Source organism: Neopsephotus bourkii, unplaced genomic scaffold (assembly GCF_033783945.1).
Source record: "Neopsephotus bourkii isolate Nb327-2 ecotype Australia unplaced genomic scaffold, CSIRO-AGI_Nbou_v1 NB_1445, whole genome shotgun sequence".
Taxonomy (NCBI): Eukaryota; Metazoa; Chordata; class Aves; order Psittaciformes; family Psittacidae; genus Neopsephotus; species Neopsephotus bourkii.
In genome coordinates, this window is record NW_026901922.1 from 503,371 (window position 1) to 555,000 (window position 51,630).

Below are 51,630 nucleotides of genomic sequence, written 5' to 3' on the forward strand. Positions count from 1 at the left end.
TGCCGAAAATCCCCCTCGACGGGGTGATGGAGAACTCGCCTTCGCACCCCACGGGGCATAGGGACAGGCGGGGGTCGTCGTGAAGGGACCTCCACTCCCCATGGCACCCCCCCAAGGGAAAATGTGGGGGGAGCTCACCTCCCCTTACAAAGACTGAGACTCCAGTCCTAAAATGTACCATTTCCCCCTCATTTTCTACCTTTTGGGGAGTGCTGAAGACCTCTGAGCTTCCTCCTTCCCTAAGAATTCCTCGCGGGGGGTCCCCCAAAGGCTTCATCCCCTCCGAGTCCCAACACCACCACCACCACCACCCCCAACCAGCAACCTGTCATTTTACTACCATTTTCCTTAATTTTCCCCAATTTTCCCCAATTCCACTTCAGCCAGACCCTGCTTTAGGAACTAATTCACATCATATCCTCTCCCCCCCAGATCAGACTGGACCAAGATACAACCCTCGGGGCCTCATCCATACCCCTACCCCTCCCGGCCTCATCTCTACCCCCACATCGCCACTGAACTATTTATCACTGATCTATTAACTAAATCAATAATTATCACACACTCGCGCTCTGAATGGAGGGAAATCAAATTATTTCGGAGTCTGGCGGGAAAATTTTGAGGAGGGCAGGGGCTTTGGGGCAGATATTTTGCTTTTTATAGGTATTTTAGCCGGGGGGTGGGGGGAGAAGTACTTTGGGAAGGAAAAAGTAGTGAACAGGTTCCACAGCGAAATAATAAAGGAGGGGGGGGGAATCTTTTTGTCGCCCCCCCCCCCGAAGCATCGTGGGGTGGTTATCCGTCGTTTCCTGTCGGAATGTTGAGGGTGGATGGTTTTCCTTGCACCCCCCTCCAATATATGGATTTGAGCATCCTTCACCCACGCTGAAACATGGCGGGGGGGGGGAGCTTCGAGGGAAAGCATCGCCTTGTATTACTTTCGGTAAGTACATGGGGACACGGCGGATGCGGGGGGGACACGACCCAGCCCCCCACGCGTGGCTCTTTGTGCCCCCCCCCCCGGTTCGTTCACCCCACGACGGGGCGGGAGCGCAGGGACGGAGGAGGAGGGGGGGGGACACCCAACCAATGATCGTGGCGGTGGGGTCACGTGTGTGTGGACACGTCGGGGCGGGGGGGGCGGGGGGGGGGGCGTGGCCGCGGCGGATTTCTTAATGGAGCGGCGGCGGCGGGGGTGCGGCGCATGCGCGCGCGGCGCCGATATGTTGGGGGGGTCGCGGGGCGGCGGGGCGCGGCGCGGAGCTTCCCCCGACGGCGGCGGCGGCGGCCGAGGAGGAGGAAGAGGAGGAGGAAGAGGAGGCGGCGGAGAAGGAGGAGGAAGGAGAAGAAGAGGAGGAGGCGGCGGCGGGAGCAGCGCGGCATGACATGACGGCACCGCTCGGCCTCCCCCCGCGTTGGCCCGACGGCCTCGCCTGCCGCTGCGAGGACGCCCCGCGGGAGAAGAACCGCATGGAAGGGCTGGGACACTGCCGGGAGATGATGCCCCACGCCGGACTCGCCGTCCCCACCGCCCCACCGCCACCACCACCGCCTCAGGGAGCGGCGTACGCTGAGCTGGCGGCAGCCGAGCCCCCACGCCAGTGCCCGTCGGGGGCGGCTTCCAGCGCGGCGCTGGGCTACGGTTACCCCTTCGGCGGGGGCTATTACGGCTGCAGGTTGTCCCACTCCCATGGAGTCAACTTGCAGCAGAAACCCTGCGCTTATCACCCCGGGGAGAAGTACCCCGAGGCCGGCGGGCCCCTGCCTGGCGAGGAGCTGCCGTCGAGGGCCAAAGAATTCGCCTTTTATCCCGGTTTTCCCAGCTCCTACCAGGCGGTCCCGGGCTATTTGGACGTATCGGTGGTACCGGGGCTCGGTGGTCATCCGGAACCGAGACACGACGCTTTGCTTCCCATGGAAGGTTACCAACACTGGGCTCTTTCTAATGGCTGGGATGGGCAAGTGTACTGCTCCAAAGAGCAATCACAGTCCGCACACCTCTGGAAATCACCTTTCCCAGGTAGGCTGCTCCGGGAAACGGCGTGCTCACCTGCTTCCCAACCGCCAGCTCCCACCGGAGGTGGGGATGTGCGTGTATGCGGATGAGTGTGCATATATATATGTATATATACATACATATATATAAACAGATAGATCCGTGTATGCCTGTATATGTAATTAAAGGGGAAGAAACGGCTCTGGAATGCCTCCTGTGCAAGGCAATGTGTATGAACATGTATGGGAAAGAAGGTGAAGCAATCATTTCTGAATCAAAATACACGCCGTGAGCTTGCTTGGAAAGTAACTTTGCCGTTTAATTCTTCCCTTTCTTCTCTCCTCCTTATGCTTGCCTCACCTAAAGAGAGGTGCCTTTCTCTTCTTTTTTTATCCATCCTTTTGCTGCTTCTCGAAATGCAGAAAGCTTAAATAGGGAACAAAAAAATTAAAAACAGACAAAAAAGGTCCAAACACCCAAACAACCTTCTCTTGTGGCTCAGTCGAACAAGAAGTGTCGGAGGCTGGGACATTAATCATATCACAATTGCACACAATTATAGGAATAGGTGTCAAGTGACAAATGAGGCTGTTTGGAGGGGAAGGAGACAGGCAGAGGGGTGAGGGTTGGCGAGGTTTCTGCCCAGGTCAGGTATGCACCCTGCCCGGCTGAAAGCTCGCAGGACCCGGCGAGGCAAATGCCCTCTCTGGAGCATCTCTCAGCCCGACGAATACCCCACTCTATTCCCCTCCCGGTCCCACCGTGCCCTGCGTGCTCCGGGCCCCTACGACAGCGGGGAGGAGGAAGGTGATGGTAGGTGCTGCCTCCCTGTCCTTCCCCCAGCCCCCTTCCAGCCCCCCAGCGCTGGGTGGGGAAGGACGCTGCAGGGGATAACCACAATAAAAGGGGGGGGGGGGGGGAACTGACCCTTGGAAGGCAAGAAGGGATGGATCGCGTTAGTCCTTTGGGGGAGCAATGAGGGACCACATCCGTTCATGTATTTTCCTCCTTAGTGACAAAGAGGGATGGAGGAATTGTCTTTCGAGGGAGCTTTTGGGGAGAAGGTGGAGGGAATTTGGTGATGCGTTGTTGGCTGCATGATGGGTATATGAGGGGGTTCGGGGCTGGGGGTCCTTGCATTTAAGCTGTATTTGAAGGAGGCTGCCGCCCCAAATACTTTCTCTCCCCATTGCCTGCGGCTCCGGTGAACCCTCCCCTGAAGGAGATTCCTGCCCCCCACCTTTGCGGCACCCTCAGCACCCCCATTTCCCCCCTCTCAAAGAGCCGATCGCCCCCACGCCTCCCCAGGGGCTCACCAATTAATTCCTGTCAGCCATAATTGGGGCTGCGCTGCCTGCGAGGAGAGCTCGCCTCCATCTTCCCGCTCCAGCCAGCTGGGTCACACCTTGGCGGCGAGGAGCTTAGTCGCCCAGGTTGCTCCCCTCAACCCTTGGAAGGGGCTGGGGCTGCCCGAAAGCTTGGGTGGAGCTTTGCCCCAAACCCCCGGTACCAGCAGAGTAGGGGTGAAGGTGCCCCCGCATCCCTGCTGAGCCCTTACTATTCCCCATAGTCCCTTTGCACCGAACAGGGCATCTCCCCTGTCCCCCTCTGCCCCAAGCGAAAAGCCACTGGAAAGGGGGGGGCTTGGGTTATTCTTGCTGGGTTTGCCAGTGCCCCCCACCCGGAGGGGCTTCCTGGGCTGCACGAAGCTGCAGGAAGGGCTGAGGTGCAGGAGATGCACTTGTCCCTACACCAGGCTGGGTGTTCAGGGATCCCCGAGGAGATTTGCTGCTGAGGAGGGGAGGAATGAAGAGGGCGGGAAAAGGAGGAGAAAACTGGGGAGAAACTCCAGATATTGTCAAAAATCCATCCGTTTGGAAGGTCCCTTGGATTATCTGCACACCTTTAGTCAGCGGGTTGACTTGATGCTCCTTTTTTAGCAGTGTAGGCAGTGTCGCCAAGAAAAATACGATTCCACCACTTAAATTACGAATATTATGTTATTATTCCTATTATTATAATATTATTCCCCTCGCTGGATGCATTTTCTGCCTGCCTTGTGTCTTTTTTCCCCTTTTCTTTTCTCCTTTCTCTTTGCTTGCATTCCTCCACGCTTTATCCTCCTTTATCACCCCTTTCTTTCTCGCCCTGATGTGCAGAAATCCCTACGCCCTGGGATGCAGAACCCCCTTCTTTCCCTCTTCCTTATATATTTTCTTTGCTTTTGTTTTCATTTTTAATCCAGACGTGGTCCCCTTACAACCCGAAGTCAGCAGCTACCGGAGGGGCCGAAAAAAAAGGGTCCCTTACACCAAAATCCAGCTGAAAGAGTTGGAAAAGGAGTACGCGGCCAGCAAATTCATCACCAAAGAGAAGAGAAGGAGGATTTCGGCCACTACCAACCTGTCTGAGCGCCAAGTGACTATCTGGTTCCAGAACCGGAGGGTCAAGGAGAAGAAGGTGGTGAGCAAGTCCAAGACAGCGCATCTCCATGCCACCTGACAGAGGATGACTTTGGAGGAGAAGGGGCAAGGAAAAGGAACAAGAAGCATAAATATTTATCTGGTAGCTTGTATGATGAGATCATCAGGACTCTGCTGATTCCAACTAATTATTTAAAAAAAAAAAAAAAGAAAAAAAATCGGCATTCATGAATGCAGATGAGCATCCCCCAAAAAATCCCACCGAGCGCATCTTTGATTTATCCCTCCACCCCTCTCTGACTGTGAACCCCCCAGGTCTGCTCTGAGAAATCCACTTGATAAGGTTCAACTGTGTACATTTTTGAAAGAATATACTCATAAGCTAAGAGTGTAGTTATGTTAAAAGAGAGATGAACTCTGAATGTCGCCCTGTAACGTTGTATAGTCCGACCCCCTCGCCAGTCTTCCCTATCTCGGGCCATTCCACCCACCGATATGTCAATGTATGGAGAACCTATGGCAAAGTTGCATCAGCTTCGTATTTTCTCGGCAGTAGGGACCGAAAATAAGAAATAAAGCTGCTATTGTGGGAAGAAAACCATTGCTCGGTATCGCTTAAATATCCCGACCACTGATTTTAGGTCCTAGATGGAAGGGAGTTGCTGTACGAGACTATTTGGGTATGTTCTCCTGAGGGTTTCTGTATCTCTGCCGTAAAACTGGAATGTCTGTGCTCCGCTGACAAGATGGAAAATGCACAATATTGTCTTTGGGGTTTGTTTCTTTCCTTCTTTAACCCGGCTAATTATCGACAGTGTTCTTTGGATATGTAAAAGCATCCTTTTTTATTTTAAATGTCTTGTATATGTATATAATATTGTGGTGTCCAGACGATATGTACCGACTGCAGATGACATTTCTTAAAAATAAATACCTTTTTTTTGTTGTTGTTTTTGCCTTGAGGAGAGGCTCTTTGTGCACCTCTTTGTAGCCCTGCTCCTCTCCCACCCTTCCCTCCAGCTGCCTCCTATCCCCACACCGCGAACACGACCCGGGCGGGAACCTCCGCGGAGAAAGGATGGGGGAGAAAAGGGGGGAATTTGGCAAATTTGAGTAGAAAACTCTTAATCAGGGGCTGCCTGAAAGCAGGCGGAGGATGCGAAGGGTAGATGCCTGTCCCCAAGGAGGGTTGTTCCCAGGGGAAGTAAAAAGCGGGGGAATTAAATCCGCAGAGGTTGACCCAGCTGATTGCTTTTTATTGAAGTTTTCCCCCTATTTTTCCTCTCTTTTTTTGTCCTTATTTTCCTGCCCCTCCAATTACCCCCAGTGAAAAGGCGATGACTTTTCAGAGACTCTTCTAATCTCTCTAAATCTCCCTCTCAAAGGTTTCGCTAAACCTGTTTGACTTCAGCTCCGTCCCTAGATAAAAATCTCCTACCCGCGGATTTTACGCGGCCCCGAGCCGGCCGGGCAGTTCGGAAAGAAATACGAGAAAGGAAATTGTTTCCATAGGCACATTACAATCTACCTTAATATCTGCTAGATTTAATCACCTCGTTAAATGATCAGAAGGGGAGGGGAAGGGGGGAGAAAAAGCTTTTAAAGGCATGTAACCTAAAACAATGTTATTGCGGGTTAAATTTGCATCGAGCGTGTGCATATATTTATACGAGGGGTAGATAGAGCCGACACAAGCTCTATCAAGCTCTAGGAAAATAAGATTAGAATTGGTGTTGGCAGAAATGCGAACGTAAACACCCTAGGTGCTCAAGGTATTATGCATAAATGCATGTATATAGAATTTATATACACATTAATACAAGGGTATATAATTGCATGTACGCAGGACCGTATATGTCCGTTTCTTTTTATGATCTGGGCGTCGGTGTGTAGGTATTTTATATATATATGTCTTATATGTATGTGTGTGGGGCTTGATGGTGTGCGTGTGATTTATGTAAGTCTGGGTATTAAGGCGATCTCTGTATCTCTGTATATGATTCTATCACATATAATATGCTGCATATACCAACGCATCCGCACACAAGATATAAATTTATATATATATATGCAAGTGCAACCCTCTATGCTATTCTATGGAATGGTGGGTAGATAAGAATGTATGTTAAATATATAAATTTATAGGTACATAGCCAAGTGCAGTCCTCTATGTTATTCTATGGAATGGTGGATAGATAACATATATGCGGTTTATATCTATAAATTTATATATGCAGAACCAAATGCAAACATCTACATTATCCTATGGAATGGTGGGTAAATAATGTATGTTAGATATATAAATATATATATATATATGAATTTCTATTCAAGGGCACCCTCTGTGTTATCACACGAAAGGGTGAGTCAATCCCAGTCTGCACCAGTGTGTATGTACGGGTCTACCTATAGCTTTATAAATGGGTACAGAAGATAGATGCATGATAGGGTATGGATAATCTCTCTCCACCGACCCATCTCATCCCCAGAAATACTGGGAGAGCTCCATATGGATTTGGAATCCTTGTGTGATCCCATATCTCAGGTAAGGGGGGACTCCACTTTGTCTGATTCTAGTACAGGGCGAACCGGGAGCTGGATCTTCTCCTCTCACCTCCCCATCCCTTCGCCGGGGGATGAAAAAAGGGGGTCTCTAATTTCTAACCACCGTCCCTGATTTCTCCAATGAGTGGAGAAACCTGGGCATTGACCTCAGGGTGTTTCCTGCGTTTATTATGAAGAACTTCTGTTTGGAAAAACAGGCAGAGCTTAAATTCTTATGATTTTAATGCTTTTGTCCAAAACGCTCAGCTCTGGAATACCGCAATACCTCCAGCAACCCATCGCAGCATCTGTAGCGGGATAAAGTCGTTGGTGAAAACCTACAAGAACCACCAGAATACGTAGTTTGGGTGTAAAACAGAATTCTCTTCCTCCTAAAATAAATAAATAAATAAATAAAGGAAGCTCGCTGTGTGTGCAAACACAGCAAAGCCTGAGAGCAACTCCAGACAAGCCCAAATCCGACATCCCGACAGCGAACGCGCTGGTGGCAGTGGCTCTGTTTTACCTCATTACACCTGAATTTAATCTTTGTTTTTTTCTTTCTTTTTTGAAAAAAAAAAAAATAAAAAAGAGTTGTTAAATTGACGATATTGGGCTGGTGTTGTCGGAGGGAGAGGATAAGGACAAATGAAGGGGTTTTGTTCTTTAGGGGTGTATATAACTGAGCCCAAGTGACTCACGGAGTTTCCAGTTTTAGAAGTGTTTGTCAGTTGCGGTTTAGTTCTGTCGGAGGGGGACAGGGCTGTCTGTGTGTCGGTTTGTGTGTCGGTCGCTCTTTCAAGTCCCGTGGGAAGTATTAAAAATAAAGGGGGGGGGGGGAAGACAAAAAAAGAAAACAAACCCAAAACCAGAGAAGAAACAAGAAATTCATTCATGACGCTTCAGGGCAGCAAGGGGTTTGGATGGAACTGGTGGGCAGATACTGGCGAGAGAAGGAAACCAGGCGGTCTCCTGCCATTGCCCATGTTTCCCACGATATTTTGAAATACATTTATATTTTCGGTGTCGCCTGACGCCTCCTCCCTCCCCTCGGGGGCTGGCCCACCGCCCGGGACCCGGCAAAGAAGACGGATGCAGGCAGGCGATACTGAGGTGGGAAGTTTTACGGGGCAGTGTAGACCCTAGGGAAGGGGGACCCCAACCCCGACATGCTCGAGACCTCGGGGTTCAGTCCTCCCAAAGCGGGACTGAGTCTTAGCCCCGGAATCTGGTAGGGATGACAGCGGAGGGAGGTCGGGATCGGACTCTCGGGGCAGAGAGGGAATCCGGGACAGATTTTCCCTCTTGGGAAGATTAGACCTTCTCTCCCTCGGCGCACATCCGCGGATACTCCGTCTTCTCTTTCATACATGAGCTTTGGGTGGAAAAAAGGTGTTTTCGGGGGTGGTCGGACAAAAGTAACACTTAGTTTCTTCTAGATAAATCCTCCTGGCGATCCCAGACGTGGTTGATTTGAGTTGTTCGGTTTGGGTTTGGGGCTGTGTTTTGGTTGATTAATTTGGGGGGGTGGGAAGGGGGGGGTTGGGGGATTTTTTTTTTTCCCATGCGAAAGGCAAAATTCAACCTTCAACTCAAGTTACTTGGTCATCCTCTTCCAAGCGCACTGAACGAGGCACTTGGCCGGAGGAGAAGAAATCCAAATAAGAATTGAGTGCACACAGGCAAAACCCGTAGAAGAGCTTGTTATTTCCCCGCTGAAGTTCCGCGGGCAGGGAAGCCGAGCTCCATCGGTCGTGACCCACCCCCCCGGGAACACAAATCCATTTAATTTCTACCTTTTCCCCACTTATTTCTTCACACTCCCGATAGGAAATAGCATTGGGAATCGCGAGCTTCTCTTTTCCTTGCTTATTTATCCATCAGCGCCCTGCCCGTAGCTCGATGGGTGTTAGGTCAGCAGGCCATGACGTCACTCCTGTATTACCCTTGACCGTGACTAGGCGTTGTTTGACCTTGACATCACGAGCTGCGGGGATAATAAGCGCGGGGACCCTCACCCTTGATCTTCTCCTCACCAGGCAGCTCCTGCTCCTGTTTACAGATAAACAAGGTGTTATTTGAAGTCTAGACAGGCGGGCTAATGGCCAACAATAAAGCCCTGAAAAGGAAGTTTCCCAAGTTTAGCCTTTTCTTTCCTTTGTATCGAGGACTTTGAATAACTTCCCAACCGCAGCCTTTATGGTAAAATCCCGGACAAGGGATTTCCCTCGCCCTTTTTTTTTTCCTGGTATCTTTTTTATTTTTTCTCCTATTTTTTTTATTTTTATTTTTCTTCCATGTTTAATTTTTTCTTTCCTTCTTTCTTTCTTTCCTTCTTTCTTTCTCTCTTTCTCTTGCTTTCTCTTTCTTTCTCTCTTTATCTCTCTATCTCTCTCTCTCTTTCTCTTTCTCTTTTTCTCTTTTTTTCTCTTTTTCTTCTATTTTCCCCTTCTTTCCTGTATTTTTTTCTTTCATGTTTTCTCTTAATAGCTCACCCCCGTTTGCATGTGTATTTTTTATTATTATTTTATCTAACGCATCTTTTAAAAGAGTAACTTCCTCATCTGGAGGGGGAATTCTGGTCTCGCAGCCCTGCGCTCAGTGCAGAGGTGAGTATAACTCTTCCTGGTTCACTTTCTGTCTGTTATGGAAGCGCTTGGTCTTAAAAAGAAAGGCGATTTTGTTTTGGGTTTTTTTCTTGTTCATATTAACAAAAGAGGCTTCTAAAGCCTTTGCCAAATATTATTTCTTAAGCCACTGACAGCCAACACAGTGTGTGTATGCACACACATCCTACAGACTCCTCCAGCACTGCTGAGTCCTAGATTACAAACTGCCTCGCCTACGTGGAGCAGCACGTTGGGGAAACCCTCGTGTTTATGGGTGTTTAAGACTTATAACCAGCAAAATGTAGTGTCTCCCGTCGCGTCCGCTTTGGGGGAAGGCTTCTGCCTGGCAGGGAGCTGGTTCAGCCCACAGTGGGACCCGCCGTGGGTTTAATAAACTCCCTTTCCTCCTCACCACTTTCCCTTCCTTTACAGGGAACATTAAGTAAGTGAGATCACGCTTTGCAGGCTCTCCAATTGTGATTTGCTCAAGAGTCGTGATTTCTAGACCATTAACCGGTTTGTTGTTACACTTGCTGGGGGTTTTCAGTCCTCCAAGGGAATTACAGTGCAAAACGCCAACTTCTCCCTCAAAACAGAGCTGGAGGACGAAGCTAACTTCCTGAAAGTTGGGGACTAAACCTTTGCCTTACAAAGGATGCAGGCATCAGTTTACATTAGTCTAATAGGAGGAGAAGATCCTCTGCTGGCAAAGCTGGGGAAAAATATCATGATATTCCAGGCATTTAACTATTCCTTGCACCGAAGCCGGGACCTGCCGTCTTTAAAAGTGAAACCTGCCCTGGATGATTTGTATATTGGATGAGCTGAAGTGTCGTAGACGTTTTTATCCCCATCCATTTACTTCTTTCCCATGTTAATATTTCTCTTTTTTTGCCCAGCTCCTACGGATTCCTTTTCACTACCCTTTTATATAGATATCTAGAAGGTGCCTTGAACACTTCTGTGTCTACGAGGTGTCTTCTACACCAGTGTATCTATGAGCTGTCTTGTACATTTATATATCCACGAGGAGTATTGTACACTTCTTTATCTATAAGATGTCTATAGACACGCATCTTCCACATCAGAAAAAGTAGCTGGGGCATGTTTCAGTGATATATAGCCCGAAATAATCATTCTGTGGGCTTTCCAAAGCCTGTCTCTATTTTATTCCCCGTGTCATGTATCTATATATTTATCCTAAATACTTCCTTTTCGGCCCTGGCAGCTAACTTCTTGTTCTAGTCACTGCAACTTCTTACAGCTCCCAACCAACTTGAGGTGAAATTCGGTTGAGCAGAAAAACTGAGCCATGACGGGGTGTGTTTTTCCAACCTGCAGAAGCACAAGGAGACCTTTTAATTCGCTTTTGCCCTTCGTTTTTCTAGGCAGAAAGATACAATATTTATGTTGTGGGCTATTTTTGCTCTATGAGGGTTAAATTTCACGGTCTTTTCTGAGAGAAAACTGAAAGTGGTATTTGAAAGGTAAATGTGTTGCTGTGACCATTAGGCTGAGGACATTTAAATTGGTATTTTCCCTTAAATTTTAGTTTTGATTTCTTGAAGAGACAAGGCCGGAGGGGTGGAGGAGACAGAGCCTGTGCCAGGGAGGCCGGCGGGGAAAAAAGGATGAAATGTGGGATGAAGGGAAGTGGAATTTTTATTTCTCACGCTTTGGTAGAGAGGGGAGGCGATGGAGCAAAACGGGAAGAGAAGGAAGATTGGAGCGCAGGGATAAATCCCCCAAAACACAGAGAAAAAGTCAGCCTGGAACTTGGGCTTCTTGTTTTCCCCGTGGAGTGATGCTCATCCGAGACAGTCATTAGCATAAGATGTCGATCCTATTTACTACACTAGACAGTGACCTTGAACTGAGACGTTGCAATCTCTCTTTTCCAGCGTCTTTTTCTCTTTCTTCTTTGTTGTTTGTTTTTTTTTTTTTTCCTGGGGGTTGTATTTTGTCCCAGGGAAGCTCCCAACTGGGATGAAGCTTCGCCCGGCTTCTTCTCACCAGAATCTCCTGAAAGCTCCGTGTACAATTTGGGGAGGTGGGAAAAAATAAACCCTCCCCGAGGATTATTAAATAGCAATATCGGCGTCAAAAGGGTCTCTCTACCTGAAAACCGGGATTTCTGAGGAAAAGCGCTGAGAATTATTTTGTTGGGCTGCGCAACTTTATTGGGGGGGAGGAATACTGCAGGGGAAAAGGAAGGGACGGGTGCTCAAAGTGATATGAGGTGGAAATGGGGATATATTTTGGGGTGGGTTCTGCACTGCCTAAACCCCCCTGGTGCCGGTGCCCCAAGCATCAGGACTCGGCTCAGGCTTTCGTTTCTAAGCTCCGCTCAGTTTGTGCTGAGCATTAGAAAAGCCCCAGCGCTCAACCTGAACTGGGAAATGCGTTTTTAATGGGGAAGAAACTCCAGGGAAACGCGGCAGCTTTGCTTAAGTGTCTTTCGGGTGAATTTTATTTCCCCCTTTTCCTTAGACCTGCTGTCCGCTTGCAGCGGGAGCAGCGCGGAGCTGGGGAGCCCCAGCCAAGGCCACCAAGAGCAGGGAGCTCCTCTCCACGCTCTGCATCCCTTAATATATTTCTGAGCACGGCTGCGGCATTTCCCAGCTCTAAAGAAAAGGAGGAAAAAATGAACAAATAGGGGAGCCGGGGGTGTTTTTCGCCCTCTCCCTTGCTGAGATGCCCACGCTGACATTATTCCTCCACCAGTCTGTGGTTCACTTGCTCCGCAGCTGAATCCTCCAGTAACTTCCTCACGTTTCCTTGGAAGTAAATGTGAAAATTTATTATTTTTTTAATATTTTAACCCTGGAAAAAAAAATCAATAGAGAGGAAAAGCCTCAAATACCCCGAGACTCCTCTAGAGCAAAAAACGCACTTTCCCAAGGTCCGGTGGAGAACAAAGCCGTGCAGCACCCGGGCACGTTCTCTATGGGGAATTTTGCAAAGCCAAGAGCAAGGTAGAGGAAGGGTTTTCTTTAATAAAAAAACCCAAACCCAGCAAACAAAGCCAATTCAGATGGCAACCTCCGGGGATCACGTGCTCATTTTTATATAAACTATTCCTCCCCACGCTTGCCCAGCGTTTGCGAGCGTTTCTTCTGCAGCGAGAAGACACTCTGGGAGAAATTGCAAGCAGCTTTTTCACTTATACCTGCAGGGAGAAAAATTCCTTGGCAAGGTTTAAAGAGGGGGATAAAAAAGTGCTAAATTTTCATTCTAGCAACATATTTCTAGTAGTCGTATTTCTTCCTTCACAGGCAAAGCGTGTAGGAAGGTATGCACATATCTCTGCAAGGTATGTATGCAGCATATCCATGTGCCAGGGAGAAAAAGGGATATAGGAAAGAGGGAAAAGAGGGTTTCCACCTTCAGGAGCTGTCCATGGAAGACAAAACAAAGCACCTCAAGGAGTTAATTTTATTGGCACCTGATTTTTCTTCAGGGCTGGGAGGGGGGGAACTGAAGCCCCAGAATGATTTTATGCTTGAGAAATGTATCAAATATTGGGGAGGGAGGTTACTGGAAAGGCAGCAGCTGTGGAGACGAGGCTACACTCGCCCTACTCAGCCTTCGCGGAGCGCTTCCGCCCCTGCGCAGCGGTTTTACCTCTACAGGAATATTTACGGTACTTTGCAGAGTCAACCTGGCAAGGGGAGCGCTTGGGAGTTGCTCAAGGCAGGGAGGAATGCAAAGCCATGCAAAAATCCAGCAACGGGAACGGGGGGGAGGGGGGGGGGGATTGTTTTTTTAAAATATAAAGAAAAAAGGGGGAGGGGGGAGGAGGAGCAAGGAAAAAAAAAAAAAGAGGAAAAAAAACCCACTCCAGAAAAAAATCGAAGACAAACCACCCTCAAACGCCTTTGCGTGTTCCCGGTTTCCATGCGATGCACCTTTTCCAGTGGTATTATTTTTTTCCTTCCCCCAACGTCTTTATTTCGCACGGAAAGAAGCCAATATTGATTTTTGTTCATTATTTCCCCCCCCCCCCCGCCTTGTATTCCTTTACAGCAGCTCTTTTCAGTATGACCAGGAGAAGACGATGGGTGGGAGGGAAGAAGAGCTCCGTAGTGTTACGAGGGCAGAATATATTGCTATAAGGTGGAGAAGAACCAGCTCCGCGTGTGTATGTGTGTGTGTGTGTACCTCTGTTTCCAGAGGTGAGGACCAAATAAATGGGGGGTAGGACTATAATTCTTTCTCAGAAACAAAGCAAAAAGAAGAATTCAAAATATAGATGGAAACACTTAACTCTATACGTGTATGCGCCCTGGTGCATATGGGATATATACCGGGTAAATTAAGGCTATATACAGTCGTGTTCTTCAGGCTGCTTTATTCGACACAGGTCATTAATAAAAGCAATTGAGGATTGTTAAAAAATCTTCCATCTCTTCTTGAGAGAGTGTGGCAAAAGCTTGGGAAGATTCTGCATTTCCCCAGCCCACGACAAAGCCGCCTAGTCCGAGAGGAGCTGGGGAAAATGATAATAATAATAATAATAATAAAAAGGAGTAGGAAAGGTCGCAAATAGCCTCCAACTCTGCCATCCCACCACGCGTAAATATGAGCCTGTTGCGGGCACCATCATTCGTCTCCTTAAAAAGCCCGTAAACTTTATATGACACAATATCTAATAGTAATTTATTGGGGAGATATTGTAAATTCGAACTGTTTTAGTTAATAAAGGAGCTAATTAATGAGAATCAGCCTCGCTTTTGCAGATGGTGGAGGGGCCCGAAGTGTTGCCGGGGGAGGGACGCGCAGCGGTTTTGGGGTAAAACCCTCTCCTAGCGATTATTTTATGCTAAATATGACATTCTAGGGAGCTCCGCGCTTCTTAAGCCAGCGCTGGGAGCAGTTGGGGCTTTTTTTCTTTTTTTTAATAAAATGCTTTATGGGATTTTTTTATGATTTTTTATGGGGGTGGGGGGGAAGGAGGACGGGATTCGGGGGGGAAGAAAAGGCGTAAAAAGGCGGAACTTGCTGTTGTGTTTTGTCTCGGCTGCCAGGGGAGGGGAGGCCCCCCCCACCTCCCAGCGCAATTTGGGGCTCACGTGACCCCCCCGGACCAATGAGGCCGAGCCGTCGGTTTAACTATGTTTAATGTCAGATAGCAATAAAGTAGAAGCTTTCGGTCAGGCCCGCGGAAATGGGCGAGCACAACCTCCTTAATCCCGGCTTTGTGGGACCTCTGGTGAACATCCACACAGGAGACACCTTCTACTTCCCTAATTTCCGGGCCTCCGGAGGGCAGCTGCCCGGTTTGCCTTCCCTCTCGTACCCCCGACGGGATAACGTCTGCTCCTTGCCCTGGGCATCCTCGGAACCCTGCAACGGGTACCCTCAACCCTACCTGGGCAGCCCCGTCTCCATTAACCCTTCCTTCGGTAGAGCCTGCGACCTCGCCCGGGTGGAGGAAAGCAAATGTTATTACCGGGAAACCTGCTCCGAACCCAGCGGGCTCAAGAGGGAGGAGAGGGGCAGGGACAGTGCCTTGCTGCCCCTCGAATCCAGCCTCCCCACAGGCATGGGGGGCAATTTCAGCAAATATGACTATCCGAGCAGCGAGGCGGTGCCTCACGACCCTCCTTCCTGCCAGTCCTTGGAGTCAGACTCCAGCTCTTCTTTGCTCAATGAAGGGAATAAAGGCACGACCGGAGAAGCGGGGGGTTTGGTGTCCCCCCTGAACCAAGGCAGCACTTTAGGCAACGGTGGTAAGACCCGGGAAGGAGGACCTCGGGGCTGGAGCTGGTTGTGTTGGGGTTGGTTTTTTTTTGCTTGGAAACTTGCCGGCTTGGGGCTCCTCCGGGGTGTAATTCATGGGCTCAGCGGTGGGAAGCGGCGTGTCTATGTGTGCTGAGACCACTAGGGGTAGCACCGAAATCCCTAATGTTTTATTAGGTGGTGCTTCTTTTAAAAGAAAAGGCTATAAACATGTAAATATCCCATTAAAAAAAAAAAAAAAAAGAGAGAGAGAGACGCAGAGCAGGGTAGTAGTTGCGCATCCCTGCGCAGCGCGGAGGGCTGGCGGAACGTCCGGGCGCTTTTTGGGGACACCGCAGAGGTGTGTCTTTCCAAGGGAAGGGGGGAAAAGGGGAGGGGGTGCTTAAAAACCATACGAAAACACAGCCTTCCAAGTTAGCATTCGGGTGGAGGTTTCCCCTTGTTGCCTTTAAGCCCTTCCTGGGGGACCCCAGACTTATCTCCTGCTCCCTGGCCATCCTTTGCTGCATGTCCCGGTTATAAGGATCCCCTTTTTCCTTTCCTCTGCCTCCTGTACATCACCCGTGGGCCTGGGAGGCGTCTGGCAGCATCCCCAGGCACAGCGAGGGACCTTGGGAAGAGCGGGGCTACCAGAGAGGTGCAGAAAAAGGGGTGCTGCGGGTGCCCCTCCTTTTTTCTTTAAGAGAAGGCTTGGGATGGGGTTTCCTTGCCAAGTGCTAAACTCTCGCTCCCCGTTTGCCAGGTGCTCCTTGGTACCCGATGCACACACGGTCCCGGAAAAAGCGAAAACCCTATTCCAAGCTGCAGCTGGCAGAGCTGGAAGGGGAGTTTATGGTCAATGAATTCATTACTCGCCAAAGAAGGAGGGAGCTCTCAGACCGATTAAACCTGAGCGACCAGCAGGTGAAGATCTGGTTCCAGAACCGGCGTATGAAAAAGAAAAGACTCCTCCTGAGAGAGCAAGCTCTTTCTTTCTTTTAAAGTTTAAAAAACGTCCGTGTCGGGTATTAAAATTAAAAAAGAAAAAATATATAAAAATAGAAAACTAAAAAAAAAAAAAGGGAAAAAAAAACCAACTAAACCCAAAACAACCCCCACATAGACTCTCTAGCATTCACCCGAGCTCCCGGGACTTTATCTGATCACTTTTAATCCCCCTCCTTACCCAGAAATCAATGAATAAAGAAATAATATTAATAATTTACCAGTATCCCTTAAAATACGAAACCCGACAGAGAGGAAAATAATAATATTAATAATAATGCATCTTCTCCGCCGGGACCGCGGGGGGACGGACGGCTTCCAGAGATGCTCGGCGGGCTGAAGGGGAGGTTTTGAGCCTGACTTTACCCGCTTTGCCTTTGCCAACAGCACAGGTAGGGTTTCCGTGCAGCGCCGGGCACCGTCGGGGCCGTCGGGGGCCGCCGGTCCCTTTCCCTCACTACTTTCCATCCCCCCCCCCCCCCGGCTTCGGTTGACGGCGAGACCGGGTTTGAGGGGGATAAGGGAAGATCCTGGAGCTCCTCCTGGGCTGGCACGTAGGGTTTAGGGCCGGTTTAGTGGGAAAGCAGGAGGGGAAAATGGCAAAAATAAAGAAATAGGAAGGGAGTGACACAAAAAAAAAGGGATGGAGGGTGTTGTCCTAAGGGGCAGACCCCGCATCTTGGTGGAAGGTCCTTTTTTCAGTGGACGGTGTGACCCAAGATGTGGTTTTCTCAGTCTAAATTGAAGGCTCGCGGCTGATGAGTATCTCTAGGCTTAATCGGTATCTCCAGGCTTAATGGGGACCTATACGCTTAATCAGCATCTCCAGGTTTAATGGGGATTTCTAGGAAGAGGCTAGAGACAAAGACTGTGTATATATCCGGTGTATATGGTATATATCTATATAATATATGAGGTCTGTGTATCACACTATGTTCCTCGTATGCAGATACGAGGCTTTGATGCAGGCGATGGTGTTGTCCTCAATGCCAGAATGTCACAAGGAGAAGGAAAGTGCATCCCCTACCCTAGAAAACCCGCCCAGGGGAAAAAAATCTGATTTTCCTTTCACTTAAACTGAACCTTCTGGAGAATTTTCTTTCCCCCTCTCTCTGGATTCACAGCTTTCTCTGCACTATCTTAAAATTACATTCCCCCTCTTAAAAAAAAAGAGAGATGTTCCTTCGCGACAGTTCTACTGATGGAGTAGGTACATTGTTTTGCTGCGTTTATTGATGAAAACGTAGGAAAATAGGTGGAAAAAATGCCCTGTTTTGTACCCCCCGGTGATAACAGCCTGTTGGAGTCTGAGCGAGTTGCATCTCCCCTTCCCTGGGATAACTGGAAAGATGTGCTTTGTCGCTTGGGTGCTATCTTCTCAATAGGGTGTTTTTAAAGGGAATATATGGGGTGTTTTTTAAGGAAATATATCTCATTTAGCTACGTTTGCCTTGCCCAGCAGCCCATCAGGTTAAAAACCTGCACATTTATAGCAAGGACGATGCTTTCTTTGCTTCCTTAAAAAAGTCCTTCTAGCTGCAAATAGAGACAGACCCAACTTTAAGAAGAGGTTTTGGTCTTTGGAGGACATGAAGGAGTGTTTCCCTAAAACCCCCTCTTTTTTTTTCCCTTTCAAAGCAATAGACAGGGGCCTGGTAAGATGCGAGGTGTTTTCTTTGTGTGTGTACTCTGATTTTTGGGGGTGGAAACACCAATTTTCGTGATTCCCTGTTTTAAAGGCACTTTTAGTCTGGGAGGAGCAAGGCAAGGTGGGGGTAGGACGGGGGGAGCAGCAGGTTTAGGGCCTTGGGAACCTTTGCCTGCATGAGAAATTGTAATTTAGGATAAAAAAGAGGAGAAAAACCCAGGAATTTTTAATCCAGGCTGAAGGGAAAGGGGGGCGCGGTGCTGCAACCCGGTGTTTTGCCACGCCGTGCTTTGCTCCATTCGTTTTATATCGGAGGGGGGATTAATTTTATGGCAAAGCAGCGTTTTCTGGGAAGTCTGGATGCTCACCACGTGCTCCTGCTTCCACGCGTTCATGGTCATGACCAGCAGCGCCGAGGAATGCTTTTATTTACGAGCTGCAAAGGATGGAGCCGACTCCTTAAAGGGAAAAAAAAAAAATCTCTCCCCGGGCTGAAAAGAACCTTTTCCTTCAGCTTTACTTCTGCAGGAACACCCAGCAGAACCCACTCCCTTCATTCCCTGCCCTTCTCCAGCTCCTTCCCCTCTTTTCCCCATTCCCACCTCGGGAAATGTCACAGCTTTATTTCTTTCCACTTATTTTTACAAAGAAAGACCCCCTATCTCCTCCCTCAATGCTGGCTCCTGGGTGAGGGTCCCCTTTTGCCCCTTAGTCCCACACAAAAGAGCCGCCGCGGAGGGTATCGCCTGTCGCGATGCTGTGCAATAGAGCCTAGGATGTGTTAAACCACACGTACCTATGGATCTATCTCTAGATGCTCCAGCTCAATCACGTGCAATTAAAGGAAGAAGGTGATGTGGAGTAATGTAATGTCTTGGGGCGATTTTGGGGGCGGGTAGGTCGTGGGGGGAGATTTTGGGGAGTGGTTGTGGCTTTGGGTGCTCTCAGAGCACCCTGTCTCCATGTCGCGGGGCAAAGCCTACTCTGCAGAGGGTGACTTTGGGCTGTGCAGTGTCGTGGGGACTTGAGGGGGTGGAATTCCATGGGGAAAAAAAGGACTAAATCCACCCAGGCTTTGCTGAACAGCCCCCCCACGCCTCCCCGCAATGAGGCGGCGTGAGGAGGGAGGCTGGAGCCTGAGGAAGGTGAGGGTGAGTTACGGTGAGATGTCAGAGATGCTGTGTTGGATTTCAGTCCCACCATCCCAAAAAACAAATCAATCCGTTTCGTTATTCTTCACCCACCGAGGGGCACTTGTAGCCCCCGAAAAGCTCCCCCCCCCCCCCGACACAAAGGCCAAGTCACCAGCAGCAACCCCAGGAGAAAATGCCGAAGAAAATGAAAATATATGCAATATTCTCTTCCAGATTGCTTTAAAAAGGCTCCTCGGTGGGATTTCTGTTCGGTCTGTGTCTGTTCTCCGTGTACGTGGCATTGTTTTTTCTGCTTGTACCCCTAGTCTAGGTCATTGCGGTTGTTAATATGCGTCCTTCGCAGTATAGTTCATATGTAATGTTCTTTACCTCAAGTTATTCTATGTAGGGTCTATGCAAATGTCTGTTATAGCACGTTCCGGCTTTATATAGTCATGTAAAAAGTTGCTTCACAATAATAATAATAAAAAATATAATGTATTATTATGTGATTTCTTGATAATAAATAAAATTGCCCAAACATCTACTTGGTGATTTACTGTTTACCATTTAAAATGAGTATTAAGTTGCAAGGTTAATAAAAGAGTAACAGAAAAATATATTGGCCAGCCTTGCCTTCTGTGGCTTGTAGATCATCTTTGGGTTAAAAAAAAAAAGGAAAGTAATTAAATGAATGTGTAAAATGCGTTGTAAAAGGAAAGAAATATCGCTTGCTGCGTCGCTCTAAATATAATTAGAAAAATCCTGGGGAAACAAGAAGCATAAGTTAATCTTCAAATTGCTGGTTTAATGAGAGTTATACTCATGCACGTAGTATTAATTGGAAGCAAAACCCAACCGAGATGCTATTTTGGTGGGTAAAAAAGCTTGCATATGGGTTAATTGGGATTCTTTTGTCTCTGGTGGAAGGTTCAGGGGAGCTCTACCTCTTCTGAAAGAGGACCTCCTGCCCAAGGGGCTCCCACAGTCTCTATATATACATATGGGAAATGCTATATGGATGGGTTTCCTTATGGGTACAGGAGCCAGTTATAGATGTAGGAACCAGTTATAGACATAGTTGTAGATACAGGAACCAGAGGAATGTCAGAGTTATCCTGGATGTGACTTTAAGATGGGAATGAGACGTGAAAGCACAGCTCTTAAATTGGAAATATATTAGACTGGGTTTAGATTTGGGCATCTTGATGCTTATTGTTATGGTTATGGTTATTAGGACCAGCATTATTGCATTTCTTCGGTGTAAATTTGCAGCAAATTCATTTAACAAGAGGAAAAAATAACCCCGTCAGGCCAATTTAAACAAATTAGATTATGATTTCCTCGATCTCTCTCTAAGCAGATATTTATATATAATGGATTCTCTGCTTTTTCCTTTCGGGGGAGATGCCATACACTTCCCAGAGGGGAGGGGGGGTTGGGGATGGGGGGTGCGGAAGCTTTTAGAAGATCGCTAAGGGATTTTAATGAAAGAAATCCTAAAGACAACCACAATGGGGTTATGGCAAAGTAACTGATGCTTCCTCCAGTCCTAGCTGTACCCAGACCCAAGTCCAGTAACCCCCAGCTCAGCCAGTCTGGGCACACTGGGAGCCCCTGGCCTGAGCCTCAGCCTGATAGATGGACTTAAGAACAGATTTTTCTACGAAGAACACACGCTTAAGATAAAGTATTATATTTTTCTTCACTTCCTCACCCAGAATTTCCCAACACAGGGTAGGTGCCCTTGGGGTCTTCCAAAATTACAAGAGGATTCATTCAGTCCTGAGCAGTTTCCTCTTTCTTTTTTTCCAGGAGCTTCTCGATTTGGACACAGGAGTAGGAGGAGGAAGAAGGAAAGCAAATATTTCCATAGGAATGGGCCCCACTTCCAGCAGCAAACCCCAGCCACCCCTCCCGAAAGATTTAGGGTTTGGTATATGAAGAAGCAGGATTTGGGGCAATCTGTAGGGATGAGGTTTTCTAGAGTGAAAAATGACCTTTTTTTCCTGTAATAGTTACTTTTTTACTTTACTTTTTAATGTTTTAACATTGATGCACATGCTTTCCCTCTCTTTCTCTTGCTCCAGGAGGATATTTGTACAAATATATTGTAGAAGCAAACTTAAATTAGACTTTTCTCCACTTTTATTCCCTTCTTTCTATGTCTCAGCACCAACCTGGCAGGAAAATGGGCAAGAGGAGGAATTATGCCTAACATCTGACTGCTATAGGGTGACATAAATTGTATATATTGTAAGTCGGTTCACCTTGAACAGGAATAGTTGGGTTTCAAAGACATTCAAACACTCACGAAAATAGATAAAACTTATTTATTACCAGCAAGCGGATAGAACAAATTGTTGCTTCGCCATAAAATCCGTATTATTCCTGGGCTAGTTTCTTTTATTCAACAGCGTATTTCATTGCTTTGGCTTTAAAATGAATTCGTTAGTGAGGGGAGAAGGACCTCATCTCTTTAATTGTGAGGAATATTTCTACCGCTAATGAGAACGACCGAGGTGCTGTTTCACATTTAGTGCAAAAATCGCAGAAAATGTTAAACTGTGGGGGTCAAATTTAGGGATTTGTTCCCATTTTGGTACTCTCAGTGTATAGTCAATGTGGAGAATAGAATGTGCAAAGCAGAAATAGGAAAAAGGGTGGGTTTTTTTCTGAGCCAGGAGATGTGGTCTTGACACCTTTGTGCCGAAGAAATGTCCGAGTTCTTTGAACTCTCTCTGCAAAACCCGACCCGACCTAGGGCTGGACTCATTTCAAAGCCGCTTGAAGCAAAGTTTAATCCGGCAACAACGAGAAAAACACGTCCAAAAGTCCAAATTTTCTTCTCTTGCTCCTCATTTTCTTAACACCCCCTTTTTTGTCAGGACCAAAGCGGGATTTTAAACACCCAAATCCTGGCGGCCCCGCGGTGGTTTAGCAGAAGGGAAAATAGGAAGAATTCAAAGTTCAGGAGAAAATCAACCCGGCCGCGCTGCAGACACCCGGATCGGTGTTTTTGCCTGGAGGGGAGTGACCTGTAAATTCCTCTTTTTTTTCTCCTATACGCCCCCAAAAATGAAGAGTAAAGGCGTAGCCTCTACAGTGCGGGGTGCTATAGGCTCTGTATAGGTTTCCACGGGTGTGCGTGGTCTTCGTGTGGGCTCAATCCCTCGGATCAGGCCAAAAAGGAGCTCGAAAAAGAGCGGAGAGTCAGGGTCATGGGTGCGAGGGAGCGTTAGAAGGTGGGGGGCACCTTGACCTGCTGAACATTGCCGCGGGGGTGCTGGAGGTGCCGTACACGAGAAGAACACGCAGGGGAAAATGATTTGGGTTTCCGTACAGCATCTGAGATGCCCGTATCCTTGAGTGGAAATAGTTTGTATTCCAGCCTCAACCGAATCTCCGAAGCCCCCCCAAAAAAACGACAAAAGCAAAGAACCCCCTTGCATCTTCCAGTGCCACAGCAATTAACAATAAATATCATAATTCCCATTAGAGTGAGAAGAATGGCTGGATTTCCTTCTCCCGGTCTGTGTGTGGCTCGGGGTCCGTCCTCTGGCTAATTCCACGATATATTAACTATTTGCTTTCCCTCGCTGTGCATTATCAGGGCTGTTTTCAAGCACCTCTCCCCCCCCCCCCCCCCCATCATTAATATGCCAATTATTTCCTAAGAATGCCTTTTTTTGATTCCGAGTGGGGGTTCATAAATATAAAATAAACACAGAGTGGGAATAATTAGCAGCATTTATCAGCATAAGGCCACCCACCCCACTTTGAAACCTTCCAGACCCTGCGAGCGGAAAATGAAGTACATTGCAGGTAATTAGTTTTGAGCAAATCATTTCAAATAGAAACTTATAGGTAAAGCCTAATGAAGTGCAGAGCTGGGGTGGGGGGAGGGTTGAGGGAAGCCTCTTTTTTATTGCTTGGTAGGTAGCAAGTAGACACAGCAATATTTTACTGTTGAGAGAATAAATTAATTAATATATCTGTAGCTAGCAACTACAATGGCTCCATGGATGACTGCATTTAAAGGAGATATATGTATCCAGTCTCATTGGTGTTGTTAACAAGAGTGATAATAAAGATGAAAAGGATAAGAAAGATAAAAAGATCACTCGCCTTGTACTCCTTACTGCGGGTAAATTGCGCGGATTTTCTAATGGCTGCGTCTTGTTGACTCTCAACAAATTTCCTTTTTTTTTTTAGTCAGACTTCATTAAGTGACTTTATTTTCATGTTGCTCAAATAGGAAATAAAGATACGCGCCTCTCGCTCCCCAATAAATCTCATATTAACTATCCTTCTCCGCCGCTTAAGGGGGGGGGGGTTCTCCTTTCTCTCCATTTCAGATCCAAAAAACCTTTATTTTTGAAAATAAAGCGGTTTTCCTGCTTTTGTCAGTGCGGAAATTCAATTTCCCCACCTCTATGCTTTTCTGGTACTAGAAAAATGCAGAAATCTTATATCTCCCTCAGTCAGAATAAATCACATTTAACCCGTGTTTTGGTCTAGCTGGAATACGAGCGCATGTGTCTCAAATCCGAGCTAAAAATCTACCTTTTTTTTTTTAAAGAGACTTTGTGCTGTAATTTTAGGCTTGCGTTAGCCAAACACTGCCACAGAGAACACACAAACCGTCGGGATATCTCATTATAAAAACGTTTGCCAAAATTAATTCATTTCAAAGGGAAAGCGTATTAATATTCATTTTTGCAGCCACTACACTCCTGTGCCTCCCAAACCTACACGTCGGCTGGAGAAGTGTCGATAATTACAGAGAGAGTGGAAATTCATTTTATTTTTATGATTAACCAGTAAACTCTTATGAGGTGAGACGAGACGCTGCTAAAGGAGAAAGCATTTAAAAAATTAGGTATGGAAAAGTACAGTGTGAGACCCAAGGTAGCAATGAGGAATGTCGGGCAGGCTTCAGGTCCAGTAAAATGAAGGGGGGAAAAGGAAAGGGAAAAAAAATAATCAAGGCCATACGTACCTCAAATTAAAATATCTGGAGGTAGAAATAATATAAGAAATTATATTTTAATAGATGGTGTGGGCCAGGGCTTTTTTTTCTTCGCTGAAACATAAATCCCAAAGGGGTTTTGCAGCGATCTGTTAGAGTAAGCGTGTGCGGGGTGTGTATGTGAGCACCCCGCGGAGTGGAAATATCCATGCACAGCTCCGGTGTGTAACTATGGAGCAAGGTAGGAGTACGGCACAGCAAGCCCTACTCACTCCCGCCTAGCCTAAGGCCGACCAACTCATCGCACCCATGGGCAACCCACTGCCGGGGTGGGGAAGGACACGACAGCTTAAGCAATACTGAGCGTATTATACCCAGTTGTGCTCATTTTTGGGGGGCTACCGGAATTTTTCCTTTGGCTTTTCCTCTTTTCCCTCTCTGTAGCTCTTTACGCATCACCCCCCTTCCAAATCCCTCATTTCCAACTTCCATCCCAAGCCCAAACACTGACTTTATGGGTATTTAAACCAACCATCTTCATCTGTAATTGTGGATGAAGAGTATTTATTGCTCCGGTGGATAACTAGATATATAATTATCTCTTTACAGAGAGACTGTGAAATAAAGCATCTGTCTTCCCCCTACTCAGACACACACAAAGGCGGGTGAACACCGAGAAAGTTACACATCTGCACAAACACTTCCTTCTTTACTCTTTTTCCACCCAAAACGTGTTCATCAAAGTCCTCCTCAAACTTTACAAAAATTCTTCTAACCCAATAAAATGGCCGTTCCATGAGTTTTGGATATTTTTCTTCTTTTTTTTTTTATTTCCTAAATGGGGCTAAAGAAAATATTTATTTGCAAAGAGGAGCCGTGCTGGCTGCCGCGGTTCTGTGTTGTCCCCTTTATTTTTTATAAGGAAAAAGGGGGTTGGGGGTGGATTTCCAGGATAAATAAATAAGTAAATGATTGGTTGGGGGAAAAAAAATGTGCTGTGGGTTTTTCGATGCCTCTTTAGAAGACTGGGGGAGGGGGGGGGGTGCGTTGTGGTGCGAGGGGAATTCACGGGGAGAATGGAGGGAGACCAAAGAAAGGTTCTGCTCGACTAGAATCGAGATAGTATTTCCTTGTTTTAGGCAGCAGGAAAACTTGCTTTCAACCCCCCTCCTCTTCCGAGACTGAAAATATCTGGGGATGGGGGTCCCGGGGAAGAGCTGCCCTGCACTCAGCCTCACACCCCACCCCCCCCAATACCATTTATTTTATTTTATTTTTATTTTTGCTTTTTATTTTATTTTTAATGTCTTTTTAATTTTTACTTTATTTTCTTTTACTTTCTTTCTTCTTTCCCTCCATTTCCGCGCCTGCCGAGGGCTACCCGCGCTGCCCTGCCCGCGCTGCCTTGCTCTGCCCGCGGGAGGAGCCGTCTGGGCTGCCCGTCTGGGTGGGCGGGGGCCGCCCTTGCAAAGTGAAGGTCAAGTTAAGCCTCCAGCCTCCCTTTCCGCGGCCTGTCCGCGCTGCTCCGCCGCGGCCCCGCGGGCAATGCCATTGCCGGCGACCCTCCCGCTCAATGCCGCAACCTTCATTTTTATTAAACCTCTATTTTTTTCCAGTTCCCCCCCCTCCTGCAGGCGGTGAGGGGCAGGGAGAGGAGCCAAGTGCTGAAATAGCAAAGGCGGAGGATGATTTTATGGAGCCCTTTTCTTCAAATCCTGATTTTTTTCATCCTTTCTTCCCCCCCCAAGCTGGACTGCAGACTTCAAACAAGGGCTTTCCCCGTCTCCTTTTTCTTCTTCTGCTGTTTGGGCTTTTTTTTTTTGCTTTTTTCCCCTCCTTCTCTTTTCCCAGCAAGATGCAAACCTGTCTGCCATGGAGGAAATTAAACATCATAAAGAAAAGCCCAATTAAGGTTTAATGTCTGAACATTACCATTTCCTCCAGAAAACAATGAAGTTCGCTCGGTAAGGAGAGAGGCAGAAATAAAGAAAGAAGGGGGTGAAGGGATAGAGGAAGGGAGGGAGGGAGAGGGGCAGCTTGGGTGTTTTTTTGCCTCGAAAAGGGAAAAAAACGGGCATGGAAGGGTAATTATTAAATAAAAAGGGGGCGATGAAGTGGGGGTAGGGAATTTGGGGGGTGAGCCAAGCTCTTGTGCTGTCCGTGCTTGGAGATGGGGATAAATGGAATAAAATATTGTGGATTTTAATGCTTGGGCAAAGCGGTTTCTGCTCATGTTTGGCTCCTGGGAAAGTCCTGAGTAGGGGCAGAGTCCGGGGGGGGGGGGGATAGCTGGGGGAGGGGGGGAAAGGGGTTAATAATAACGCAGGGAAGGGGTGAAAAAGGGGGTCGGGTGTAAGAGGTGGGGGTGGGGGTGAAATTCCCGAGTCTCTTTACCTCTTCCCTCGCCGTAAGTCCTGCTGCCTCGCCATAAGTCCTGCTGCCCTTCCCCTGTCTCCCTTTCTCCAGGAGCTGATTTCGTCCTGAAGGCCAGAAAATAGTAATACAAAAAGAAATCCAAAGGGGGGGAGGGGGGGGGAAGCTAAAAAATAATATATATCTATAAACAAAGAGGATAGAAGCCAACCCAACGCACCCGAAACAGCAAAACCCACCACGCTCGGGCCGTAGGAAAACAGCAGAAAGAGGAAAAAGCTTGGCCGGGAGGGGACATTCACCAGGTCTGGGTCTGTGTCTTTGCACCCTAATTCCCCCTCCCCCGAACCCCAAATTTTCCCCCCCCCCTCCCTGTGAGTGGCGGGGCTGCCTTTACCGAGCCTGGAGTGGTGACGGCACCCATTAAAACGTGGATGTTCTCTGTTCGGGGAGGTTTTGCTCTTCCTCTTCTAACAGGCAGATTTCGGGGGGTGTGGGAGTATGGTGGTGATGTGACCCCCCTGGTGACAGAGAGGGCCCCACAGATGTGACAATGGCCATCCGAAAAGCCCCAAGACCTTGCGAGTGGACCGAACATTGCCTGATGCTGCAACCCAGGCCCCCAGACACTGAGAGGAGGAAAAAAGGCTCCACTTCTCTGTATTTTGCACTTCCACTAGAAAACAGTGTTAAATATTCCCCCTGATTTGGGGGAAAAGAAATGGAAAAGCCAATTTTGCATATGCTTACTTTCATTTAATGTGAAGAGATATATGGTTATTTGGGAAAAGCTATGTTCTATGGGATAGAAATCCATAGAATAAGAATGCGTACACAGGTGTAATATAGCGATGAATAAAGATCTGGGAGCATTTATGGTGTAAGAGCAAGTAACTTAATACTTCTGCACAGAGTAGCCCTTGTTATAGACTCACAAATTCCTGATGAGTATGGAAAGGAGAAAGAAGAGAGAAAGAGATAAATTAAGACCAAGGAATGAAAGGAAGAAAGGAGGAAAGAAGACAAGAAGGAGAGAAAGAGAGAAAGAAGGTAAGAAAGAAGGAAAGAAAGACTTGAGGGACTAGGAGGAGGGATTATATAAGAGTCCAATCACTGGATCACTGTTTAATTCGTAATTTATCTGCTCTCGTACATGAGGTATTTTAAAGCCAGTACCTTATTAAAGGAGAACTCTGGATACATTAATTTAGATATATACATTAATTTCAACTGAATGCGGCACCACTAAAACACTCAATCCTCACCCCCGATGAAGAAAAAGATGCAAATATAGAGGGTTATTCTGCGAGGGAATAAAGGAGCTGCTTGCAGAGGGCACAGAAATAAAGTGAACAGATTTTCGTGCCCAGATCCCTCTGCTTCTCCAACTGAAAACAGAGACGGATGAGCTTTTGCGTGCGAGAGAATATTTTAGAGGCGGAGAGCCGTGAGTGCATAGGGGAAGGCAGGTTATACACATTATATATAACGTATATCTGCATTAGCTCCATAGGTAGACGGAGTGGGGCAGCCACAGACATTTTCCACTGCTCTACCTTCCCCGACAGCATTTATCTTCTAAAAACAGGATATACATTTGGAAAATGTCACCCCGTGATGCAGCTGAAGGATTTTGTTTCACTTCATTCTGATTAATGCGGGATGGAAGAGAGAACCCAGCTCTGTCGTGCCCCCGATTGCGAATTATTGAAGTTTATCCCCATAAATTCTTGAGATTCGCCTTTGATCAATGCTTATCAGAGGAAAATACACCGAGGTGCTGGCTGTTGTGGAAAGAAAAATATTAAGAAATAATAAAAAGGGGGAATGCAGGAGCAAGAGGCTTAAAGTGCAATACTTTGAAACGATTTCCTGAGTATTTAAGGATTAAATACCACGCATGCAAACGAGTGTGCGGTTTTAATAAGGCTGGGGTGGATTAACCGCCCACATTCTATTCTGAACTTTGCATTTCGGGGTTCTTTTGCTAATAAAGGGATTACCCAACAGAAAATACATTTTTTCCCTGCCACAATTTCCTACTTTTTACATTGTTTCTGCACATTTTAGTGGCGCTGCTAAAGTTATCAAGAGGGCATGTCTGGCGAATGAAAGCTTTGCTTTATTTATTTATTTTTTAGGTTTAGGTGTGTTTTATATGTCTTCTTTTGTGTTGAAATAAGTGTTTGTAGAGGTTTGGAGAGGGGGGAAAGAGAGGGAGTCTGTTGAATAGAAATAGGTGTCGCTTAACGAGCTCCTCTGGGTTTCCTGTCTCCTCTAAGTGGAGTTTCTCAGGGACTTTGGGAGCGAGTTTAGGACGCTGTGAAATTTTACTTGCATTCCCCAAACCTCGCCGTTTCACAGGCTTCAGCAGCTTTCTGCAGCTGAGCTGTGCAGGGGAAATAAGGTAAATAAATAGATGGAAGCATCGATATTCCACTGGGCTCAGCTCTCCCTGTGTAGAAGAGGGGGAAGGAGCCGTAGCTGAGGAGAAGATGAAAATGAGGGGGAAGGCCGATTGGCAAAAGCTTAGTGATGCTGGTGATTATCAAGCCTAACTCTTCTTAACGCCTCTTCAGCATCACTTCTATTTGAACCTGACACTCGCAGCACATTTTTATCCCAGACGGTCGCAGCCTTGCCTGCGGTTGGGAAGCAGAGTTCAATCTGCTTTTATCTTGATTAAGTCCACATGATTTTGAACTTGCAGCTCAGGTCTAGAGAGATCTAAGTCGACTTTTTTCCTCTCTCTCCTTTTTTCCCCCCTTTGAATTGTTCACAGCTTATATAGTTTTCTTTCGCAGCCTGGCGTCCATCCAATTAAATTTATCTTTGCCATTTGGGGGCTATAATATTTTCCAAGCGCTTCCCACTTGTAGCTATTGTCTCTCCCTTCAGATTTCCTCTACACATACGCGGTGTCTAGTGATCTGTTTACTGGCCCGAATTTCCTTTCTTTCTCTTTTTTTGAGGTCCATCTGAGGAAGTAATTGTAATACCGTCGTGGAAGGGAGGGAAAAATCACTCTGAGAACATCTGATAGGCCAAAGTCATTAGACATCACAAGTTGGAGCCTATTTAGCAAAAGCGAAGCACATCTCTGCAGCTGCGGGGAGATGCAGCTGCTACAGAAGTTCTCTGTGCTCCCCAACACCACGTTTCTACCCCGAGTGAGCACAGGTTAGCACTGCAGGTTGGGGAAAGTCCACTCTTTTTATCCCTTCAATGCAAACTCTGATCAGCTGGCTGAAATAGGGAAAGATTCAGGCTCTTGCATCAGATACCTTGAGAGCAGAGTGAGTAACAATGAGTAACGTGGTAAGCCAGGTTGGTATAAAATCTAGTATTTTCAATTATTTTCTAGCATCCTCCTGCCCCCTCCCTTTTTCCTCTCCATTCAGTAGTTTTCCTACTGTACAGGCTCAGACAAAGGCTTCTTTATGGCAATACTTACAAACAAGTTTTTGAGCGAGGTTGGGAGGTTGCTAACAGTTTTACATTGCTTTCAAATAACCCCAGCTTTAGGGGAAGGAAACAAAAATAATATCTACTCTACCCAGTGGAAGGGAAAAAAGAGCAAAAAAATAGATGAATGATTTATTGAGAAGAGTTCAAGTACAGGATTAACCTAAACCAAAATATAACTTCAGATGTTTACACAGATCAGCTAAAGCCAGCTTTCACAACTCCAACTTTTTGATTTGGGTACAACTGCTACAATGTTTTTTTGGTCACGAAATGCCTCTGACATCCCTTTAAAATTCCTGTTAGTAACACAAAACACATCTCAGCAGCCTTGAGCCTATTTGCCTGCTGAAAACGCTGTTAAATGTGTTAAGTGTTTGCATTATATCAGGCAAATGAGTGTGGACTCCGAAGCAAGGGGGGGATAGCTTGGGAGGGGTTGATTTTTTTTTTCTTCCCTTGCACTTTGCTTTTTCTGATGGGGAAATTTGGGTAGAAAAAGGTCTCCGGTTCAGGTGCCAACATAAAGCTGGGTATTTAGAATTGCAGAACAGGCACAAGGAGAGACGAGTTCGGCACTGCACCTCTTTTTCCTTCCCTCTGCCTAAGACACAAGTAAATAAAGGGGGGGAAGTCCTCTTTTTTCATCTAATACACACATTCACTTCCAAATCAAGAAAATCAGACCCCCTTCTCAAGTTCCCCTGGATTTTTTTCCCCCCCTTTCAAGGGCGCAAATACAGCTTTTCTTTAATTTCCCCCCTCTACGCTCTAACCTTTCTTATTCGCTAGGAAATGAAGGAGGTTTAAAAACCGAAGGGATTGAAAGGCTCTGGATGCTTTAAGGCTATGCCTTAAAGTTATTTGCCTTTTTTTTTTTTTTTTTTTTTTTTTGAAGGGCAACCAAAAGGAATGCGAGCCGCCAGCCCTCATTCCGTTTTATGGTGGTCACTTTGGTGGTCAAATTCAAGTGCTGTGACTCCACAGCTGCCTCATCTCTGCTTCCTTGCAGGAAGCAGGCAAATCCTACCCTTTAAACCGGGTTTAAAATCCCAAAACGACACCAGGACTTGGTTTAGATGTATTTACCTACGAAGAGCAATAAATTATTCACGCACCTAGAGGAGAGACGGCGAGTTTTATGCCACACGGATTTTTGTTCTTTTGCTCTTGTGTTGGGGTATTTTGGGGGGTAGATGTGCTTTGGTTTGGGTTTAAAGAGCTGCTGGGATATTGTTTTTTCCAACAACCCGCTCTAATTCCTCCTCTGGATGCAAAGCTCCATGCCTAGAGCCTTCCTATGGAATCTAGATGGGAATAAATATGACAAAAATCGTCTATTTTAGAGCCTTTACCCTTTTAATCTGAGGGAGAAAATCCTCCATGCAGGTTGCAAACAGGAAGGAATAGGGGAAAAAATAATTACACCCATAAACAATAGCTTAACATTATTAGTTTGTAGTTAGTATTAATATAGGTCCATAAAAAGCCAAGTTAAAAGATCGCTGACACTTTAATTAAAAGTTTTGCCAAAAACGACATCTAAGTCATAAAATAGGGTGGATTACAAAGCTGAAGAAATCCTTATCTGCAGCCAGAGTTCTTGCCCATATATATATATGAATATATATACGAGTATATATATATTCATCAGCCAAACGGCGCATGAGAGAGGAAAACACAGCTCATTTTGTGATTCCAGAGGTATTTATCTGTGTGTACATCTCTGTCTCCACACACACGCGTTCAGAGACTTTCGCATGCCCTGATCCCTTATAAAAAGGGATTTATGAGAACGGCTCTTTAAACAAAAAATACAAAGCTAGAGGGGAGGGAGAGAATCCAGAAATTAATGGGAATAAATGATCAGGAGCGCATTGTGGCATTAGAGGGTGAGGAAGGCTCAAAGTGAGCAAGAGCTCACAACCTTAACATGTGAAGCCGCCATGTTTTCCTTCAAGATTTTCTAATAAATACATAAAAATCCAGGCACACCGCCTGATAAACACTATAGTTTGGAAAGCCTTACTGAAATACCCGTCTTATTTTTCGCTCAGGCATCTTGAAATCCTTTGCTCTCTGCTCGGCTGCAAGGTACGGACTTGAGAGGCTGTTTTCTCTTGTGAAAATAATCTTTTTTCCTTATTTCCCCCTTGTATTGCTGCAGAACTGCAGGTTATTTGTATTTTTAGCAGAGAAGATGCTTTTTCCTCTCCAGTTCTCTTCCTCTCCCCTACGAATTAAGCAACCACCCTGGTTAAAGTGCTAACAGCAGGTTGGGTGCTGGCAAATTAAATCAAATTAAATAGAGAAGAGCGAAGTGGTAAAAGATGCTTCTCAGGAATGCCCAGTTTCAGGAGAGACACCCCCTAGCAGGACTGGGACCCTCTGTTGCTCCTTTTTGGTGAATTGGTTATTTTCAGATTAATTTATGCATGAGTTCTTAGGGGAGCAAAGTAAAAATGCTGCAGCCGCCGGGGCTTTTCCTGCTGTACGGCTGAGATTTGCCTTTTCTCCCTTGTTACTCTTTGAATTTGCTGCAACTCGATTTAGCAAAATCCTCTCCATAAACGCCTCTCGCTCTCTCCTGGTGCATCAGATCTGCTCGGAGTATCCAACGCACCACGGTAGAGTTTAGGTCGCATTTACGCTCGGATAATTCAATATTTTTATTTATTCTTCCTCTTACTGGGCGTTTTAAAATGTGTAATTCAAGGGGAAAAAAATGCCTCGGTGGCATCCTGTAAAGAAAAGGATAAAAAAGGAGGGATGCGCTGCAATACTTTCATTCATGGATGTAAGCAGCAGCCGCTTCTGTTCAGCAAAGAAAGCTTTTCCACCTCAAGCAGATGATTTCCCATCCAGGTGAAAACCCGATAAGTGCCCAATTGTTGCAGACAGACTTGTTCCTTTAAGATTATTTAAATGGGATAACCCCTCGGAGCCTGGTGCCGCGGAAGTTACAGTCCTTGAGGTGCACATTTCCAATGGGTTTGCAGAAGAGATTTTTTAATGATTATAATTTTCCCATGTAATTCTTTCTTTCCGCCTAACAATTCTTTGCAAAACTCGCAAAAGATTTGGCAGCGCTTTGATATCTGTATTTTTTAGTCTGAAAATGCACAAGGGCAGAGCAAGAGGAGGCTCCGGGGCACAGGATAGAAGACAAATGACTTTAATAAGAATATCTTTTTTAATTCAGCTGGAAGAATAAATGATGGGAGTATTGCTGCAAGTACATTCATTGATTGACAATAAACAATTACATTAAATATTCAATATGCCACTCTTACGTAATAAATATTTAACCAAACATTAAGGGAGGTTTTCGAATATTTATTAGACATTGACTTAATTCATTTGTTCTATGCCTTGATATATCACTAATTCGATATCAAAAGTCATTAAGCCAGGCCTGCTTTAACTCGGAAGTTGGAAACTTCACACGTTCCCCCGCATGCTGTCACTGCTCAAATGGTATATTCTCCATAAAGCACGCCAACTTGGTTGATGTATAGTTGATGCGCATACAGAGATCAACATAATTAGCGTATGTTAGAAGCTTGTTAATTAGCACCAACCCCCTCACTCCCAGATAGTAGAGATTTAGTTAGAATTTAGCAGCCCAGCTGCAGGGAGAGCTGGGCATTCCCGCCTGCAGCAAGGGTTTGGGAAATGTTGGAAAACTTACTTCTGCGTCTCCAGCGATTTTATTGAGCTACCTACAGCCTACTCAGGAACACTTCTAGGGATAGAAATAGCCATAATAATAAATTAGAATAATCAACGTAATTAAGATATATTCCTAAAAGGGTGAAAAAGCACCGGTCGAGCATCCTAAGACCCTCCCTCCCTCCTCCTCCCCAGCCCAAATCCCCCACACCCCATCTCCAAACCCTGCTGAAAAGCAGCAAGCGGAATCCACGTAGGAAGGAGAGGAGGTAAAGAAAGAAAGGAACAAAAAAAAAAAAAAAAAAAAGCCAGGAAAATAAAACAAAAGGCAAGAAAAAGAAAAAAAAAAGCACTGGGGGGAAAAAGGCAAGAAAAAATAAGAAAGGCAAGGAAGGAAGAAAAGAAAAGGGGAAAAGACAAGGGGGAAAAAGGCAAGGGAAATAAAGGCAAGGGGAAAAGAAACAAGGGGAAAAGAAAAGGCAAGGGGTAAAAAAAAAAAGGCGAAGAAAAAAAAAAGCAGGAAAAAAAAGCAGGAAAAAAAAAAAAAAAGGCAGCAACTTCACAAGCCGCCCCTTGTACTTGTTCTGCTGCGAGTGCTTACAAGGGGTGTGCCTTCAGGAAAATGAATACAAATCTGCCCTTGATTTTCATAATGTTTCTGCGGTGTTTGCAAACCAATCGTTTGAACCTCTGAGATCTTACCTAAGTGAACCACTCCTACGCATCTAAGTGCTCCAAACTGATATATGACAATATCTACTTTGGATCACGTGTCCGCCGGAGCGACTAAGACGGATAGCGCGTCATCTCGCCTTCCCAAATTTTTTCCCCTCCGCACATCGGATCCCAAACATCTAGCTATAGGAGGAAGAAAAGGAGAAAGATGTTTAACTCGGTGAACCTGGGCAACTTCTGCTCCCAGTCGCGTAAGGAGAGGAGCGCTGAGTTTGGAGAAAGGGCAGGTTGCGCTTCCAATCTCTACCTCCCCAGCTGTACCTATTACGTCCCTGAATTTTCAACTGTGTCATCTTTCTTGCCACAGGCCCCCTCTCGCCAAATCTCCTACCCTTACTCCACCAACCTCTCGCAAGTGCAGCCCGTGCGAGAGGTCTCCTATGGTCTAGACCCCTCGAGTAAATGGCACCACCGCAGCAATTACGCCTCGTGTTATTCCGCAGAAGATCTGATGCATAGAGAGTGCATCCCGCCTTCCACCATGACCGAAATGCTAATGAAAAACGAGAGCGTGTACAGCCACCACCACCCCAGCTCCAACCACCCGGCACCGACGGGATTCTACACCAGCATGAACAAAAACACTGTCTTGCCCCAAGGTTTCGACCGCTTCTTCGAAAATGCCTATTGTGGGGCGGAAAATCCGGCTGAGAGCTGCCTGCAGAAGGGTGAGGGCAAAGTGGAGGCAGAGTCCCAACCCCACGCACTGTCATCCCGCGGAGAGCAAGGTATAGACCCGGAAGATGAGGAGGAAAACACAAACCCAGGGTCTTCAGCCTCGTCCTCTTCTGTCACCAAGGAAGGAAGCAAAAGCAGCAATTCGAGTAGGTAGAGCAGTAAATGGAAAGGTTAAGGGACTAGCCCGTGTGTTTTGTCGGTCAAATTTTATGTGGAGTTTTATAAGCATTCAAAGGATTTTATTATAACCTACAAAGCTCTTTCTTCCAACGAGAAGAATTTTTACGATGGGAAAAGCTCTTTGAAAAAAATGGAGATGTTAGGTGCAGACACAGTATCTTAGAGTCTGTGAAATTTTAAAAGCACACCATCGTGACAAATATTAACTTTGATCATGAACTTACATGAGCATTTTAAAAGGATTTGGTCCCGGGTTGCTGAGGGTAAAAGGCAATTGGGCAGAACACTACTTTAGCTGCCTGTGCTTTCTTTTAGGCACTAAGATGCATGCAAAATCTTCGGGGCGGCTTTTTTCCCCCTTTCTTTCTTTCTTTTTTAATTAAAACTGTATGTCGAGTCTTTTCTCTTGCTGGGGGTGCAGTGCTAAGGGGGAAATCTGCCGAATTCGCAGGCAAAGCTGAGCGTTTTCTTCGTTTTTTCAGTTTAAAGTGGCATTTATTCTCCTTCGAGGCAAGTGGAGCGTCCAGCTTTTGTCAGGAAGGGCTTTTACTTACGCCTCTGCTTGTTTGGGTCTTCTGGGGGGTGTTTTTTGCATGCACTCACGTTTTCTAGGCAGTCTTGGAGCTGTTTTAGAGGCTGGATCCAGGCAACCTTACAAGTTGGCGTTCAGCGTGGGGCTTTTTTTGGGACGAAGGGAGGGTTGTCGTGTTTTTCTATTTGCTTTCGTGGTGCAAGTCCCCTTTTGCAGCTCAGATGCAAAGTTCTTTTTTGACTTTGATTCCTTTTTGCGTGTGTGGCGAGGACTGGAGTTAATAAAAAACTTATGCGGAACGTAATATCTAGTTCCTCTGATTCCAACCTTGCTCATGCTGTTTCTATACAGATAACAGATTTGCAGCTGAGCGTGGGGCTTTTTTACTTTTTGATTTCCCAGCCTCTCTAACTCTGCTCCAGCAGCCTGCTGCCTCCAGTCCAAGGCTGTTCCTTATTTAAGCAATAAAGAAGCACCGAAAATCTCTGCATGTGCCTGCATAAAGCCCCGTGCAGTGGGAAAATGATTCCACCACGGTCCTTAAGACCCTGTGTAACCTCACCTCTGCTACCCTTAACAATAGGCGAACTGCTGGAAGATATCCCCCCTCCTTGCATTAATAACTGGAGTTATTAAGCTTCTCCTATTTATCTGATCAGCTGTGAAGATGAGTCTGTGTCTTGCATTTCCTTAGGATGTTTACCCTGCCTTCTGGTTCTTTTAAGGTGCTCCCAGAACAAGGAAGAAGAGATGCCCCTATTCGAAATTCCAGATCAGAGAGCTAGAGAGAGAATTTTTCTTCAATGTCTATATAAACAAAGAGAAAAGGCTCCAGTTGTCTAGGATGTTAAATCTCACTGACCGACAGGTTAAAATTTGGTTTCAGAACAGAAGAATGAAAGAAAAAAAACTAAGCAGAGACCGCCTGCAGTATTTCTCTGGAAATCCCTTGTTGTGAACATCTTTTGAAATCCCCTCTGCTGGTGAAGGGTCGGTGTGTCGAGGAAGGAACAGTTGCGAGCAGGGCTTTGCCCTTTGAGTCGACAAAGCAACCTCAAAGTTTAAGCCTTTTCGTTACTTATACGTTACTATGCCTGGGACAGCACTGAGTAACAAAAGGAGTGAGATTTTCTTTCAGTTCCCACTTCAAGGACTTGAATTCCATGAACATTTTATTTAACTTTTTCCTTTTTTTTCTTTCTTTTATTTTTTTTATTTTTATTATTTTTTCTTTCCCTGAACAGGTTGGGATTTACACCCCCCCCCCCTTTTTTAAATTCTTATTCTTATTTTTATTGTTATTATTATTTAGGCACCCTGTCCGTTTGAATAAATCGCAGTGCTGGGTGTTACTACCACGGTGGTTTCAATATGCAGCTGTGTTATCACAAGAGCGGCCAAAGTCTCCCTGTAGGATCAAATCACTTCATCTGGGTGAGTGAGTGTGTGTGTGTGAATCCACACAGAGACATGTGTGTCCTTCTATGTGTGTGTGTGTGTGTGTGTGTGTGTGCACATTCACACCCTCCCCGCTCATCTCTGTTCTAAAGGAAGATCATTATTTCCACCTCCTCCGCCCACCCTTTTTATCTAAAAAGATATATATGCATATATATATGGGAGTGTGTGCGTATATATCCATATATATATTCCCTGCAGTATCATTTCTACATTTGGAGTCGGTAGAGGGGGGGGGAAATCCAGGCGAAAATTCGCAATAACTGTCTCTGATATGGTTTGTAAATACATTTTGTAGTGTTTTATTTGAATTCCCCCCCCTTTCCCCCTCCGTAAATGGGAGACGAAGAACAAGAGAGGAAAAAACCTAAAAATCCTGAGAAAGAATAATAATTAAAAAACAAATATCTTTGTGTATGTAAAGTGAGTCCCCGGGATACTCTGTGAAATTCTGTGGCAAATAAAGACACTGCAAGCTGTTCTACATTATGATTTTATTTGACCATTTTATTAGAATCTCCCCTCTTAAAAGCCTCTTTGCGGTCATTGTGGTGTGGGTTTCTTCCATAGGAGTTTAAATACCTGAATGCATATCAGAAATATCATCATCCATATTCATGGGACTCGCTGCAATCTGCTCTAATAGGACTGGTATTAATATGAAACCTCCACCTTGGTGCACACGTTTGGTGTGGAGTTCATTGTATTCATCAGCGAATTGAAATTTATAGGATTTTTCTTGGCCCAGTAATCCTGCTCTGGATTTGGCTCCAGATGTCTTTCGCTGTTTTCCGGTTGTAGTTAATCTTTTTTTGCGTTTTCATGAGAACAATATATTAGTCTTCTTTAAAAACCCACACAAAATCCCAACAATGAATGCAACTCTAATTACACCGAGAAACGAGCTGCGTTTCCATGAGTCAAGGATACCTTATACCTACAAAGCACAAATGCAAAGTCAAGTCCTTAAATTCCCGCTTAAGGAAAACAAGTTCAACTCCCAGGCACGGGGCATAAAAGTGATTTTTTTTTTGTCCTTCTCCTCCCCACCCCTGTTTGCACAATGACTTTTTTCTCGCAGTGTCTGAAAGCAGCACACCGATGTCGAGGACAAAGGAATCCCGAAGATGCCGTTGGTGACGTGGTGCATGTATTTGGTGTAAATACAACATTTCAGAAGGGTTTTTTTAACTATTATAAAGGGGGGGGGTATGTTTGAGGTTTTCAAGCTGGATGCTGCTCTGCTTTCTGATATGGAGCGATGGGATTGTGCATATGGAAGTGGGGGGGGGGGTGGGACAAAGAGCTGGTGGTGGGGGAAAGAACCCCCCAGCAGCCAAAACCCAGCACATTATATTCCCATCCATCTAGCGTGTTCTTGTAAAATTCTCATCCTTGCTTTTAAATACAACCCTGTTGAATGAAAACCCCTTTGATGGTGTCTTCTGATTTTATTTGACAACGGAAAGGGGGGGGGGAATTATAAACCCACAAAAACGCTCTTCGTTTGCACCCATCCAACCCGCCTCCCCCCCCACCCCGTGCTCCCCCCGCGCAATTAAACCCAAACCAACTCCAAGCTTTCGTGATAGACTCGTGATTGCACCACGATATGATCTTGAAAGGATGTTCAGAGGCATGTTTCTCATTAAAAGAGTGGGAAAGGGGGAGAAAAGAGGGTTTGGAGGATGGCAGACGGCTTCTTTAGCTCCTTATATTTATTTATGCAAAGCCCGAGAACTGAAAGGACTCTTGTCCCCGGCCTAAAATCTCACCTAAGCTTTATATTCAATAAACTAGGCGTAAAAAGGGGGATTTTTTTGGTGGGTTGCAAAGTGAAATAGGCGAGATTAAGGTAGGAGCCATCTTCCTGGCAGATGTAGCTGCACGCCGGGAGCGCGGAGGGGGCTTATCCTCCACCACCCCCCAAAAAAAGGGGGGAAAAAGCCACCTTTATTTAATGAGTGTTTGCCAAACCTTCCCAAGGTTAGGAAAACTAAAGAGAGGTGCAATAAGGTGAATATCGGGAGGTCAGAAGCGGCAGTTAATGCTCCGTAACAGCAGCGGCTGTCCGGACAAAAGCGGCTAGTCTAGACATTGTAATAAAGACTGCAGCACTAAACAGCTTAATTTTTCTTAATTACCCCGTCTGGCTAAAGGAAAAGACTTCCGCAGTAAATAGTAAACAAATAAGGGAGTCTTGCCCAGGGAATTTATTTTTTCTACCTCTTCTCTCTCCCCCTCCTTCCCTTTCTCCCCCCCCCTCTCCTTCCCAAGGCTCCAGTTCAACTGCAGCACAATGAAACTGTAGGCCTAGTTCAAAGTTTTCGCGAGCTAAAATGGAATGCCAGTTGTAAAATCCAAGTTTATAGACCATGTGGGAGTTTACAGCAGCATTAAGCATCAGTGCCATGTAGGAAAAGGGCTGTTAATGTTCTGGGGAGGGCGGGAGAAAAGGGGCTGGCGGAGCGGGGGGGTCACTGAAGATGCTCTGGGTACCACAGTAGGAGAGAGTACAAGCAGAACAGGGTTAGGACATATGTATTTCCCTTTCCAGTGTGCTTGCACCTATCTAGAGGGTGACAATATGCGGCAAGGCGATGGGAGGGTCCAGCGTCGGGTTTTTGAGGGCAAAAAGCCGAAAATTGCCACGACGAGGGGTTTTCCAGGGCGGGCCTGGGGGTGCAGGGGTGGGAACCAGACCCACAGGGAGAAAAATGTGAATATATGATGTCTTTGAACTTCAATAAAGTCAAGTCCATCACCTTTAACCCTTTTGTAATAAAGCGGAATAGGAGAGGGTCTCTGCTCTTCGGCCGCCCCGCCTCCAGGGAGCCGGAGAAGGGGGGGTGTAGAATTGGGGTGGGGGGACCCCACATTTTTGCCCCGGAGGAAAAAAACCCCAAACACCTAGAACTCTAATTTTGAACCCCGCGTGGCGTTTATGATGCTTAATATTTAACTCAGCCGCGCAGCATTTAATGCGTTTCAAAGCAGATTTAACACACACGGCACACACTCTTTATTATTGTTATAAACCTTTTGATATCTTAACGCATGAAAAGTTTTTATAACTTTGTTTGGCGTAAAACTTTTACAAGTTTTTCCTCCTTTTTTTTTTTTTTTTTTTTTTTTTTTAAATTCCCAGCACGCATTTAGGCTTTTCCATCAACTTTTATTCCTACCTCGGATGTCCATCACAATAAGGCCTCCCTCATAGGCTGGGAGCTCGCTCTGTGCTCTACGTTAATGACACCCAGACTAATTACAAAAGCCCTTTCCATGTGACGTACAAACACACCAACCCAACCTGTTTCCTATTGCTCCCTGGATTTCATATACAACATATTGGAAGCAGCTCTTGGTGACTTTGTTGTGAAATATTGCAGAGAGGGAAGAAGGCAAGGGGGCTGGGTTCTAATTGGCTTCTTCCAGGATAATAATGTTCACTTGAATTGGCTTCTATACAAAATAAATTAATTTAATTTTAAAAAAGAAAATAAGAAAGAAAAAGGGAAAGAAAAAATGAAAAGGGGAAAGAAAATAAAGGGAAAAGGAAATGTGGGAAATGGGAAAAAAAAGGAAAAAAAAACTAAAAGGGAAAGGGAGGGAAGTAAAGAAAGACAAGAAATGAAAAAAAGAAGAACAAGGAAAATAATTAAAAAGAAAGGAAAGAAAAGGAGGAAAGAAAAAAGGGGATAAATTGGGGAAAAAAGAAAGAAGAAAAGCCTGGTTGGGAAGGGGGGGTCTCTTAGCGCTGCAAATGCTGGATGAAAGTGTCCGCAGATGCTCGTTGTGTCGGACGAGACTGCGCAAAGCAGCGCACACTCACCCACTTGCACCCCCAGCACCCCACGACCCCACGCTGCCTCTTCCGAAGGTGCCAGGGCGGGAGCACGTCAACTTGACTGTGTGCTAAGGCGAAACCTCCTCGGTGGCGTGTAAATAAACAACTTCAGCTGAACAACTCAGCAAGAGCGACCAAAAAAAGAGGGGAAAAAAATAGCCAGGAGGGGAAATCCATCCTTTTGGCCAGTTCCACTTTTCCTCGCGTGTTTGACGTTGGTTTGCAGCTTGGCCAGCGCTGGGATTTCGCAAAAGCGAAGAAGAAAGTGTTTTTGGCAAGTGGACTCGAATCGACCATCAATTGAGCTAATCCTCGCTTGTGGATCCCAGGGTGAATTCATTTATTTGTGTACGAGGAACTTTTCTAGGAGCAAAGAGAGAGGCAAGGCCGGGGACAGGCAAGCAGGCAGCGACCCCAAGGTCCTGGAGCTCTCTCCCGGGGACCCTGGTGGCCTATAACTTTGGCGAAAGGCGATTAAATTGGTTAGGAAGCACCGCTCTGCCGAGGGGGGAACGGAGGCGAATTTGCTGCTGAAATATTGCAAAGCCACCGGTCGAAGGAGGGAGGGGAAGAGAGCGGGGGGAGAGGGAGGAAACTTTGGGAAAAGAATTGCGGATTTGCGGCAATTGCAAATTGCCGTTTGGAACACCCCACCCCCTTAAGAAAAAGTTAAATACCAACTAAAAATAGACTCCCCCAATAAGAAGAGCAATAGGTAGACCTAAAAAATAGATCGCTAAAAATTTTAATAGGCCTCAAAATATAAATATACCTTAAAAAAGGGAGCTTCCCATAAATGAATAAACCCCCCCTTCCCCAACAAATAACCCCAAAAAATATGTAGCCCTCGGAAAAGGGAGACGGGGGATGGGGGGAGAACTCGAAGCTTTGGTGCCACTCTACTCTTCGGGAATATAGGAAAACATGACTTATATAATTTTGCCCCAAAATGGCGGCTTATTAAGGCCTGGCTTAGCTGCCTTTCCTAAAGTTGGGGAACCCGGGGATGCACAGCACATGGGAGATGGAAGCACATTTCTCTGCTTTTGATAACTTCTAAATTACAACATGAAACCACGAGAATGTGGTTTGCAACCTCATAAGGCTCTGCTTTTAGGTTTGGGGTTTTTTTTTTAATCTGGAGTTGAGGAATTAGGCTGGAACATATTGCTGATGGGGCCCATAAAAAACTTTATTCATTTGGGGGGGGGGGGAAGAAAGGGGTGGGGGGAAAGCCTTAATGTAAACATCACAATTGTTTATGTGCTACAAGTAGCAAAGTAAATTCGTTCGTTTTAATTGTTCAAAAGAGGCCTAATGCCTTCCTTTGAATTAAGTGATACACGCTCGAGAAAAGCTGCAGTCCTCTGCTGTAAAGATGTGCTTGATATGAACCGTATGTGACTGGAGAAATGACGGTTAAAACCAAGCCAAAACTCCTCGGGGCTTGTGAAGAGTGTGTGGTTAAGAAAGAGGGAGATACTCGAGGTTTTATCTCGGGGTGAGGGCTGCAGGTATGGGAAAAATAGGTGAAAAAATGTAAAAAGGGGGAACTATAGTGTTTTTCTGAAGTAAAATCCCCTCTCTGCACATGTATTTCTCAATACTCTCCACCTCTGCGGCGGTCTGGGTTTAGAAGGTAGAAACCCTCAAATTTAAGCAAATATAGCAAACTGAGAAGGTCAGGCTTTAGCTCTGTGCTCTCAAGCTTATTTCTGTGTTGTAGGTGCGAAATTTGTAGGTTTTTTTCCCCCAAAATCGCCTCTTTTTCTTTCAGAAGGAGAAACGTGAGCGCTGACCGCCTGCCCTCTCCGTGCTCTCCATATTCTATTAAATTATAATGAAAACAATAATGTTTAATTTTGAGGCGTTCAACAGAGCAGGGTTTCTGCTTCAAAGATGCCTGTTAAATTATCAGCGTTTGGACAAAGTTTGAAAGGAATCATTTTTCTATCGTCAGATGTGAAAAATAGGGATTCTTTGAGGTTTGCTCTTCACTTCCAGGGCAGAGCCACATTTTAGCACGTCCTTTATTGTCTCCAATTTTTACCTTTCATCGTTTCTCTTCGCCTCCTTCAACTTCACTCTATTTTTAATTTAAACGTTATAAAAGGATCTCTCCAAAACCCACGTTACCATCACCAGCTCACTTCTGCAGCTTAAAAACCACATCAGCACTTCCCAGGCCAAGAAAAAAGGGAAACACGGGAAAAAAACCCTCACCTTTAATTTTCCAGACGTGCAATAATCCACATTTTCAGAGCTCCCACACGGATTTTCCCACCTCTGTGAGAAATAATTACGTCCTTTCCCGCCCGTCCCCCCCTTTTGTTCTTTTTATTTCTTTTTTTTTTTTTTTTTTGAGGAGGGGCAATATTTAAGTTTGTTAACGCGGTTGGAAAATTAAAGGAAACATTTCAGCACTGAATAAACTCCTCCAAAATCCCCGTGTCACGTCGTTGGGCTCTGTCACCCTGCCTGCGCTCGCTTTTATATAAATTACACTTTCAAAATTTCGCCTTCATGATCAAAGGGGAAGGAGAATGGTCCGAACTCCATCCAGAACATGGGTGCTATGTTGGGGGTAGAAAAACTTGAACACAGTTTTCAATACCACCTCAAGGAACATAATATCATTCCATAATTCTTTGACTTAAGTTACTCAGAAAGAAGGAAGCAGGGTAAGAGGGATTGTAAAGTTTGATAGATTTCTTGTGGTGATAGTTTACAGTTTCTAAGCCAACATATAAAGGCGTGGGTTTTATTTTTGCATCGCTGTTATTGTACTCCAGTGTACTTTGTCATAAATCAGAATTATTTCCGCTACAACATGGGGCATAATACCGGGCAGAAATACAAATTTAAGGTAATCATTAAAGTGTTGCTACCAAATACTTCCTCGAAGCGAAAATGAATGTTTGTCATAAAACGTAAGAAAACTTGGTAAAAAATACAATGGGCATAAGAAACACTTTCTACACATAACTCACGGTTAAATAATTAGATTGAAAAGGGGACAGGTAAAATATTCCGGGGAAGCCTGAGAGATGCTTTGTCTTGGAAATCGTAGACATTTATATACTCCTCGGGGTGATGGGCAGAAGAGGGGATTTTCTGTCATCTTTTCTGCCTTCCCGTCCCCTCGTCCATGCCTAGAGAGGCTTCCCTGGCACCACAGCGCCTGTTTGGGGGTGTTTGTGGGCAATTGCTACTTTTGTGGTGCTGGGGTCGGTGGAGGGACACAGGGACACCCCTAGAACCGGGAAAGGAAAGGCAAAACTTCATTCGTGAGTGCGAGTCTCGTAGGTCAGTAAAACACCCTAAACCGGCTCAAAAAGGCCGTGTTGAATCCACACGGGCAGCCCCACGTATGAGACTGGGACGACGTGTGCGTGGTTCCCCGAAAAGTGTGTAGAATTCCAAGTAGGTTATTAAAGTCCTTACCACGGGCAGACTCTTTCCTTTAAAGTTTTAATAGCATTTGTTCGTATTTATTTTCTGTAATTAGAGTAAAGCATTTTTCCCAACGGGGGTTCCACTTAGGCTGATGAATTTTATTTCCCTTTCCATTAATGACCCATGTTTATCATACTTCTAATTATTTTTAACTTTAAACAATATTCGCTCTCCTGGAGACGTCTCTGTGCTGCTTCCTAACGTCAACTTTCTTTCTCCATGGCCAAAAAAACCCCATCACGGTGAAGTTTCCGGATATATCCAAGTCATATTTTGAGGAATAATCCCCTATTATATTTGCTCAACCCCCTTTGCTCCCGAAGATACTGGTTATCAACTCGGAAATAGGCTTGAAACCCTTCAAACCTTCACATCGGTACCTTGTGCTGACCAAAACCGGTAAACAAAATGCCTGTGATTGGTGTAAATCTTTATTTTATACTCACAGCGTTTACACATTCATAAAAGATGAGGTTTCCAGCACCTTTTTTTTCCTCCTTGCTCCAGCAACCTGGATGAGGAGCTTTGCTCGAGATGCTCTCGAGAGTGCCTGGTTCTGCAAAGAAGCGAATTCCAATTATTTAATGTCACGTTTGATGTGCTCCGTGCAACTCCTTCATATCTCCTTCGACAAAAGCACCCACCAGAACAGAGGGCGAAAAAAACCCCACCACCAAAAAATCAGGAAAACATATTTAATCTTTGGCAGACAATACAGGAAACTATGAGGTCAAATTTTGGTGTCCCCAAAAATGCACGTGTAGCTATTTGACTGAACAGCAGAAATCATTGGCCAGCCACATCAGCTGCAAAAATAAAGTAAAAGATGGGGGGAAAAGATGTAGAAGAGGGGGGGGAAATCAAACCGGGGGGGGGGGTAAAAGCAATATAATACAAAATTGCATTGGTCTTTAATTTCATCACCTATAAATGAGAAAATATTGGCTCCCATACTAAAGTTTTATTCTTTGCTTATAAATATTATGTGGAATTTTCGTTTGATATCATAAAACTGAACGATTTCTATCAAACTGTTTTAAAAAGACCTATGCAGATAACACAAATAGAGGCAATAAAGTGGCAAATAGCTTTCCAGGGAAACCAAATGGCGTCTGAAGCCTCGAACGCTTTTACTGTGCTGGGGAAGTGGGCACCCGAAATAGGATTATCCACTTTTAGGCTTTTTCGGCCTAAGATATTGAAACCTGTCCCACTTGATGTGGAGAGAAGACCAGCAAGGCTCTGGAAAGTTAAGTCGAGGGGAATTTTACAGCCGTGCTTTTAAAAATCTTTGGGAAAACAGGCTTGCAGACGTGAGAATATTTAAGCAGGACTTTGCTCTAAACCGTTACAAATCACCCCAAACGGTCAAGTTCCACTTTCTCTCCTTCAATGTGCTTTTTTTTTTCCCCCACGATTTTTTGCTCATTCTTTTTACTTTTTTTTCTATTCTTATTTTTCCCGCTTATTTTTCTCCCCTCCTTCTTTTTAATTCCCCTTTCTTTTTCCTTCGTTTCCCTTACTCCCCCTTTTATTTTTCCCCTTTCCTCTCTTCTCTCCCCCCCCCCTTTTTTTTTTAATGAAAGGTGGCGTTTTCTTTTTGTTTCCCTTGAAAGTGACTCTGAACCCGTCTCTTTCTAATCGTAATGATCTTGAAATTCCGGGCAATCTGCCTTTTCATTTATTTATTCGCCATTGCCCTAATTCGCTGCTACATCTAACATCAGAGTTCATCCACCAGCACTACAACGTGCTAGGAAAAATGATGAAACCCCCCCCCCAACCCTATACAGCTTAATTTATACAGGATTTAGATAATAATGAAGAATATAAGGTTGGGAGGGAGGGCACGATAACCGCGAAGGTTTGAATTCCGTCGTACTTCAAGCATCAGATCGTGCTCGCAGATTTCAGATTTCCAAGAAAACAACAACTTGAGCTGCCATCGCAGGGAACTGAGCCACGAAAGAGGAGAGAGAGAAAATATTGGAGAGAAAAGTAACTTTTCCCCTGAAATCACCCCACGAAAAAAAAAAAAGAAAGAAAAGAAAAAAAGAGAGAAATCAGATAAAACCCGACCAAATTGTGAAAGTTTCAGTCTATAAAGCCTTCTGCATGGTATGTACTGAGTCCCATGTTAGATTTATTAATCCCCCCCCCCCAGTAGTTATTTCCCGGAGAGAAAGAAGGAGCAGACAGGGAGACAGACAGACAGACAGGAGGGGACAAAACCCACCACACCACAGCTCTTGCAGTTTCCCAGCTGAAAGTCGCTCCCTGTTCACAAATTCGACCCCCTTTTTCCTCTCCAAGGGGAATTGTCTTTTTCACCCCCGCCCTGCACACCATCACATATGCCATTTTAGCCCAGAAACTTAAGACAGCTCGGGAATGAAAGTGGATAATTAAAAAAAGCTGTCCTTGCGGAGTCAGGGAAGGCGAAGCTGCTTTGCTGAGAGGGGAAAAAAGACAAGGAAATAAAACGGAAAATAAAGGGAAATTAAGGTTTTTCTTCATTAGAAAACCTGTTTGGGAAATATTCAACCTGCTCTAAGGAGCTTCGGGGTTTCAGGGAAATGTCTGGCTGAAGGGTCCCTGAATTATTCCAATGTTTGCCCCCCTTCTCTTCCCAGGTGTCTCTCAAAACAGCAAAAGCAAAACGGCGCCGGGGCGCATCACCCCACCGCACCCCCTAAACCCCATCCAACCCCCCCCCATGCACAAATACCCCCCCGAATAATTGTAATAAGCATCAAAATAACGGCAAGACGAAGCAGCGGAGCAGCCGGCTCAGTCCAGAGGAGCTCACCCAGCCTCGCCGCGGAGGGGGAGGAAGGCGCAGCCGAGTGGAAAGAGGGGGGGGGGGAGACAAGAATTGCAAATTTTAATCGGGTTTGGGGCTCAAAAAAAAAATTCTGAAGGGGAAAAGGGGGGAAAAGGGTGGGGGGTGTTAGGATTATTGATTTTTTTTCCATTTAAAATTGAAAATTTACCAAATCCCCGCTTTAATCAAAAGAAAACAAAAAATCATTAAAAAATATGTAATTGTGGTATTCCCCCCCTTCCTTTGCCCCTTTCCCCGCGTGGCTCCGTTGGTAAACAAACGGGCGGGAGGGGAGCGGGGCGCCGGGGCTCTGCCTTTGTTCAACGTGAAGGTCCCGGCCCGGTGCTGGCAGATGTCGCTGTTGCTCCACGGTGCCGCTCCCGGTCCCGCCAACTTGACCCCCGTGACGTCGTCCCCGTCTGAATCATCAAGGCCATTTTCAATCCTCATTGGCCTGGGCATCACGTGGGGGGGTGGAGGGGGGGAGAGCGATGCGTGGATAATTATGGTGCTTGATATTTTTTCCCCCTAAAAAAAAGATGTCAGCCCCTGGCTGGAGTATTCCTCCTTAAAAACCCTCTCTGAAAATGTCATGTCCCAACAATGTGACTTCCAACTCGTTTTTGATGGACTCGTTGGCCGGTACCTGTAGAGGGGAGAATTATTCCTCCAGCCAAGGGATGTACATGCAGCCTGGGAGCGATTTCAGCTGCGGAGTCATGAGGAACTGTGGAATTATCCCGTCTCTTTCCAAAAGGGACGAGGTGAATAGCGCTACCTTGTCTCTCAGCACCTATCCATCTTACCTTTCTCAGCTAGACACTTGGTGTGACCCCAAAAATACGTACAGGATCGAGCAACCTGTTGCAAGACAGCTCCCATCCTGCTCCTTCCCAACCAATGTCAAGGAAGAGAATGTTTGCTGTATGTATAACGCTGATAAAAGAGCAAAAAATGCCACAGAGGCAGCCCTCTACCCCAACCAAATGCCTGAGTCTTGCCTAAATGACCATGAAGTCCCCGTTCCTAGCTACTACCGAGCGAGCCAAGGTTACCCCTCCATGGAGAAGACGTCAAACTGCAGCAATCCAAATGAGTTTGAGGCAAGTTTTGAATCCAGGGCGAGCCTGAACCCAAGGAATGAGCATCTGGAACCAGCACCACCACCACCTCCTCCTCCTCCTCCTCCGCCTCCCCCGGTGGCTAAAGTGAGTTTCCCAGAAAACACAAAAACAGATAATACTCAGAACACATCCACGAACGAAATTAAAACAGAAAAAAGCGCCCCAGCACCCAAAATAAGTCCTTCGGAAGCAGAGAAAGAGCTGAATAAAAACACTGACACCAGCACTGACAATTCTGACAATGAAGCTAAAGGTAAGGGAATCATTCATTACCAGTTGCTAATTTCAGCAATTAGTAACTATCCTTAGCTAATAAGAGAAAGAGTAATGCGAATGTGCAGTAACGTGCTCTCTGCCCTGCCAACTTCTCCTCCAGAAATTGGCACAATAATGTTCTGTATTGTTGATGTCGTTTGGGGAAAAAAAATGCACTTCATAGAAATGTTGCTTTTGTGGGTTTTTCTCGAAAATCTGTATGTAATAGAGCTGGGAAAAGGGAGCAGAGAGCTATTTAAGAACTCGTCCTCTCGCTGTTTACATGGAAAAGAATTTACTGTGCATGTGTTTGTTCTAAAAACTGATGTGGTCCTTGCAATTCTCGCTGCAGAATGCGGTGAGGTGGCTTTGCTTTGAAATAGCAGAGATTGGGGTTTGGTTGTTGGGGTGGGGGGGTTCTTTGAGGGGTGGTGGTGTGCTTTTGAAAGCAGCTAAAGCCTGTTTTTCACCCCCCTTCATCTCGCTTTCTATGCAAATTCTTTATTTCTGTGTGCTGAGCGGATTTGTCTTCTGTGGGGTTTGCTCGGTGTCAAAATGGGGTGAAAAAAACGAAAACGCATAGAGTCTCATTTGCAGTTGCAACCATCTCAGGCTGGAGTTGTGCACAACCTCATTTCATGGCTTGGAAGACTCAAAGAGGAAAAAGCTGCCTTTTATTTTTTTTTTCCTGGCGGACTGAGGTTTTGTTTGCGAAGGCAAAAGAAAAAATGTTTCTGTGTGTTGAGCAGATGTTTTAAGTTTGGGAATTTCTGAAAAGAGGCTTTCATTCAGCACATTTTATTTTCTCTGTGGAGCTGGCGTATGGCTTGAAATCTATTGCTATGTGAATATTCGGGTTGGGTTCTGTCCTGATTCGAAGCGAGGTGGATTCTGAGGCTTCTATCGGGTCAATAAGCGGGGATCATGTGAAGGGAGGGATTGAATTTCTCTAAAAACTTGGTAGAAAATACTGCTCAGATCTAAGCAAAGGGTTGCATGCTCTGCCTGTGGTATGTGGATTAAAATATCCGCCGTGTGTCAAGATCTGGGCTATAATTAGGGCTCCAGCAGCAGCAGAGTGGATGTGGTGTGGGGTGGGGAGGGTGCATGCAAGGCTGAAGGCGTGGGGGTCCACGCAGGACCCCCACGCACACACGTCTCGATGTTGTGGCACCAACAAAACCTCTCCTCTGGCGTTTCCCCTCCTCCAAAATTGGCCTTTTTAAAAGCTGAACCGATAAATACTTATTATTTCCCTTGCTGTTGAAATTTTTTATTCGCCCCCCTCCCTTTTCTTTAAATACCATTCCGCATCCAACCATTCCGCATCCAAAGGGAAAAGATATTATCTGACAGCTGAGTTACAATTACACACACCCAAGAAGAAAAAAAAGAAAGCAAAGTCAAGGTTATCAAAACCCCTGCAAACTTATCTGCACAAAGCGCCTTCAACCTCCAAGCCAAGAAAGGTTTTGGTGGGAGTCAACCCGAAATAAAGATTATATCGGGTTGGATTTGCAATTGAGGCGGAAAGAAAGAAAGGAAAAAATACAGATCGAGGCTTTGCTTCGCTTCGGATGTTAAATTCAAAAGGAGTGCGTGGAGAAAGACGTGGTTTCCCTGATGTTTTTTGCGGTTTAAAAAGCATTTCGTGGTGTTTGTGGTGTTTTCAAATGGTCAGATTCAATTTGGGGTGGATTTGGTTTGCTTCTCTTTCTGTTGCTTCCTTTTAAAATCTGGTTTAGCTTCGGGTTTCGTTTATGTTGAACCTGGATTTTTATTCGGGCAGAAGGTTCAGACCTTTTCTCCTGTAACCGGAGAGGTTGGGGGGCGATTTGATTTCCAAGGGGATCTCCAGGGCTTGGTGGCATTCAAGGTTTTCGGCAAACGCGAGCGTTGGGTCCATGTCACAGCAGCAAATTTTGAAGGTGCCTTTGGCTAAATCAATTTGTTTCTTTGGATTTCCCGATCTGGCAGGAATGCGGTGCCGGGGAGGTTGCTACAATTGCAGGATCCGCTTGGTTTTTCCTTCTAGTTTAGGGAGAAATGTTGGCTGCTGGTGCCAGGATTTTCTCATGACCAAATTCAAAGCCCAAGTATTCTCTGTGTTTATTTATGTACGTGTGAAATACGTTTGCCTTTGCAAAGTGTATGTGTGCGTATCTATACGAGTGTGTAGAGTAAGAAGAGTGTCTATGGGATTACAATTACCTCCGAATTTACCTATATATGCCCCCGCAGCTCATAAAGACAAATCTATTTCGTACAACAAAAAATACACTTGATGGAAAGGCTGCTCCAGGAGGAGCGAAAATCGAGTTCTTTCCCCCCAAATAACACATCTTTACGCAAATATTTCAGCCTCTGCAGTTCATTTTCAAAGAGCAGATAAATAATGTATTTTTATTGGGGTAGCAAAGAGTGACTTGGGCAAACCCCGAGACCTGCAAAGGACTCGAAAGTCCCATCGTTGATCCCAAAATTATTTTGAATTAGTGATATTTTGAGCCCCTCCATCCAGCCTAGTGAAGCCAGAATAAATCCACACCCTGATAGCCTCCAGCCCCCACCGTGGGGGTGCGCGGAGCGGTGCGGTTTCCCCACGCTGCCCCACTCTGTCTGCATAGCTGAGAGGTGGAGGTGCGCACTCTGTTACCACCGGTTTACTCCTAAGCTCAAACCACCCCCTTAGCTTCTCCAAACCTGCTCTTTCCTCCCTAAAACCCCCAGGGGAGCAAGTCATCCCGGCTCCTTTCCTTTTCTTTCTTTGCCCAGAGGCGAGCTGCCTTTTCATGTAAAAAATAAAAAATAAATAAATAACACTTTAAATACAGCTATTTCATTATTTCCCCCCCCCCAAAGAAGCTGCTTTGCCAAATGATGCAATCGGGTAAGTTCTCTTTCCCATTCCCCGGATACTTATGTAACGATGTTATTTTTAACAGAGGATATAAAGGCAGAAAACACTACAGGAAATTGG

The 51,630-nt window shown here is 45.7% G+C and overlaps 4 protein-coding genes across 4 annotated transcripts in view; all 4 read left to right on the forward strand.

Annotated features, from left to right (window-relative positions):
* The first annotated feature begins 1,331 nt into the window (after positions 1–1,331).
* HOXC13 (homeobox C13) lies at positions 1,332–5,258 on the forward strand. The gene is made up of 2 exons (XM_061368700.1): positions 1,332–2,020; positions 4,242–5,258. The coding sequence occupies exons 1-2, from the start codon at positions 1,387–1,389 to the stop codon at positions 4,496–4,498; spliced, it is 891 nt and encodes a 296-aa protein (XP_061224684.1). The 5' UTR covers positions 1,332–1,386; the 3' UTR covers positions 4,499–5,258.
* A 9,480-nt stretch (positions 5,259–14,738) lies between these two features.
* Positions 14,739–16,295, forward strand: HOXC12 (homeobox C12). The gene is made up of 2 exons (XM_061368701.1): positions 14,739–15,304; positions 16,057–16,295. Exons 1-2 carry the CDS (start codon positions 14,740–14,742, stop codon positions 16,293–16,295), a joined length of 804 nt encoding a protein of 267 aa, XP_061224685.1. The 5' UTR covers position 14,739.
* A 17,865-nt stretch (positions 16,296–34,160) lies between these two features.
* Positions 34,161–36,826, forward strand: HOXC11 (homeobox C11). The gene is made up of 2 exons (XM_061368702.1): positions 34,161–35,120; positions 36,412–36,826. Exons 1-2 carry the CDS (start codon positions 34,445–34,447, stop codon positions 36,642–36,644), a joined length of 909 nt encoding a protein of 302 aa, XP_061224686.1. The 5' UTR covers positions 34,161–34,444; the 3' UTR covers positions 36,645–36,826.
* Positions 36,827–47,820: 10,994 nt separating this feature from the next.
* HOXC10 (homeobox C10) overlaps positions 47,821–51,630 on the forward strand; it is a 4,617-nt gene continuing 807 nt past the window's right edge. The window contains exons 1-2 of the mRNA XM_061368758.1: positions 47,821–48,648; positions 51,596–51,630. The exon at positions 51,596–51,630 is cut by the window's right edge and continues 807 nt beyond it. Of these exons, the coding sequence (XP_061224742.1) occupies positions 47,859–48,648; positions 51,596–51,630 (825 nt within the window). The 5' untranslated portion in view covers positions 47,821–47,858. The remainder of the gene's footprint in view (positions 48,649–51,595) is intronic.

Excerpts from the sequence above, each read along its gene's own strand:
- HOXC12 (XM_061368701.1), top strand. The coding sequence starts at position 14,740 with ATGGGCGAGCACAACCTCCTTAATCCCGGCTTTGTGGGACCTCTGGTG. Across the intron at positions 15,305-16,056 it reads CAGCACTTTAGGCAACGGTG|GTGCTCCTTGGTACCCGATG; the intron begins GTAAGACCCGGG and ends CCCGTTTGCCAG.
- HOXC13 (XM_061368700.1), top strand. The coding sequence starts at position 1,387 with ATGACGGCACCGCTCGGCCTCCCCCCGCGTTGGCCCGACGGCCTCGCC. Across the intron at positions 2,021-4,241 it reads CTGGAAATCACCTTTCCCAG|ACGTGGTCCCCTTACAACCC; the intron begins GTAGGCTGCTCC and ends TTTTTAATCCAG.
- HOXC11 (XM_061368702.1), top strand. The coding sequence starts at position 34,445 with ATGTTTAACTCGGTGAACCTGGGCAACTTCTGCTCCCAGTCGCGTAAG. Across the intron at positions 35,121-36,411 it reads AAGCAAAAGCAGCAATTCGA|GTGCTCCCAGAACAAGGAAG; the intron begins GTAGGTAGAGCA and ends GGTTCTTTTAAG.